The following is a 72,089-nucleotide window of genomic DNA, read 5'->3' as shown; positions in this document are numbered from 1 at the left end:
TTCATGATGATAGCCCTTTCCTAAGGGGGTCAAACCATGTCCCAAAGGTCACCGGATCTGGTGTCAATTTAAAAAAGTAGTCCAGTTACACATTTGTGGGCTTATAACTTGGCTTCTGAATGTCCTAGAGAGATCAGGTTTGTTTTAATGTACTCCAACCAACAGTCCCTACAACCACAAAAAGGAATGGAGTCATTAGCACTTATAGTTTGTAAATGGCACCCAAAATTATGTTGCACGAAGCACAATTTCACATCATTCTGGGTCCATTTGTGTGAAAACAAGGTCCAATCAGGCTGAAACGTTACAAGAAGGTAGAATCTATTGAGTTGTAAGTGATCGGAACGTTTCATGATGATCACACATTCCTATAGGGGGTCAAACCATGTCCCAAAGGTCACTGGGCCTGGTGTCACTTTAAAGAAGTAGTCCAATTACACCTTTGAGGGCTTATAACTTGGCTTCTGAATGTCCTAGAGAGATCAGGTTTGTTTTAGTGTACTCCAATCAACAGCCCCTACAACCTCAAAAAGGAATGGAGTCATTGGCACTTATGGTTTTTAAATGGCACCCAGATTTATGTTGCACGAAGCACAATTTCACATCATTCTGGGTCCATTTGTGTGAAAACAAGGTCCAATCAGGCTGAAACGTTACAAGAAGGTAGAATCTATTGAGTTGTAAGTGATCTGAACATTTCAAGATGATCGCACATTCCTATAGGGGGTAAAACCATGTCCCAAAGGTCACCGGGCCTGGTGTCACTTTAAAGAAGTAGTCCAGTTACACCTTTGTGGGCTTATAACTTGGCTTCTGAATATCCTAGAGAGGTCAGGTTTGTTTTAGACTACTCCAATTAAATGCCCCCATTACCACTAAAAGGAATGGAGTCATTAGCACTTATGGTTTTTAAAGGGCACCCTGAATTATGTTGCACGAAGCACAATTTCACATCATTCTGGGTTCATTTGTGTGAAAACAAGGTCCAATCAGGCTGAAACGTTACAGGAAGGTAGAATCTATTGAGTTGTAAGTGATCTGAACGTTTCATGATGATAGCCCTTTCCTAAGGGGGTTAAACAATGTCCCAAAGGTCACCGGATCTGGTGTCAATTTAAACAAGTAGTCCAGTTACACATTTGTGGGCTTATAACTTGGCTTCTGAATGTCCTAGAGAGATCAGGTATGTTTTAGTATACTCCAATCAACAGCCCCAAGAACCACAAAAAGGAATGGAGTCATTAGCACTTATGGTTTGTAAATGGCACCCAGAATTATTTTGCACGAAGCACAATTTCACATCATTCTGGGTTCATTTGTGTGAAAACAAGGTACAATCAGGCTGAAACGTTACAGGAAGGTAGAATCTATTGAGTTGTAAGTGATCTGAACGTTTCATGATGATCGCACTTTCCTAAGGGGGTCAAACCATGTCCCAAAGGTCACCGGATCTGGTGTCAATTTAAAGAAGTAGTCCAGTTACACATTTGTGGGCTTATAACTTGGCTTCTGAATGTCCTAGAGAGATCAGGTTTGTTTTAGTATACTCCAATCAACAGCCCCTACAACCACAAAAAGGAATGGAGTCATTAGCACTTATGGTTTGTAAATGGCACCCAGAATCATGTTGCACGAAGCACAATTTCACATCATTCTGGGTCCATTTGTGTAAAAACAAGGTCCAATCAGGCTGAAACGTTACAAGAAGGTAGAATCTATTGAGTTGTAAGTGATCTGAACATTTCAAGATGATTGCACATTCCTATAGGGGGTAAAACCATGTCCCAAAGGTCACCGGGCCTGGTGTCACTTTAAAGAAGTAGTCCAGTTACACCTTTGTGGGCTTATAACTTGGCTTCTGATTATCCTAGAGAGGTCAGGTTTGTTTTAGAGTACTCCAATTAACAGCCCCCATTACCACTAAAAGGAATGGAGTCATTAGCACTTATGGTTTTTAAATGGCACCCAGAATTATGTTGCACGAAGCACAATTTCACATCATTCTGGGTTCATTTGTGTGAAAACAAGGTCCAATCAGGCTGAAACGTTACAGGAAGGTAGAATCAATTGAGTTGTAAGTGATCTGAACGTTTCATGATGATAGCCCTTTCCTAAGGGGGTCAAACCATGTCCCAAAGGTCACCGGATCTGGTGTCAATTTAAAAAAGTAGTCCAGTTACACATTTGTGGGCTTATAACTTGGCTTCTGAATGTCCTAGAGAGATCAGGTTTGTTTTAATGTACTCCAACCAACAGTCCCTACAACCACAAAAAGGAATGGAGTCATTAGCACTTATAGTTTGTAAATGGCACCCAAAATTATGTTGCACGAAGCACAATTTCACATCATTCTGGGTCCATTTGTGTGAAAACAAGGTCCAATCAGGCTGAAACGTTACAAGAAGGTAGAATCTATTGAGTTGTAAGTGATCTGAACGTTTCATGATGATCACACATTCCTATAGGGGGTCAAACCATGTCCCAAAGGTCACCGGGCCTGGTGTCACTTTAAAGAAGTAGTCCAATTACACCTTTGAGGGCTTATAACTTGGCTTCTGAATGACCTAGAGAGATCAGGTTTGTTTTAGTGTACTCCAATCAACAGCCCCTACAACCTCAAAAAGGAATGGAGTCATTGGCACTTATGGTTTTTAAATGGCACCCAGAATTATGTTGCACGAAGCACAATTTCACATCATTCTGGGTCCATTTGTGTGAAAACAAGGTCCAATCAGGCTGAAACGTTACAAGAAGGTAGAATCTATTGAGTTGTAAGTGATCTGAACATTTCAAGATGATCGCACATTCCTATAGGGGGTAAAACCATGTCCCAAAGGTCACCGGGCCTGGTGTCACTTTAAAGAAGTAGTCCAGTTACACCTTTGTGGGCTTATAACTTGGCTTCTGAATATCCTAGAGAGGTCAGGTTTGTTTTAGAGTACTCCAATTAACAGCCCCCATTACCACTAAAAGGAATGGAGTCATTAGCACTTATGGTTTTTAAAGGGCACCCTGAATTATGTTGCACGAAGCACAATTTCACATCATTCTGGGTTCATTTGTGTGAAAACAAGGTCCAATCAGGCTGAAACGTTACAGGAAGGTAGAATCTATTGAGTTGTAAGTGATCTGAACGTTTCATGATGATAGCCCTTTCCTAAGGGGGTCAAACCATGTCCCAAAGGTCACCGGATCTGGTGTCAATTTAAACAAGTAGTCCAGTTACACATTTGTGGGCTTATAACTTGGCTTCTGAATGTCCTAGAGAGATCAGGTATGTTTTAGTATACTCCAATCAACAGCCCCAAGAACCACAAAAAGGAATGGAGTCATTAGCACTTATGGTTTGTAAATGGCACCCAGAATTATTTTGCACGAAGCACAATTTCACATCATTCTGGGTTCATTTGTGTGAAAACAAGGTACAATCAGGCTGAAACGTTACAGGAAGGTAGAATCTATTGAGTTGTAAGTGATCTGAACGTTTCATGATGATAGCACTTTCCTAAGGGGGTCAAACCATGTCCCAAAGGTCACCGGATCTGGTGTCAATTTAAATAAGTAGTCCAGTTACACATTTGTGGGCTTATAACTTGGCTTCTGAATGTCCAAGAGAGATCAGGTTTGTTTTAATGTACTCCAACCAACAGCCCCTACAACCACAAAAAGGAATGGAGTCATTAGCACTTATAGTTTGTAAATGGCACCCAGAATTATGTTGCACGAAGCACAATTTCACATCATTCTGGGTCCATTTGTGTGAAAACAAGGTTCAATCAGGCTGAAACGTTACAAGAAGGTAGAATCTATTGAGTTGTACGTGATCTGAACGTTTCATGATGATCGCACATTCCTATAGGGGGTCAAACCATGTCCCAAAGGTCACCGGGCCTGGTGTCACTTTAAAGAAGTAGTCCAATTACACCTTTGAGGGCTTATAACTTGGCTTCTGAATATCCTAGAGAGGTCAGGTTTGTTTTAGAGTACTCCAAGTAATAGCCCCCATTACCACTAAAAGGAATGGAGTCATTAGCACTTATGGTTTGTAAATGGCACCCAGAATTATGTTGCACGAAGCACAATTTCACATCATTCTGGGTCCATTTGTGTGAAAACAAGGTCCAATCAGGTTCATACGTTACAAGAAGGTAGAATCTATTGAGTTGTAAGTGATCTGAACGTTTCAAGATGATCGCACTTTCCTAAGGGGGTCAAACCATGTCCCAAAGGTCACCGGATCTGGTGTCACTTTAAAGAAGTAGTCCAGTTACACATTTGTGGGCTTATAACTTGGCTTCTGAATGTCCTAGAGAGGTCAGGGTTGTTTTAGGGTACTCCAATCAACAGCCCCTACAACCACAAAAAGGAATGGAGTCATTAGCACTTATGGTTTTTAAATGGCACCCAGAATTATGTTGCACGAAGCACAATTTCACATCATTCTGGGTTCATTTGTGTGAAAACAAGGTCCAATCAGGCTGAAACGTTACAGGAAGGTAGAATCTACTGAGTTGTAAGTGATCTGAACGTTTCATGATGATAGCACTTTCCTAAGGGGGTCAAACCATGTCCCAAAGATCACCGGATCTGGTGTCAATTTAAAGAAGTAGTCCAGTTACACATTTGTGGGCTTATAACTTGGCTTCTGAATGTCCTAGAGAGATCAGGTTTGTTTTAGTGTACTCCAATAAACAGCCCCTACAACCACAAAAATGAATGGAGTCATTAGCACTTATGGTTTGTAAATGGCACCCAGAATTATGTTGCACGAAGCAAAATTTCACATCATTCTGGGTCCATTTGTGTGAAAACAAGGTCCAATCAGGCTGAAACGCTACAAGAAGGTAGAATCTATTGAGTTGTAAGTGATCTGAACGTTTCAAGATGATCGCACATTCCTATAGGGGGTAAAACCATGTCCCAAAGGTCACCGGGCCTGGTGTCACTCTAAAGAAGTAGTCCAGTTACACCTTTGTGGGCTTATAACTTGGCTTCTGAATGTCCTAGAGAGGTTAGGTTTGTTTTAATGTACTCCAATCAACAGCCCCGACAACCACAGAAAGGAATGGAGTCATTAGCACTTATGGTTTGTAAATGGCACCCAGAATTATGTTGCACGAAGCACAATTTCACATCATTCTGGGTCCATTTGTGTGAAAACAAGGTCCAATCAGGCTGAAACGTTACAGGAAGGTAGAATCTATTGAGTTGTAAGTGATCTGAACGTTTCATGATGATAGCACTTTCCTAAGGGGGTCAAACCATGTCCCAAAGGTCACCGGATCTGGTGTCAATTTAAAGAAGTAGTCCAGTTACACATTTGTGGGCTTATAACTTGGCTTCTGAATGTCCTAGAGAGATCAGGTTTGTTTTAATGTACTCCAATCAACAGCCCCTACAACCACAAAAAGGAATGGAGTCATTAGCAATTATAGTTTGTAAGTGGCACCCAGAATTATGTTGCACGAAGCACGATTTCACATCATTCTGGGTCAATTTGTGTGAAAACAAGGTCCAATCCGGCTGAAACGCTACAAGAAGGTAGAATCTATTGAGTTGTAAGTGATCTGAACGTTTCAAGATGATCGCACATTCCTATAGGGGGTCAAACCATGTCCCAAAGGTCACCGGGCCAAGTGTCACTTTAAAGAAGTAGTCCAGTTATACCTTTGTGGGCTTATAACTTGGCTTCTGAATGTCCTAGAGAGGTTAGGTTTGTTTTAGTGTACTCCAATCAACAGCCCCTACAACCACAAAAAGGAATGGAGTCATTAGCACTTATAGTTTGTAAATGGCACCCAAAATTATGTTGCACGAAGCACAATTTCACATCATTCTGGGTCCATTTGTGTGAAAACAAGGTCCAATCAGGCTGAAACGTTACAAGAAGGTAGAATCTATTGCGTTGTAAGTGATCTGAACGTTTCATGATGATCACACATTCCTATAGGGGGTCAAACCATGTCCCAAAGGTCACCGGGCCTGGTGTCACTTTAAAGAAGTAGTCCAATTACACCTTTGAGGGCTTATAACTTGGCTTCTGAATGTCCTAGAGAGATCAGGTTTGTTTTAGTGTACTCCAATCAACAGCCCCCATTACCACTAAAAGGAATGGAGTCATTAGCACTTATGGTTTTTAAAGGGCACCCTGAATTATGTTGCACGAAGCACAATTTCACATCATTCTGGGTCCATTTGTGTGAAAACAAGGTCCAATCAGGCTGAAACGTTACAAGAAGGTAGAATCTAATGAGTTGTAAGTGATCTGAACATTTCAAGATGATCACACATTCCTATAGGGGGTAAAACCATGTCCCAAAGGTCACCGGGCCTGGTGTCACTTTAAAGAAGTAGTCCAGTTACACCTTTGTGGGCTTATAACTTGGCTTCTGAATATCCTAGAGAGGTCAGGTTTGTTTTAGAGTACTCCAATTAACAGCCCCCATTACCACTAAAAGGAATGGAGTCATTAGACTTATGGTTTTTAAATGGCACCCAGAATTATGTTGCACAAAGCACAATTTCACATCATTCTGGGTTCATTTGTGTGAAAACAAGGTCCAATCAGGCTGAAACGTTACAGGAAGGTAGAATCTATTGCGTTGTAAGTGATCTGAACGTTTCATGATGATAGCACATTCCTAAGGGGGTCAAACCATGTCCCAAAGGTCACCGGATCTGGTGTCAATTTAAAGAAGTAGTCCAGTTACACATTTGTGGGCTTAAACCTTGGCTTCTGAATGTCCTAGAGAGGTCAGGTTAGTTTTAGTGTACTCCAATCAACAGCCCCTACAACCACAAAAAGGAATGGAGTCATTAGCACTTATGGTTTGTAAATGGCACCCAGAATTATGTTGCACGAAGCACAATTTCACATCATTCTGGGTCCATTTGTGTGAAAACAAGGTCCAATCAGGCTGAAACATTACAGGAAGGTAGAATCTATTAAGTTGTAAGTGATCTGAACGTTTCATGATGATAGCACTTCCCTAAGGGGGTCAAACCATGTCCCAAAGGTCACCGGATCTGGTGTCTAAAGAAGTAGTCCAGTTACAAATTTGTGGGCTTATAACTTGGCTTCTGAATGTCCTAGAGAGATCAGGTTTGTTTTAGTATACTCCAATCAACAGCCCCTACAACCACAAAAAGGAATGGAGTCATTAGACTTATGGTTTTTAAATGGCACCCAGAATTATGTTGCACAAAGCACAATTTCACATCATTCTGGGTTCATTTGTGTGAAAACAAGGTCCAATCAGGCTGAAACGTTACAGGAAGGTAGAATCTATTGCGTTGTAAGTGATCTGAACGTTTCATGATGATAGCACATTCCTAAGGGGGTCAAACCATGTCCCAAAGGTCACCGGATCTGGTGTCAATTTAAAGAAGTAGTCCAGTTACACATTTGTGGGCTTAAACCTTGGCTTCTGAATGTCCTAGAGCGATCAGGTTTGTTTTAGTGTACTCCAATCAACAGCCCCTACAACCACAAAAAGGAATGGACATTAGCACTTATGGTTTTTAAATGGCACCCAGAATTATGTTGCACGAAGCACAATTTTACATCATTCTGGGTTCATTTGTATGAAAACAAGGTCCAATCAGCCTGAAATGTTACAGGAAGGTAGAATCTATTGAGTTGTAAGTGATCTGAACGTTTCATGATGATAGCACTTTCCTAAGGGGGTCAAACCATGTCCCAAAGGTCACCGGATCTGGTGTCAATTTAAAGAAGTAGTCCAGTTACACATTTGTGGGCTTATAACTTGGCTTCTGAATGTCCTAGAGCGATCAGGTTTGTTTTAGTGTACTCCAATCAACAGCCCCTACAACCACAAAAAGGAATGGAGTCATTAGCACTTATGGTTTTTAAATGGCACCCAGAATTATGTTGCACGAAGCACAATTTCACATCATTCTGGGTTCATTTGTGTGAAAACAAGGTCCAATCAGGCTGAAACGTTAAAGGAAGGTAGAATCTATTGAGTTGTAAGTGATCTGAACGTTTCATGATGATAGCACTTTCCTAAGGGGGTCAAACCATGTCCCAAAGGTCACCGGATCTGGTGTCAATTTAAAGAAGTAGTCCAGTTACACATTTGTGGGCTTATAACTTGGCTTCTGAATGTCCAAGAGAGATCAGGTTTGTTTTAGTGTACTCCAATCAACAGCCCCTACAACCACAAAAAGGAATGGAGTCATTAGCACTTATGGTTTGTAAATGGCACCCAGAATTATGTTGCACGAAGCACAATTTCACATCATTCTGGGTCCATTTGTGTGAAAACAAGGTCCAATCAGGCTGAAACATTACAGGAAGGCAGAATCTATTAAGTTGTAAGTGATCTGAACGTTTCATGATGATAGCACTTCCCTAAGGGGGTCAAACCATGTCCCAAAGGTCACCGGATCTGGTGTCTAAAGAAGTAGTCCAGTTACACATTTGTGGGCTTATAACTTGGCTTCTGAATGTCCTAGAGAGATCAGGTTTTTTTTAGTATACTCCAATCAACAGCCCCTACAACCACAAAAAGGAATGGAGTCATTAGCACTTATGGTTTTTAAATGGCACCCAGAATTATGTTGCACGAAGCACAATTTCACATCATTCTGGGTTCATTTGTGTGAAAACAAGGTCCAATCAGGCTGAAACGTTACAGGAAGGTAGAATCTATTGAGTTGTAAGTAATCTGAACGTTTCATGATGATAGCACTTTCCTAAGGGGGTCAAACCATGTCCCAAATGTCACCGGATCTGGTGTCAATTTAAAGTAGTAGTCCAGTTACACATTTGTGGGCTTATAACTTGGCTTCTGAATGTCCTAGAGAGGTCAGGTTTGTTTTAATGTACTCCAATCAACAGCCCCTACAACCACAAAAAGGAATGGAGTCATTAGCACTTATGGTTCGTAAATGGCACCCAGAATTATGTTGCACGAAGCAAAATTTCACATCATTCTGGGTTCATTTGTGTGAAAACAAGGTCCAATCAGGCAGAAACGTTACAGGAAGGTAGAATCTATTGAGTTGTAAGTGATCTGAACGTTTCATGATGATAGCACTTTCCTATAGGGGGTCAAACCATGTCCCAAAGGTCACCGGGCCTGGTGTCACTTTAAAGATCTGTGGTTCGGACCAGTGCTGGGATGCACCAAAAAATTTTTCGTGCGCCTCGGACCAACGTGGGCCGAACGGCGGCCAAAAAGGGGCTCAAGTGGCAGAAGGCCGCAAATGAAGCCTGAGCTAAATTTTCACACTTTTGGGCCGCCGTTTGAGTTCGGTTTGGCGTAGCCGCATGAAATTTGGGTTGGTGCATCCTGGCTACCATCTCATTGACGCACGTCGAAATCGATGCCGTCGGACCTTTTCGAGCGCCCTTACGGGGCGCTTGTCCAAGCAGATATAGTCAGGTGTCTGGTTACACCTTTGTGGGCTTATAACTTGGATTCTGAATATCCTAGAGAGGTCAGGCTGGTTTTAAAATACTCCAATGAATGGTTTGTATCTAGAACAGAATGAATTGAGTGGATAGGATGTACAGTTTTTAAATGGCACCCAGACCTATGTTGCACCAAGCACAAGTTCACATTATTATGGGTCCAGTTGTCTGAAAAAAGCTTCAATCAGGCTGAAACATCACAGGAAGGTACAATCTATTGAGTTGTAAATGAATCATGTGTTTCATATTGATAGCACATTCCTTAGGGGGTCAAATGTTGTCACAAAGGTCATTGGATCACTTCTTCTTTAAAGGTGTGGTTCGTAACACACCTTTGTGGGCTTATAACTTGGCTTCTGAATATCCTAGAGAGGTCATGTTGGTTTTAAAATGCTCCAATTAACAGCCCCTACTACCAGAAAAAGGAATGGAGTCATAAGCACTTATGGTCTTTAAATGGCACCCAGAATTATGTTGCACAAAGCACAATTTCACATATTTCTGGGTCCATTTGTGCGAAAACAAGTTCCAATAAGGCTGAAACATCACATGAACGTATAGTCTATGGAGTTGTAAGTGATCTGAAAGTTACCCTAACAGGGTCAAATGAAGTCACAAAGGTCACCAGACCTGAAATAGAGACTCAATTTTGGTGCTTCTTCAAAAGTAACCCAAAATGGAGGCCTCCAATTTGGGTCTTCTTCTAAAGTAACCCAAAATGGAGGAAATGGAGGCCTCCATTTTGGGGCTTCTTCTAAAGTAACCCAAGATGGAGGCCTCCATTTTGCGTCTTCTTCTAAAGTAACCCAAACAGAATTTTTCAATTAAGGAAGCCTTCAATTTGGGTTACTTTCAACTACATGCAAAAGAAGCCCGAAATGTAGGCCTCCATTTTGGTGCTTCTTCAAAAGTAACCCAAAATGGAGGCCTCCAATTTGGGTCTTCTTCTAAAGTAACCCAAAATGGAGGAAATGGAGGCCTCCATTTTGGGGCTTCTTCAAAAGTAACCCAAATTTGAGGCCTCCAATTTGGGTCTTCTTCTAAAGTAACCCAAAATGGAGGAAATGGAGGCCTCCATTTTGGGGCTTCTTCAAAAGTAACCCAAAATGGAGGCCTCCAATTTGGGTCTTCTTCTAAAGTAACCCAAAATGGAGGAATTGGAGGCCTCCATTTTGGGGCTTCTTCAAAAGTAACCCAAAATGGAGGCCTCCAATTTGGGTCTTCTTCTAAAGTAACCCAAAATGGAGGAAATGGAGGCCTCCATTTTGGGGCTTCTTCAAAAGTAACCCAAAATGGAGGCCGCCAATTTGGGTCTTCTTCTAAAGTAACCCAAAATGGAGGAAATGGAGGCCTCCATTTTGGGGCTTCTTCAAAAGTAACCCAAAATGGAGGCCTCCAATTTGGGTTTTCTTCTAAAGTAACACAAAATGGAGGAAATGGAGGCCTCCATTTTGGGGCTTCTTCAAAAGTAACCCAAAATGGAGGCCTCCAATTTGGGTCTTCTACTAAAGTAACCCAAACTGAATTCTTCAATTAATGAAGCATTCATTTTGAGCTACTTTTGAATGTTGTAAAAGTAGCCCAAAAGGAATTCATTTTGGTCTTTTTTACAACATACAAAAGTAGCCTAAAATGAGCCATTCATTTTGGGCTACTTTTACAACATTCAAAAGTAGCCCAAAATGAGCCATTCATTTTGGGCTTTTTTTCCATACATGCAAAAGTAGCCCAAACGTAATTCTTCAATTAATGAAGCCTTCAATTTGGGTTACTTTCAACTACATGCAAAAGAAGCCCGAAATGGAGTCTCCAATTTGGGCTTCTTGTCTTAATAGAAAATGAAGTAGCACAACATAGGAACAACATAGAAGAGCCACCTCCACGGGACAGGACTCAGCAGAGTTCATCTGCATCAAAAGGACAAAGGTCACCCCAGGATGACAATGTTCACAGTTTGGACAGAGAGGACAGATGGTTTGAAAGAGGAGTGAAAGAAGCCATTTACATCCACTGTGAGCAACCATCTTTGAAAAGAGGCGGTGGTTTACGACACCAACTGTCTGCCATCTATAATCCAGTTTTGAGATGCCTTCCCAGATGACTTAACGCCCACTCACATCTTGGCCCATCTGACCTCAGGAAATCACATGATAGGGTGGGGCCAGGTTTCACAATGAGCTCACCCGTAACTATGTCTGAATAGGTTCCACACCTGGGCTCATGTGATTATGCAGAAGATCATAGGGGGTCCTTTGTTCTGCGACCCAGGGGCCTCCTGTTGGCAGGGCACACCTGAAACTCCTCCTCCGGAAGGCATTCTTACCAAGTGCCTGAACCTCCTCAGTGGAGCAGCTCCACTGCCAGTTCCTCCTAGATGTCTGAACTCCTCAAAAAACCTCTTTAAATATTCTCCTGCTTTGGTTAACCACTCCTGTTTGGAGGATTGGATTTGTGTGTGTGTGTGTGTGTGTGTGTGTGTGTGTGTGTGTGTGTGTGTGTGTGTGTGTGTGTGTGTGTGTGTGTGTGTGTGTGTGTGTGTGTGTGTGTGTGTGTCCCTCTTGGGGGGGAAACCGGAGTCTCCATTTTGGGGCTTCTTCTAAAGTAACCAAAAATGGAGGCCTAAATTTTGGGGTTTCTTCTAAAGTAACCCAAAATGTAGGCTCATTTTTGTTGCTTCTTCTAAAGTAACCCAAAATGTAGGCTCATTTTTGGTGCTTCTTCTAAAGTAACCCAAAATGGAGGCCTCAATTTTGGGGTTTCTTCTAAAGTAACCCAAAATGGAGTCTCCATTTTGGGTCTTCTTCTAAAGTAACCAGAACTGAATTTTTCAATTAAGGAAGCCTTCAATTTGGGTTACTTTCAACTACATGCAAAAGAAGCCCGAAATGGAGGCCTCCATTTTGGGACTTTTTCCAAAGTAACCCAAAATGGAGACTCCATTTTGGGGCTTCTTGTAAAGTAACCCAAGATGGAGGCCTCCATTTTGGGTCTTCTTCTAAAGTAACCCGAACGTTTCATGATGATAGCACTTTCCTAAGGGGGTCAAACCATGTCCCAAAGGTCACCGGATCTGGTGTCAATTTAAAGAAGTAGTCCAGTTACACATTTGTGGGCTTATAACTTGGCTTCTGAATGTCCTAGAGAGGTCAAGTTTATTTTACCTTCTTGTAACGTTTCAGCCTGATTGGACCTTGTTTTCCTACAAATGGACCCAGAATGATGTGAAATTGTGCTTCGTGCAACATAATTCTGGGTGCCATTTAAAAACCATAAGTGCTAATGACTCCATTCCTTTTTGAGGTTGTAGGGGCTGTTGATTGGAGTACACTAAAACAAACTTGATCTCTCTAGGACATTCAGAAGCCAAGTTATAAACCCTCAAAGGTGTAATTGGACTACTTCTTTAAAGTGACACCAGGCCCGGTAACCTTTGGGACATGGTTTGACCCCCTATAGGAATGTGCGATCATCATGAAACGTTCAGATCACTTACAATTCAATAGATTCTACCTTCCTGTAACGTTTCAGCCTGATTGTCCCTTGTTTTCACACAAATGTACCCAGAATGATGTCAAATTGTGCTTCGTGCAACATAATTCTGGGTGCCATTTAAAAACCATAAGTGCTAATGACTCCATTCCTTTTGTGGTTGTAGGGGCTGTTGATTGGAGTATACTAAAACAAACCTGATCTCTCTAGGACATTCAGAAGCCAATTTATAAGCCCACAAATGTGTAACTGGATTACTTCTTTAAATTGACACCAGATCCGGTGACCTTTGGGACATGGTTTGACCCCCTTAGGAAAGTACGATCATCTTGAAACGTTCAGATCACTTACAACTCAATAGATTCTACCTTCTTGTAACGTTTCAGCCTGATTGGACCTTGTTTTCACACAAATGGACCCAGAATGATGTGAAATTGTGCTTCATGCAACATAATTCTGGGTGCCATTTACAAACCATAAGTGCTAATGACTCCATTCCTTTTTGTGGTTGTAGGGGCTGTTGATTGGAGTACATTAAAACAAACCTGATCTCTCTAGGACATTCAGAAGCCAAGTTATAAGCCCACAAATGTGTAACTGGACTACTTCTTTAAAGTGACACTAGGCGCGGTGACCTTTGGGACATGGTTTTACCCCCTATAGGAATGTGCGATCATCATGAAACGTTCAGATCACTTACAACTCAATAGATTCTACCTTCTTGTAACGTTTCAGCCTGATTGGACCTTGTTTTCACACAAATGGACCCAGAATGATGTGAAATTGTGCTTCGTGCAACATAATTCTGGGTGCCATTTACAAACCATAAGTGCTAATGACTCCATTCCTTTTTGTGGTTGTAGGGGCTGTTGATTGGAGTAAATTAAAACAAACCTGATCTCTCTAGGACATTCAGAAGCCAAGTTATAAGCCCACAAATGTGTAACTGGACTTCTTCTTTAAATTGACACCAGATCCGGTGACCTTTGGGACATGGTTTGACCCCCTTAGGAAAGTGCTATCATCATGAAACGTTCAGATCACTTACAACTCAATAGATTCTACCTTCCTGTAACGTTTCAGCCTGATTGGACCTTGTTTTCACACAAATGAACCCAGAAGTATGTGAAATTGTGCTTCATGCAACATAATTCTGGGTGCCATTTAAAAACCATAAGTGCTAATGACTCCATTCCTTTTAGTGGTAATGGGGGCTGCTAATTGGAGTACTCTAAAACAAACCTGACCTCTCTAGGATATTCAGAAGCCAAGTTATAAGCCCACAAAGGTGTAACTGGACTACTGTTTTAAAGTGACACCAGGCCCGGTGACCTTTGGGAATTGGTTTGACCCCCTATAGGAATGTGCGATCATCATGAAACGTTCAGATCACTTACAACTCAATAGATTCTACCTTCTTGTAACGTTTCAGCCTGATTGGACCTTGTTTTCACACAAATGAACCCAGAATGATGTGAAATTGTGCTTCGTGCAACATAATTCTGGGTGCCATTTAAAAACCATAAGTGCTAATGACTCCATTCCTTTTTGTGGTTGTAGGGGGTGTTGATTGGAGTATACTAAAACAAACCTGATCTCTCTAGGACATTCAGAAGCTAAGTTATGAGCCAACAAATGTGTAACTGGACTACTTCTTTAAATTGACACCAGATCCGGTGACCTTTGGGACATGGTTTGACCCCCTTAGGAAAGTGCTATCATCATGAAACATTCAGATCACTTACAACTCAATAGATTCTACCTTCTTGTAACGTTTCAGCCTGATTGGACCTTGTTTTCACTCAAATGGACCCAGAATGATGTGAAATTGTGCTTCGTGCAACATAATTCTGGGTGCCATTTAAAAACCATAAGTGCTAATGACTCCATTCCTTTTTGAGGATTGTAGGGGCTGTTGATTGGAGTACACTAAAACAAACCTGATCTCTCTAGGACATTCAGAAGCCATGTTATAAGCCCACAAATGTGTAACTGGACTACTTTAAATTGACACCAGATCCGGTGACCTTTGGGACATGGTTTGACCCCCTTAGGAAAGTGCTATCATCATGAAACGTTCAGACCACCTACAATTCAATAGATTCTACCTTCCTGTAACGTTTCAGCCTGATTCTACCTTGTTTTCACACAAATGAACCCAGAATGATGTGAAATTGTGCTTCGTGCAACATAATTCTGGGTGCCATTTAAAAACCATAAGTGCTAATGACTCCATTCCTTTTTGTGGTTGTAGGGGCTGTTGATTGGAGTACATTAAAACAAACCTGATCTCTCTAGGACATTCAGAAGCCAAGTTAAAAGCCCACAAATTTGTAACTGGACTACTTCTTTAAATTGACACCAGATCCGGTGACCTTTGGGACATGGTTTGACCCTCTTTGGAAAGTGTGATCATCTTGAAACGTTCAGATCACTTACAACTCAATAGATTCTACCTTCTTGTAACGTTTCAGCCTGATTGGACCTTGTTTTCACACAAATGGACCCAGAATGATGTGAAATTGTGCTTCATGCAACATAATTCTGGGTGTCATTTAAAAACCATAAGTGCTAATGACTCCATTCCTTTTAGTGGTAATGGGGGCTGCTAATTGGAGTACTCTAAAACAAACCTGACCTCTCTAGGATATTCAGAAGCCAAGTTATAAGCCCACAAAGGTGTAACTGGACTACTTCTTTAAAGTGACACCAGGCCCGGTGACCTTTGGGACATGGTTTGACCCCCAATAGGAATGTGCGATCATCATGAAACGTTCAGATCACTTACAACTCAATAGATTCTACCTTCTTGTAACGTTTCAGCCTGATTGGACCTTGTTTTCACACAAATGGACCCAGAATGATGGGAAATTGTGCTTCGTGCAACATAATTCTGGGTGCCATTTAAAAACCATAAGTGCTAATGACTCCATTCCTTTTTGAGGTTGTAGGGGCTGTTGATTGGAGTACACTAAAACAAACCTGATCTCTCTAGGACATTCAGAAGCCATGTTATAAGCCCACAAATGTGTAACTGGACTGCTTCTTTAAATTAACACCAGATCCGGTGACCTTTGGGACATGGTTTGTCCCCATTAGGAAAGTGCTATCATCATGAAACGTTCAGATCACTTACAACTCAGTAGATTCTACCTTCCTGTAACGTTTCAGCCTGATTGGACATTGTTTTCACACAAATGAACCCAGAATGATGTGAAATTGTGCTTCGTGCAACATAATTCTGGGTGCCATTTACAAACCATAAGTGCTAATATCTCAATTCCTTTTTGTGGTTGTAGGGGCTGTTGATTGGAATACATTAAAACAAACCTGATCTCTCTAGGACATTCAGAAGCCATGTTATAAGCCCACAAAGGTGTAACTGGACTACTTCTTTAAAGTGACACCAGGCCCGGTGACCTTTGGGAAATGGTTTTACCCCCTATAGGAATGTGCGATCATCTTGAAACGTTCAGATCACTTACAACTCAATAGATTCTACCTTCTTGTAGCGTTTCAGCCTGATTGGACCTTGTTTTCACACAAATGGACCAAGAATGATGTGAAATTGTGCATCGTGCAACATAATTCTGGGTGCCATTTACAAACCATAAGTGCTAATGACTCCATTCCTTTTTGTGTTTGTAGGGTCTCTTGATTGGAGTACATTAAAACAAACCTGATCTCTCTAGGACATTCAGAAGCCAAGTTATAAGCCCAAAAATGTGTAACTGGACTACTTCTTTAAATTGACACCAGATCCGGTGACCTTTGGGACATGGTTTGACCCCCTTAGGAAAGTGCTATCATCATGAAACGTTCAGATCACTTACAACTCAATAGATTCTACCTTCCTGTAACGTTTCAGCCTGATTGGACCTTGTTTTCACACAAATGAACCCAGAATGATGTGAAATTGTGCTTCGTGCAACATAATTCTGGGTGCCATTTACATACCATAAGTGCTAATGACTCCATTCCTTTTTGTGGTTGTAGGGGCTGTTGATTGGAGTACATTAAAACAAACCTGACATCTCTAGGACATTCAGAAGCCAAGTTATAAGCCCACAAATGTGTAACTGGACTACTTCTTTAAATTGACACCAGATCCGGTGACCTTTGCGACATGGATTGACCCCCTTAGGAAAGTGCTATCATCATGAAACGTTCAGATCACTTACAACTCAATAGATTCTACCTTCCTGTAACGTTTCAGCCTGATTGGACCTTGTTTTCACACAAATGAACCCAGAATGATGTGAAATTGTGCTTCGTGCAACATAATTCTGGGTGCCATTTAAAAACCATAAGTGCTAATGACTCCATTCCTTTTTGTGTTTGTAGGGTCTCTTGATTGGAGTATACTAAAACAACCCTGATCTCTCTAGGACATTCAGAAGCCAAGTTATAAGCCCACAAATGAGTAACTGGACTACTTCTTTAAATTGACACCAGATCCGGTGACCTTTGGGACATGGTTAGACCTCCTTAGGAAAGTGCTATCATCATGAAACGTTCAGATCACTTACAACTCTATATATTCTACCTTCCTGTAAGGTGTCAGCCTGATTGGACCTTGTTTTCACACAAATGAACCCAGAATGATGTGAAATTGTGCTTCGTGCAACATAATTCTGGGTGCCATTTACAAACCATAAGTGCTAATGACTCCATTCCTTTTTGTGGTTTTAGGGGCTGTTGATTGGAGTACACTAAAACAAACCTGACCTCTCTAGGACATTCAGAAGCCAAGTTATAAGCCCACAATAGTGTAACTGGACTACTTCTTTAAAGTGACACCAGGCCCGGTGACCTTCGGGACATGGTTTGACCCCCTATAGGAATGTGCGATCATCATGAAACGTTCAGATCACTTACAACTCAATAGATTCTACCTTCTTGTAACGTTTCAGCCTGATTGAACCTTGTTTTCACACAAATGGACCCAGAATGATGTGAAATTGTGCTTCGTGCAACATAATTCTGGGTGCCATTTACAAACCATAAGTGCTAATGACTCCATTCCTTTTGTGGTTGTAGGGGCTGTTGATTGGAGTACACTAAAACAAACCTGATCTCTCTAGGACATTCAGAAGCCAAGTTATAAGCCCACAAATGTGTAACTGGACTACTTCTTTAAATTGACACCAGATCCGGTGACCTTTGGGACATGGTTTGATCCCCTTAGGAAAGCGCTATCATCATGAAACGTTCAGATCACTTACAACTAAATAGATTCTACCTTCCTGTAATGTTTCAGCCTGATTGGACCTTGTTTTCACACAAATGGACCCAGAATGATGTGAAATTGTGCTTCGTGCAACATAATTCTGGGTGCCATTTAAAAACCATAAGTGCTAATGACTCCATTCCTTTTTGTGGTTGTAGGGGCTGTTGATTGGAGTACATTAAAACAAACCTGATCTCTCTAGGACATTCAGAAGCCAAGTTAAAAGCCCACAAATTTGTAACTGGACTACTTCTTTAAATTGACACCAGATCCGGTGACCTTTGGGACATGGTTTGACCCTCTTTGGAAAGTGTGATCATCTTGAAACGTTCAGATCACTTACAACTCAATAGATTCTACCTTCTTGTAACGTTTCAGCCTGATTGGACCTTGTTTTCACACAAATGTACCCAGAATGATGTGAAATTGTGCTTCATGCAACATAATTCTGGGTGTCATTTAAAAACCATAAGTGCTAATGACTCCATTCCTTTTAGTGGTAATGGGGGCTGCTAATTGGAGTACTCTAAAACAAACCTGACCTCTCTAGGATATTCAGAAGCCAAGTTATAAGCCCACAAAGGTGTAACTGGACTACTTCTTTAAAGTGACACCAGGCCCGGTGACCTTTGGGACATGGTTTGACCCCCAATAGGAATGTGCGATCATCATGAAACGTTCAGATCACTTACAACTCAATAGATTCTACCTTCTTGTAACGTTTCAGCCTGATTGGACCTTGTTTTCACACAAATGGACCCAGAATGATGGGAAATTGTGCTTCGTGCAACATAATTCTGGGTGCCATTTACAAACCATAAGTGCTAATATCTCAATTCCTTTTTGTGGTTGTAGGGGCTGTTGATTGGAATACATTAAAACAAACCTGATCTCTCTAGGACATTCAGAAGCCATGTTATAAGCCCACAAAGGTGTAACTGGACTACTTCTTTAAAGTGACACCAGGCCCGGTGACCTTTGGGAAATGGTTTTACCCCCTATAGGAATGTGCGATCATCTTGAAACGTTCAGATCACTTACAACTCAATAGATTCTACCTTCTTGTAGCGTTTCAGCCTGATTGGACCTTGTTTTCACACAAATGGACCAAGAATGATGTGAAATTGTGCATCGTGCAACATAATTCTGGGTGCCATTTACAAACCATAAGTGCTAATGACTCCATTCCTTTTTGTGTTTGTAGGGTCTCTTGATTGGAGTACATTAAAACAAACCTGATCTCTCTAGGACATTCAGAAGCCAAGTTATAAGCCCAAAAATGTGTAACTGGACTACTTCTTTAAATTGACACCAGATCCGGTGACCTTTGGGACATGGTTTGACCCCCTTAGGAAAGTGCTATCATCATGAAACGTTCAGATCACTTACAACTCAATAGATTCTACCTTCCTGTAACGTTTCAGCCTGATTGGACCTTGTTTTCACACAAATGAACCCAGAATGATGTGAAATTGTGCTTCGTGCAACATAATTCTGGGTGCCATTTACATACCATAAGTGCTAATGACTCCATTCCTTTTTGTGGTTGTAGGGGCTGTTGATTGGAGTACATTAAAACAAACCTGACATCTCTAGGACATTCAGAAGCCAAGTTATAAGCCCACAAATGTGTAACTGGACTACTTCTTTAAATTGACACCAGATCCGGTGACCTTTGCGACATGGATTGACCCCCTTAGGAAAGTGCTATCATCATGAAACGTTCAGATCACTTACAACTCAATAGATTCTACCTTCCTGTAACGTTTCAGCCTGATTGGACCTTGTTTTCACACAAATGAACCCAGAATGATGTGAAATTGTGCTTCGTGCAACATAATTCTGGGTGCCATTTAAAAACCATAAGTGCTAATGACTCCATTCCTTTTTGTGTTTGTAGGGTCTCTTGATTGGAGTATACTAAAACAACCCTGATCTCTCTAGGACATTCAGAAGCCAAGTTATAAGCCCACAAATGAGTAACTGGACTACTTCTTTAAATTGACACCAGATCCGGTGACCTTTGGGACATGGTTAGACCTCCTTAGGAAAGTGCTATCATCATGAAACGTTCAGATCACTTACAACTCTATATATTCTACCTTCCTGTAAGGTGTCAGCCTGATTGGACCTTGTTTTCACACAAATGAACCCAGAATGATGTGAAATTGTGCTTCGTGCAACATAATTCTGGGTGCCATTTACAAACCATAAGTGCTAATGACTCCATTCCTTTTTGTGGTTTTAGGGGCTGTTGATTGGAGTACACTAAAACAAACCTGACCTCTCTAGGACATTCAGAAGCCAAGTTATAAGCCCACAATAGTGTAACTGGACTACTTCTTTAAAGTGACACCAGGCCCGGTGACCTTCGGGACATGGTTTGACCCCCTATAGGAATGTGCGATCATCATGAAACGTTCAGATCACTTACAACTCAATAGATTCTACCTTCTTGTAACGTTTCAGCCTGATTGAACCTTGTTTTCACACAAATGGACCCAGAATGATGTGAAATTGTGCTTCGTGCAACATAATTCTGGGTGCCATTTACAAACCATAAGTGCTAATGACTCCATTCCTTTTGTGGTTGTAGGGGCTGTTGATTGGAGTACACTAAAACAAACCTGATCTCTCTAGGACATTCAGAAGCCAAGTTATAAGCCCACAAATGTGTAACTGGACTACTTCTTTAAATTGACACCAGATCCGGTGACCTTTGGGACATGGTTTGATCCCCTTAGGAAAGCGCTATCATCATGAAACGTTCAGATCACTTACAACTAAATAGATTCTACCTTCCTGTAATGTTTCAGCCTGATTGGACCTTGTTTTCACACAAATGGACCCAGAATGATGTGAAATTGTGCTTCGTGCAACATAATTCTGGGTGCCATTTAAAAACCATAAGTGCTAATGACTCCATTCCTTTTTGTGGTTGTAGGGGCTGTTGATTGGAGTACATTAAAACAAACCTGATCTCTCTAGGACATTCAGAAGCCAAGTTAAAAGCCCACAAATTTGTAACTGGACTACTTCTTTAAATTGACACCAGATCCGGTGACCTTTGGGACATGGTTTGACCCTCTTTGGAAAGTGTGATCATCTTGAAACGTTCAGATCACTTACAACTCAATAGATTCTACCTTCTTGTAACGTTTCAGCCTGATTGGACCTTGTTTTCACACAAATGTACCCAGAATGATGTGAAATTGTGCTTCATGCAACATAATTCTGGGTGTCATTTAAAAACCATAAGTGCTAATGACTCCATTCCTTTTAGTGGTAATGGGGGCTGCTAATTGGAGTACTCTAAAACAAACCTGACCTCTCTAGGATATTCAGAAGCCAAGTTATAAGCCCACAAAGGTGTAACTGGACTACTTCTTTAAAGTGACACCAGGCCCGGTGACCTTTGGGACATGGTTTGACCCCCAATAGGAATGTGCGATCATCATGAAACGTTCAGATCACTTACAACTCAATAGATTCTACCTTCTTGTAACGTTTCAGCCTGATTGGACCTTGTTTTCACACAAATGGACCCAGAATGATGGGAAATTGTGCTTCGTGCAACATAATTCTGGGTGCCATTTAAAAACCATAAGTGCTAATGACTCCATTCCTTTTTGAGGTTGTAGGGGCTGTTGATTGGAGTACACTAAAACAAACCTGATCTCTCTAGGACATTCAGAAGCCATGTTATAAGCCCACAAATGTGTAACTGGACTGCTTCTTTAAATTAACACCAGATCCGGTGACCTTTGGGACATGGTTTGACCCCATTAGGAAAGTGCTATCATCATGAAACGTTCAGATCACTTACAACTCAGTAGATTCTACCTTCCTGTAACGTTTCAGCCTGATTGGACCTTGTTTTCACACAAATGAACCCAGAATGATGTGAAATTGTGCTTCGTGCAACATAATTCTGGGTGCCATTTACAAACCATAAGTGCTAATATCTCCATTCCTTTTTGTGGTTGTAGGGGCTGTTGATTGGAGTACATTAAAACAAACCTGATCTCTCTAGGACATTCAGAAGCCATGTTATAAGCCCACAAAGGTGTAACTGGACTACTTCTTTAAAGTGACACCAGGCCCGGTGACCTTTGGGAAATGGTTTTACCCCCTATAGGAATGTGCGATCATCTTGAAACGTTCAGATCACTTACAACTCAGTAGATTCTACCTTCTTGTAGCGTTTCAGCCTGATTGGACCTTGTTTTCACACAAATGGACCAAGAATGATGTGAAATTGTGCATCGTGCAACATAATTCTGGGTGCCATTTACAAACCATAAGTGCTAATGACTCCATTCCTTTTTGTGTTTGTAGGGTCTCTTGATTGGAGTACATTAAAACAAACCTGATCTCTCTAGGACATTCAGAAGCCAAGTTATAAGCCCAAAAATGTGTAACTGGACTACTTCTTTAAATTGACACCAGATCCTGTGACCTTTGGGACATGGTTTGACCCCCTTAGGAAAGTGCTATCATCATGAAACGTTCAGATCACTTACAACTCAATAGATTCTACCTTCCTGTAACGTTTCAGCCTGATTGGACCTTGTTTTCACACAAATGAACCCAGAATGATGTGAAATTGTGCTTCGTGCAACATAATTCTGGGTGCCATTTACATACCATAAGTGCTAATGACTCCATTCCTTTTTGTGGTTGTAGGGGCTGTTGATTGGAGTACATTAAAACAAACCTGACATCTCTAGGACATTCAGAAGCCAAGTTATAAGCCCACAAATGTGTAACTGGACTACTTCTTTAAATTGACACCAGATCCGGTGACCTTTGCGACATGGATTGACCCCCTTAGGAAAGTGCTATCATCATGAAACGTTCAGATCACTTACAACTCAATAGATTCTACCTTCCTGTAACGTTTCAGCCTGATTGGACCTTGTTTTCACACAAATGAACCCAGAATGATGTGAAATTGTGCTTCGTGCAACATAATTCTGGGTGCCATTTAAGAACCATAAGTGCTAATGACTCCATTCCTTTTTGTGGTTGTAGGGTATGTTGATTGGAGTATACTAAAACAACCCTGATCTCTCTAGGACATTCAGAAGCCAAGTTATAAGCCCACAAATGAGTAACTGGACTACTTCTTTAAATTGACACCAGATCCGGTGACCTTTGGGACATGGTTAGACCTCCTTAGGAAAGTGCTATCATCATGAAACGTTCAGATCACTTACAACTCTATAGATTCTACCTTCCTGTAAGGTGTCAGCCTGATTGGACCTTGTTTTCACACAAATGAACCCAGAATGATGTGAAATTGTGCTTCGTGCAACATAATTCTGGGTGCCATTTACAAACCATAAGTGCTAATGACTCCATTCCTTTTTGTGGTTGTAGGGGCTGTTGATTGGAGTACACTAAAACAAACCTGACCTCTCTAGGACATTCAGAAGCCAAGTTATAAGCCCACAATAGTGTAACTGGACTACTTCTTTAAAGTGACACCAGGCCCGGTGACCTTCGGGACATGGTTTGACCCCCTATAGGAATGTGCGATCATCATGAAACGTTCAGATCACTTACAACTCAATAGATTCTACCTTCTTGTAACGTTTCAGCCTGATTGAACCTTGTTTTCACACAAATGGACCCAGAATGATGTGAAATTGTGCTTCGTGCAACATAATTCTGGGTGCCATTTACAAACCATAAGTGCTAATGACTCCATTCCTTTTGTGGTTGTAGGGGCTGTTGATTGGAGTACACTAAAACAAACCTGATCTCTCTAGGACATTCAGAAGCCAAGTTATAAGCCCACAAATGTGTAACTGGACTACTTCTTTAAATTGACACCAGATCCGGTGACCTTTGGGACATGGTTTGATCCCCTTAGGAAAGCGCTATCATCATGAAACGTTCAGATCACTTACAACTAAATAGATTCTACCTTCCTGTAACGTTTCAGCCTGATTGGACCTTGTTTTCACACAAATGGACCCAGAATGATGTGAAATTGTGCTTCGTGCAACATAATTCTGGGTGCCATTTAAAAACCATAAGTGCTAATGACTCCATTCCTTTTTGTGTTTGTAGGGTCTCTTGATTGGAGTATACTAAAACAACCCTGATCTCTCTAGGACATTCAGAAGCCAAGTTATAAGCCCACAAATGAGTAACTGGACTACTTCTTTAAATTGACACCAGATCCGGTGACCTTTGGGACATGGTTAGACCTCCTTAGGAAAGTGCTATCATCATGAAACGTTCAGATCACTTACAACTCTATAGATTCTACCTTCCTGTAAGGTGTCAGCCTGATTGGACCTTGTTTTCACACAAATGAACCCAGAATGATGTGAAATTGTGCTTCGTGCAACATAATTCTGGGTGCCATTTACAAACCATAAGTGCTAATGACTCCATTCCTTTTTGTGGTTTTAGGGGCTGTTGATTGGAGTACACTAAAACAAACCTGACCTCTCTAGGACATTCAGAAGCCAAGTTATAAGCCCACAATAGTGTAACTGGACTACTTCTTTAAAGTGACACCAGGCCCGGTGACCTTCGGGACATGGTTTGACCCCCTATAGGAATGTGCGATCATCATGAAACGTTCAGATCACTTACAACTCAATAGATTCTACCTTCTTGTAACGTTTCAGCCTGATTGAACCTTGTTTTCACACAAATGGACCCAGAATGATGTGAAATTGTGCTTCGTGCAACATAATTCTGGGTGCCATTTACAAACCATAAGTGCTAATGACTCCATTCCTTTTGTGGTTGTAGGGGCTGTTGATTGGAGTACACTAAAACAAACCTGATCTCTCTAGGACATTCAGAAGCCAAGTTATAAGCCCACAAATGTGTAACTGGACTACTTCTTTAAATTGACACCAGATCCGGTGACCTTTGGGACATGGTTTGATCCCCTTAGGAAAGCGCTATCATCATGAAACGTTCAGATCACTTACAACTAAATAGATTCTACCTTCCTGTAATGTTTCAGCCTGATTGGACCTTGTTTTCACACAAATGGACCCAGAATGATGTGAAATTGTGCTTCGTGCAACATAATTCTGGGTGCCATTTAAAAACCATAAGTGCTAATGACTCCATTCCTTTTTGTGGTTGTAGGGGCTGTTGATTGGAGTACATTAAAACAAACCTGATCTCTCTAGGACATTCAGAAGCCAAGTTAAAAGCCCACAAATTTGTAACTGGACTACTTCTTTAAATTGACACCAGATCCGGTGACCTTTGGGACATGGTTTGACCCTCTTTGGAAAGTGTGATCATCTTGAAACGTTCAGATCACTTACAACTCAATAGATTCTACCTTCTTGTAACGTTTCAGCCTGATTGGACCTTGTTTTCACACAAATGTACCCAGAATGATGTGAAATTGTGCTTCATGCAACATAATTCTGGGTGTCATTTAAAAACCATAAGTGCTAATGACTCCATTCCTTTTAGTGGTAATGGGGGCTGCTAATTGGAGTACTCTAAAACAAACCTGACCTCTCTAGGATATTCAGAAGCCAAGTTATAAGCCCACAAAGGTGTAACTGGACTACTTCTTTAAAGTGACACCAGGCCCGGTGACCTTTGGGACATGGTTTGACCCCCAATAGGAATGTGCGATCATCATGAAACGTTCAGATCACTTACAACTCAATAGATTCTACCTTCTTGTAACGTTTCAGCCTGATTGGACCTTGTTTTCACACAAATGGACCCAGAATGATGGGAAATTGTGCTTCGTGCAACATAATTCTGGGTGCCATTTAAAAACCATAAGTGCTAATGACTCCATTCCTTTTTGAGGTTGTAGGGGCTGTTGATTGGAGTACACTAAAACAAACCTGATCTCTCTAGGACATTCAGAAGCCATGTTATAAGCCCACAAATGTGTAACTGGACTGCTTCTTTAAATTAACACCAGATCCGGTGACCTTTGGGACATGGTTTGACCCCATTAGGAAAGTGCTATCATCATGAAACGTTCAGATCACTTACAACTCAGTAGATTCTACCTTCCTGTAACGTTTCAGCCTGATTGGACCTTGTTTTCACACAAATGAACCCAGAATGATGTGAAATTGTGCTTCGTGCAACATAATTCTGGGTGCCATTTACAAACCATAAGTGCTAATATCTCCATTCCTTTTTGTGGTTGTAGGGGCTGTTGATTGGAGTACATTAAAACAAACCTGATCTCTCTAGGACATTCAGAAGCCATGTTATAAGCCCACAAAGGTGTAACTGGACTACTTCTTTAAAGTGACACCAGATCCGGTGACCTTTGGGAAATGGTTTTACCCCCTATAGGAATGTGCGATCATCTTGAAACGTTCAGATCACTTACAACTCAATAGATTCTACCTTCTTGTAGCGTTTCAGCCTGATTGGACCTTGTTTTCACACAAATGGACCAAGAATGATGTGAAATTGTGCATAGTGCAACATAATTCTGGGTGCCATTTACAAACCATAAGTGCTAATGACTCCATTCCTTTTTGTGTTTGTAGGGTCTCTTGATTGGAGTACATTAAAACAAACCTGATCTCTCTAGGACATTCAGAAGCCAAGTTATAAGCCCAAAAATGTGTAACTGGACTACTTCTTTAAATTGACACCAGATCCTGTGACCTTTGGGACATGGTTTGACCCCCTTAGGAAAGTGCTATCATCATGAAACGTTCAGATCACTTACAACTCAATAGATTCTACCTTCCTGTAACGTTTCAGCCTGATTGGACCTTGTTTTCACACAAATGAACCCAGAATGATGTGAAATTGTGCTTCGTGCAACATAATTCTGGGTGCCATTTACATACCATAAGTGCTAATGACTCCATTCCTTTTTGTGGTTGTAGGGGCTGTTGATTGGAGTACATTAAAACAAACCTGACATCTCTAGGACATTCAGAAGCCAAGTTATAAGCCCACAAATGTGTAACTGGACTACTTCTTTAAATTGACACCAGATCCGGTGACCTTTGCGACATGGATTGACCCCCTTAGGAAAGTGCTATCATCATGAAACGTTCAGATCACTTACAACTCAATAGATTCTACCTTCCTGTAACGTTTCAGCCTGATTGGACCTTGTTTTCACACAAATGAACCCAGAATGATGTGAAATTGTGCTTCGTGCAACATAATTCTGGGTGCCATTTAAGAACCATAAGTGCTAATGACTCCATTCCTTTTTGTGGTTGTAGGGTATGTTGATTGGAGTATACTAAAACAACCCTGATCTCTCTAGGACATTCAGAAGCCAAGTTATAAGCCCACAAATGAGTAACTGGACTACTTCTTTAAATTGACACCAGATCCGGTGACCTTTGGGACATGGTTAGACCTCCTTAGGAAAGTGCTATCATCATGAAACGTTCAGATCACTTACAACTCTATAGATTCTACCTTCCTGTAAGGTGTCAGCCTGATTGGACCTTGTTTTCACACAAATGAACCCAGAATGATGTGAAATTGTGCTTCGTGCAACATAATTCTGGGTGCCATTTACAAACCATAAGTGCTAATGACTCCATTCCTTTTTGTGGTTGTAGGGGCTGTTGATTGGAGTACACTAAAACAAACCTGACCTCTCTAGGACATTCAGAAGCCAAGTTATAAGCCCACAATAGTGTAACTGGACTACTTCTTTAAAGTGACACCAGGCCCGGTGACCTTCGGGACATGGTTTGACCCCCTATAGGAATGTGCGATCATCATGAAACGTTCAGATCACTTACAACTCAATAGATTCTACCTTCTTGTAACGTTTCAGCCTGATTGAACCTTGTTTTCACACAAATGGACCCAGAATGATGTGAAATTGTGCTTCGTGCAACATAATTCTGGGTGCCATTTACAAACCATAAGTGCTAATGACTCCATTCCTTTTGTGGTTGTAGGGGCTGTTGATTGGAGTACACTAAAACAAACCTGATCTCTCTAGGACATTCAGAAGCCAAGTTATAAGCCCACAAATGTGTAACTGGACTACTTCTTTAAATTGACACCAGATCCGGTGACCTTTGGGACATGGTTTGATCCCCTTAGGAAAGCGCTATCATCATGAAACGTTCAGATCACTTACAACTAAATAGATTCTACCTTCCTGTAACGTTTCAGCCTGATTGGACCTTGTTTTCACACAAATGGACCCAGAATGATGTGAAATTGTGCTTCGTGCAACATAATTCTGGGTGCCATTTACAAACCATAAGTGCTAATGACTCCATTCCTTTTTGTGGTTGTAGGGGCTGTTGATTGGAGTACACTAAAACAAACCTGATCTCTCTAGGACATTCAGAAGCCAAGTTATAAGCCCACAAATGTGTAACTGGACTACTTCTTTAAATTGACACCAGATCCGGTGATCTTTGGGACATGGTTTCACCCCCTTAGGAAAGTGCTATCATCATGAAACGTTCAGATCACTTACAACTCAGTAGATTCTACCTTCCTGTAACGTTTCAGCCTGATTGGACCTTGTTTTCACACAAATGAACCCAGAATGATGTGAAATTGTGCTTCGTGCAACATAATTCTGGGTGCCATTTAAAAAACCATAGGTGCTAATGACTCCATTCCTTTTTGTGGTTGTAGGGGCTGTTGATTGGAGTACACTAAAATAAACCTGATTTCTCTAGGACATTCAGAAGCCAAGTTATAAGCCCACAAATGTGTAACTGGACTACTTCTTTAAATTGACACCAGATCCGGTGACCTTTGGGACATGGTTTGATCCCCTTAGGAAAGCGCTATCATCATGAAACGTTCAGATCACTTACAACTAAATAGATTCTACCTTCCTGTAACGTTTCAGCCTGATTGGACCTTGTTTTCACACGAATGAACCCAAATGATGTGAAATTGTGCTTCGTGCAACATAATTCTGGGTGCCATTTACAAACCATAAATGCTAATGACTCCTTTCCTTTTTGTGGTTGTAGGGGCTGTTGATTGGAGTACATTAAAACAAACCTGATCTCTCTAGGACATTCAGAAGCCAAGTTATAAGCCCACAAATGTGTAACTGGACTACTTCTTTAAATTGACACCAGATCCGGTGACCTTTGGGACATGGTTTGATCCCCTTAGGAAAGTGCTATCATCATGAAACGTTCAGATCACTTACAACTCAATAGATTCTAACTTCCTGTAACGTTTCAGCCTGATTGGACCTTGTTTTCACACAAATGGACCTAGAATCATGTGAAATTGTGCTTCGTGCAACATAATTCTGGGTGCCATTTAAAAACCATAAGTGCTAATGACTCCATTCCTTTTTGTGGTTGTAGGGGCTGTTGATTGGAGTATACTAAAACAAACCTGATCTCTCTAGGACATTCAGAAGCCACGTTATAAGCCCACAAATGTGTAACTGGAGTACTTCTTTAAATTGACACCAGATCCGGTGACCTTTGGGACATGGTTTGACCCCCTTAGGAAAGTGCTATCATCATGAAACGTTCAGATCACTTACAACTCAATAGATTCTAACTTCCTGTAACGTTTCAGCCTGATTGGACCTTGTTTTCACACAAATGAACCCAGAATGATGTGAAAGTGTGCTTCGTGCAACATAATTCTGGGTGCCATTTAAAAACCATAAGTGCTAATGACTCCATTCCTCTTTGGGGTAATGGGGGCTGTTAACTGGAGTACTCTAAAACAAACCTGACCTCTCTAGGATATTCAGAAGCCAAGTTATAAGCCCACAAATGTGTAACTGGACTACTTCTTTAAAGTGACACCAGGCCCGGTGACCTTTGGGACATGGTTTTACCCCCTTAGGAAAGTTATCATCATGAAACGTTCAGATCACTTACAACAACAGATTCTACCTTCCTGTAACGTTTCAGCCTGATTGGACCTTGTTTTCACACAAATGAACCCAGAATGATGTGAAATTGTGCTTTGTGCAACATAACTCTGGGTGCCATTTAAAAACCATAAGTGCTAATGTCTCCATTCCTTTTTGTGGTTCTAGGGGCTGTTGATTGGAGTACACTAAAACAAACCTGATCTCTCTAGGACATTCAGAAGCCAAGTTATAAGCCCACACACAAAGATGTAACTGGACTACTTCTTTAAAGTGACACTTGGCCCGGTGACCTTTGGGACATGGTTTGACCCCCAATAGGAATGTGCGATCATCATGAAACGTTCAGATCACTTACAACTCAATAGATTCTACCTTCTTGTAACGTTTCAGCCTGATTGGACCTTGTTTTCACACAAATGGACCCAGAATGATGGGAAATTGTGCTTCGTGAAACATAATTCTGGGTGCCATTTAAAAACCATAAGTGCTAATGACTCCATTCCTTTTTGAGGTTGTAGGGGCTGTTGATTGGAGTACACTAAAACAAACCTGATCTCTCTAGGACATTCAGAAGCCATGTTATAAGCCCACAAATGTGTAACTGGACTGCTTCTTTAAATTAACACCAGATCCGGTGACCTTTGGGACATGGTTTGACCCCATTAGGAAAGTGCTATCATCATGAAACGTTCAGATCACTTACAACTCAGTAGATTCTACCTTCCTGTAACGTTTCAGCCTGATTGGACCTTGTTTTCACACAAATGAACCCAGAATGATGTGAAATTGTGCTTCGTGCAACATAATTCTGGGTGCCATTTACAAACCATAAGTGCTAATATCTCCATTCCTTTTTGTGGTTGTAGGGGCTGTTGATTGGAGTACATTAAAACAAACCTGATCTCTCTAGGACATTCAGAAGCCATGTTATAAGCCCACAAAGGTGTAACTGGACTACTTCTTTAAAGTGACACCAGGCCCGGTGACCTTTGGGAAATGGTTTTACCCCCTATAGGAATGTGCGATCATCTTGAAACGTTCAGATCACTTACAACTCAATAGATTCTACCTTCTTGTAGCGTTTCAGCCTGATTGGACCTTGTTTTCACACAAATGGACCAAGAATGATGTGAAATTGTGCATCGTGCAACATAATTCTGGGTGCCATTTACAAACCATAAGTGCTAATGACTCCATTCCTTTTTGTGTTTGTAGGGTCTCTTGATTGGAGTACATTAAAACAAACCTGATCTCTCTAGGACATTCAGAAGCCAAGTTATAAGCCCAAAAATGTGTAACTGGACTACTTCTTTAAATTGACACCAGATCCGGTGACCTTTGGGACATGGTTTGACCCCCTTAGGAAAGTGCTATCATCATGAAACGTTCAGATCACTTACAACTCAATAGATTCTACCTTCCTGTAACGTTTCAGCCTGATTGGACCTTGTTTTCACACAAATGAACCCAGAATGATGTGAAATTGTGCTTCGTGCAACATAATTCTGGGTGCCATTTACATACCATAAGTGCTAATGACTCCATTCCTTTTTGTGGTTGTAGGGGCTGTTGATTGGAGTACATTAAAACAAACCTGACATCTCTAGGACATTCAGAAGCCAAGTTATAAGCCCACAAATGTGTAACTGGACTACTTCTTTAAATTGACACCAGATCCGGTGACCTTTGCGACATGGATTGACCCCCTTAGGAAAGTGCTATCATCATGAAACGTTCAGATCACTTACAACTCAATAGATTCTACCTTCCTGTAACGTTTCAGCCTGATTGGACCTTGTTTTCACACAAATGAACCCAGAATGATGTGAAATTGTGCTTCGTGCAACATAATTCTGGGTGCCATTTAAAAACCATAAGTGCTAATGACTCCATTCCTTTTTGTGGTTGTAGGGTATGTTGATTGGAGTATACTAAAACAACCCTGATCTCTCTAGGACATTCAGAAGCCAAGTTATAAGCCCACAAATGAGTAACTGGACTACTTCTTTAAATTGACACCAGATCCGGTGACCTTTGGGACATGGTTAGACCTCCTTAGGAAAGTGCTATCATCATGAAACGTTCAGATCACTTACAACTCTATAGATTCTACCTTCCTGTAAGGTGTCAGCCTGACTGGACCTTGTTTTCACACAAATGAACCCAGAATGATGTGAAATTGTGCTTCGTGCAACATAATTCTGGGTGCCATTTACAAACCATAAGTGCTAATGACTCCATTCCTTTTTGTGGTTGTAGGGGCTGTTGATTGGAGTACACTAAAACAAACCTGACCTCTCTAGGACATTCAGAAGCCAAGTTATAAGCCCACAATAGTGTAACTGGACTACTTCTTTAAAGTGACGCCAGGCACGGTGACCTTCGGGACATGGTTTGACCCCCTATAGGAATGTGCGATCATCATGAAACGTTCAGATCACTTACAACTCAATAGATTCTACCTTCTTGTAACGTTTCAGCCTGATTGAACCTTGTTTTCACACAAATGGACCCAGAATGATGTGAAATTGTGCTTCGTGCAACATAATTCTCGGTGCCATTTACAAACCATAAGTGCTAATGACTCCATTCCTTTTGTGGTTGTAGGGGCTGTTGATTGGAGTACACTAAAACAAACCTGATCTCTCTAGGACATTCAGAAGCCAAGTTATAAGCCCACAAATGTGTAACTGGACTACTTCTTTAAATTGACACCAGATCCGGTGATCTTTGGGACATGGTTTGATCCCCTTAGGAAAGCGCTATCATCATGAAACGTTCAGATCACTTACAACTAAATAGATTCTACCTTCCTGTAACGTTTCAGCCTGATTGGACCTTGTTTTCACACAAATGGACCCAGAATGATGTGAAATTGTGCTTCGTGCAACATAATTCTGGGTGCCATTTAAAAAACCATAGGTGCTAATGACTCCATTCCTTTTTGTGGTTGTAGGGGCTGTTGATTGGAGTACACTAAAATAAACCTGATTTCTCTAGGACATTCAGAAGCCAAGTTATAAGCCCACAAATGTGTAACTGGACTACTTCTTTAAATTGACACCAGATCCGGTGACCTTTGGGACATGGTTTGATCCCCTTAGGAAAGCGCTATCATCATGAAACGTTCAGATCACTTACAACTAAATAGATTCTACCTTCCTGTAACGTTTCAGCCTGATTGGACCTTGTTTTCACACAAATGAACCCAGAATGATGTGAAATTGTGCTTCGTGCAACATAATTCTGGGTGCCATTTACAAACCATAAATGCTAATGACTCCATTCCTTTTTGTGGTTGTAGGGGCTGTTGATTGGAGTACATTAAAACAAACCTGATCTCTCTAGGACATTCAGAAGCCAAGTTATAAGCCCACAAATGTGTAACTGGACTACTTCTTTAAATTGACACCAGATCCGGTGACCTTTGGGACATGGTTTGATCCCCTTAGGAAAGTGCTATCATCATGAAACGTTCAGATCACTTACAACTCAATAGATTCTAACTTCCTGTAACGTTTCAGCCTGATTGGACCTTGTTTTCACACAAATGGACCCAGAATCATGTGAAATTGTGCTTCGTGCAACATAATTCTGGGTGCCATTTAAAAACCATAAGTGCTAATGACTCCATTCCTTTTTGTGGTTGTAGGGGCTGTTGATTGGAGTATACTAAAACAAACCTGATCTCTCTAGGACATTCAGAAGCCACGTTATAAGCCCACAAATGTGTAACTGGAGTACTTCTTTAAAATGACACCAGATCCGGTGACCTTTGGGACATGGTTTGACCCCCTTAGGAAAGTGCTATCATCATGAAACGTTCAGATCACTTACAACTCAATAGATTCTAACTTCCTGTAACGTTTCAGCCTGATTGGACCTTGTTTTCACACAAATGAACCCAGAATGATGTGAAAGTGTGCTTCGTGCAACATAATTCTGGGTGCCATTTAAAAACCATAAGTGCTAATGACTCCATTCCTCTTTGGGGTAATGGGGGCTGTTAACTGGAGTACTCTAAAACAAACCTGACCTCTCTAGGATATTCAGAAGCCAAGTTATAAGCCCACAAATGTGTAACTGGACTACTTCTTTAAAGTGACACCAGGCCCGGTGACCTTTGGGACATGGTTTTACCCCCTTAGGAAAGTTATCATCATGAAACGTTCAGATCACTTACAACAACAGATTCTACCTTCCTGTAACGTTTCAGCCTGATTGGACCTTGTTTTCACACAAATGAACCCAGAATGATGTGAAATTGTGCTTTGTGCAACATAACTCTGGGTGCCATTTAAAAACCATAAGTGCTAATGTCTCCATTCCTTTTTGTGGTTCTAGGGGCTGTTGATTGGAGTACACTAAAACAAACCTGATCTCTCTAGGACATTCAGAAGCCAAGTTATAAGCCCACACACAAAGATGTAACTGGACTACTTCTTTAAAGTGACACTTGGCCCGGTGACCTTTGGGACATGGTTTGACCCCCTATAGGAATGTGCGATCATCTTGAAACGTTCAGATCACTTACAACTCAATAGATTCTACCTTCTTGTAGCGTTTCAGCCGGATTGGACCTTGTTTTCACACAAATTGACCCAGAATCATGTGAAATTGTGCTTAGTGCATCATAATTCTGGGTGCCATTTAAGAACCATAGGTGCTAATGACTCCATTCCTTTTTGTGGTTGTAGGGGCTGTTGATTGGAGTACACTAAAATAAACCTGATTTCTCTAGGACATTCAGAAGCCAAGTTATAAGCCCACAAATGTGTAACTGGACTACTTCTTTAAATTGACACCAGATCCGGTGACCTTTGGGACAAGGTTTGACCCCCTTAGGAAAGCGCTATCATCATGAAACGTTCAGATCACTTACAACTCAATAGATTCTAGCTTCCAGTAACGTTTCAGCCTGATTGGACCTTGTTTTCACACAAATGAACCCAGAATGATGTGAAATTGTGCTTCGTGCAAAATAATTCTGGGTGCCATTTACAAACCATAAGTGCTAATGACTCCATTCCTTTTTGTGGTTGTAGGGGCTGTTGATTGGAGTACACTAAAACAAACCTAACCTCTCTAGGACATTCAGAAGCCAAGTTATAAGCCCACAAATGTGTAACTGGACTACTTCTTTAAATTGACACCAGATCCGGTGACCTTTGGGACATGGTTTGACCCCCTTAGGAAAGTGCTATCATCATGAAACGTTCAGATCACTTACAACTCAATAGATTCTACCTTCTTGTAACGTTTCAGCCTGATTGGACCTTGTTTTCACACAAATGGACCCAGAATGATGTGAAATTGTGCTTCGTGCAACATAATTCTGTGTGCCATTTACAAACCATAAGTGCTAATGACTCCATTCCTTTTTGTGGTTGTAGGGGCTGTTGATTGGAGTACATTAAAACAAACCTGATCTCTCTAGGACATTCAGAAGCCAAGTTATAAGCCTACAAAGATGTAACTGGACTACTTCTTTAAAGTGACACCAGGCCCGGTGACCTTTGGGACATGGTTTGATCCCCTTAGGAAAGCGCTATCATCATGAAACGTTCAGATCACTTACAACTAAATAGATTCTACCTTCCTGTAACGTTTCAGCCTGATTGGACCTTGTTTTCACACAAATGGACCCAGAATGATGTGAAATTGTGCTTCGTGCAACATAATTCTGGGTGCCATTTACAAACCATAAGTGCTAATGACTCCATTCCTTTTTGTGGTTGTAGGGGCTGTTGATTGGAGTACACTAAAACACACCTAACCTCTCTAGGACATTCAGAAGCCAAGTTATAAGCCCACAAAGGTGTAACTGGACTACTTCTTTAAAGTGACACCAGGCCCGGTGACCTTTGGGACATGGTTTTACCCCCTATAGGAATGTGCGATCATCTTGAAATGTTCAGATCACTTACAACTCAATAGATTCTACCTTCTTGTAGCGTTTCAGCCTGATTGGACCTTGTTTTCACACAAATGGACCCAGAATGATGTGAAATTGTGCTTCGTGCAACATAATTCTGGGTGCCATTTACAAATCATAAGTGCTAATGACTCCATTCCTTTTTGTGGTTGTAGAGGCTGTTGATTGGAGTACACTAAAACAAACCTGATCTCTCTAGGACATTCAGAAGCCAAGTTATAAGCCCACAAATGTGTAACTGGACTACTTCTTTAAATTGACACCAGATCCGGTGATCTTTGGGACATGGTTTGACCCCCTTAGGAAAGTGCTATCATCATGAAACGTTCAGATCACTTACAACTCAGTAGATTCTACCTTCCTGTAACGTTTCAGCCTGATTGGACCTTGTTTTCACACAAATGAACCCAGAATGATGTGAAATTGTGCTTCGTGCAACATAATTCTGGGTGCCATTTAAAAAACCATAAGTGCTAATGTCTCCATTCCTTTTTGTGGTTGTAGGGGCTGTTGATTGGAGTACACTAAAGCAAACCTGATCGCTCTAGGACATTCAGAAGCCAAGTTTTAAGCCCACAAATGTGTAACTGGACTACTTCTTTAAATTGACACCAGATCCGGTGACCTTTGGGACATGGTTTGACCCCCTTAGGAAAGTGCTATCATCATGAAACGTTCAGATCACTTACAACTCAATAGATTCTACCTTCTTGTAATGTTTCAGCCTGATTGGACCTTGTTTTCACACAAATGGACCCAGAATGATGTGAAATTGTGCTTCGTGCAACATAATTCTGGGTGCCATTTACAAACCATAAGGCTAATGACTCCATTCCTTTTGTGGTTGTAGGGGCTGTTGATTGGAGTACACTAAAACAAACCTGATCTCTCTAGGACATTCAGAAGCCAAGTTATAAGCCCACAAATGTGTAACTGGACTACTTCTTTAAATTGACACCAGATCCGGTGACCTTTGGGACATGGTTGATCCCCTTAGGAAAGCGCTATCATCATGAAACGTTCAGATCACTTACAACTAAATAGATTCTACCTTCCTGTAACGTTTCAGCCTGATTGGACCTTGTTTTCACACAAATGAACCCAGAATGATGTGAAATTGTGCTTCGTGCAACATAATTCTGGGTGCCATTTACAAACCATAAATGCTAATGACTCCATTCCTTTTTGTGGTTGTAGGGGCTGTTGATTGGAGTACATTAAAACAAACCTGATCTCTCTAGGACATTCAGAAGCCAAGTTATAAGCCCACAAATGTGTAACTGGACTACTTCTTTAAATTGACACCAGATCCGGTGACCTTTGGGACATGGTTTGATCCCCTTAGGAAAGTGCTATCATCATGAAACGTTCAGATCACTTACAACTCAATAGATTCTAACTTCCTGTAACGTTTCAGCCTGATTGGACCTTGTTTTCACACAAATGGACCCAGAATCATGTGAAATTGTGCTTCGTGCAACATAATTCTGGGTGCCATTTAAAAACCATAAGTGCTAATGACTCCATTCCTTTTTGTGGTTGTAGGGGCTGTTGATTGGAGTATACTAAAACAAACCTGATCTCTCTAGGACATTCAGAAGCCACGTTATAAGTCCACAAATGTGTAACTGGACTACTTCTTTAAAGTGACACCAGGCCCGGTGACCTTTGGGACATGGTTTGACCCCCTTAGGAAAGTTATCATCATGAAACGTTCAGATCACTTACAACAATAGATTCTACCTTCCTGTAACGTTTCAGCCTGATTGGACCTTGTTTTCACACAAATGAACCCAGAATGATGTGAAATTGTGCTTTGTGCAACATAACTCTGGGTGCCATTTAAAAACCATAAGTGCTAATGTCTCCATTCCTTTTTATGGTTCTAGGGGCTGTTGATTGGAGTACATTAAAACAAACCTGATCTCTCTAGGACATTCAGAAGCCAAGTTATAAGCCCACACACAAAGATGTAACTGGACTACTTCTTTAAAGTGACACTTGGCCCGGTGACCTTTGGGACATGGTTTGACCCCCTATAGGAATGTGCGATCATCTTGAAACGTTCAGATCACTTACAACTCAATAGATTCTACCTTCTTGTAGCGTTTCAGCCGGATTGGACCTTGTTTTCACACAAATTGACCCAGAATCATGTGAAATTGTGCTTAGTGCATCATAATTCTGGGTGCCATTTAAGAACCATAAGTGCTAATGACTCCATTCCTTTTTGTGGTTGTAGGGGCTGTTGATTGGGGTACACTAAAATAAACCTGATTTCTCTAGGACATTCAGAAGCCAAGTTATAAGCCCACAAATGTGTAACTGGACTACTTCTTTAAATTGACACCAGATCCGGTGACCTTTGGGACATGGTTTGACCCCCTTAGGAAAGCGCTATCATCATGAAACGTTCAGATCACTTACAACTCAATAGATTCTAGCTTCCAGTAACGTTTCAGCCTGATTGGACCTTGTTTTCACACAAATGAACCCAGAATGATGTGAAATTGTGCTTCGTGCAAAATAATTCTGGGTGCCATTTACAAACCATAAGTGCTAATGACTCCATTCCTTTTTGTGGTTGTAGGGGCTGTTGATTGGAGTACACTAAAACAAACCTAACCTCTCTAGGACATTCAGAAGCCAAGTTATAAGCCCACAAATGTGTAACTGGACTACTTCTTTAAATTGACACCAGATCCGGTGACCTTTGGGACATGGTTTGACCCCCTTAGGAAAGCGCTATCATCATGAAACGTTCAGATCACTTACAACTCAATAGATTCTACCTTCTTGTAACGTTTCAGCCTGATTGGACCTTGTTTTCACACAAATGGACCCAGAATGATGTGAAATTGTGCTTCGTGCAACATAATTCTGTGTGCCATTTACAAACCATAAGTGCTAATGACTCCATTCCTTTTTGTGGTTGTAGGGGCTGTTGATTGGAGTACATTAAAACAAACCTGATCTCTCTAGGACATTCAGAAGCCAAGTTATAAGCCCACACACAAAGATGTAACTGGACTACTTCTTTAAAGTGACACTTGGCCCGGTGACCTTTGGGACATGGTTTGACCCCCTATAGGAATGTGCGATCATCTTGAAACGTTCAGATCACTTACAACTCAATAGATTCTACCTTCTTGTAGCGTTTCAGCCGGATTGGACCTTGTTTTCACACAAATTGACCCAGAATCATGTGAAATTGTGCTTAGTGCATCATAATTCTGGGTGCCATTTAAGAACCATAAGTGCTAATGACTCCATTCCTTTTTGTGGTTGTAGGGGCTGTTGATTGGAGTACACTAAAATAAACCTGATTTCTCTAGGACATTCAGAAGCCAAGTTATAAGCCCACAAATGTGTAACTGGACTACTTCTTTAAATTGACACCAGATCCGGTGACCTTTGGGACATGGTTTGACCCCCTTAGGAAAGCGCTATCATCATGAAACGTTCAGATCACTTACAACTCAATAGATTCTAGCTTCCAGTAACGTTTCAGCCTGATTGGACCTTGTTTTCTCACAAATGAACCCAGAATGATGTGAAATTGTGCTTCGTGCAAAATAATTCTGGGTGCCATTTACAAACCATAAGTGCTAATGACTCCATTCCTTTTTGTGGTTGTAGGGGCTGTTGATTGGAGTACACTAAAACAAACCTAACCTCTCTAGGACATTCAGAAGCCAAGTTATAAGCCCACAAATGTGTAACTGGACTACTTCTTTAAATTGACACCAGATCCGGTGACCTTTGGGACATGGTTTGACCCCCTTAGGAAAGTGCTATCATCATGAAACGTTCAGATCACTTACAACTCAATAGATTCTACCTTCTTGTAACGTTTCAGCCTGATTGGACCTTGTTTTCACACAAATGGACCCAGAATGATGTGAAATTGTGCTTCGTGCAACATAATTCTGTGTGCCATTTACAAACCATAAGTGCTAATGACTCCATTCCTTTTTGTGGTTGTAGGGGCTGTTGATTGGAGTACATTAAAACAAACCTGATCTCTCTAGGACATTCAGAAGCCAAGTTATAAGCCTACAAAGATGTAACTGGACTACTTCTTTAAAGTGACACCAGGCCCGGTGACCTTTGGGACATGGTTTTACCCCCTATAGGAATGTGCGATCATCTTGAAACGTTCAGATCACTTACAACTCAATAGATTCTACCTTCCTGTAACGTTTCAGCCTGATTGGACCTTGTTTTCACACAAATGGACCCAGAATGATGTGAAATTGTGCTTCGTGCAACATAATTCTGGGTGCCATTTAAGAACCATAAGTGCTAATGACTCCATTCCTTTTTGTGGTTGTGGGGGCTGTTGATTGGAGTACACTAAAACAACCCTGATCTCTCTAGGACATTCAGAAGCCAAGTTATAAGCCCACAAAGGTGTAACTGGACTACTTCTTTAAAGTGACACCAGGCCCGGTGACCTTTGGGACATGGTTTGACCCCCTATAGGAAAGTGCTATCATCATGAAACGTTCAGATCACGTACAACTCAATAGATTCTACCTTCCTGTAACGTTTCTGCCTGATTGGACCTTGTTTTCACACAAATGAACCCAGAATGATGTGAAATTTTGCTTCGTGCAACATAATTCTGGGTGCCATTTACAAACCATAAGTGCTAATGACTCCATTCCTTTTTGTGGTTGTAGGGGCTGTTGATTGGAGTACATTAAAACAAACCTGACCTCTCCAGGACATTCAGAAGCCAAGTTATAAGCCCACAAATGTGTAACTGGACTACTACTTTAAATTGACACCAGATCCGGTGACATTTGGGACATGGTTTGACCCCCTTAGGAAAGTACTATCATCATGAAACGTTCAGATCACTTACAACTCAATAGATTCTACCTTTCTGTAACGTTTCAGCCTGATTGGACCTTGTTTTCACACAAATGAACCCAGAATGATGTGAAATTGTGCTTCGTGCAACATAATTCTGGGTGCCATTTAAAAACCATAAGTGCTAATGACTCCATTCCTTTTTGTGGTTGTAGGGGCTGTTGATTGGAGTATACTAAAACAAACCTGATCTCTCTAGGACATTCAGAAGCCAAGTTATAAGCCCACAAATGTGTAACTGGACTACTTTTTTAGACACCAAATCCGGTGACCTTTGGGACATGGTTTGACCCCCTTAGGGAAGTGCTATCATCATGAAACCTTCAGATCACTTACGTTTTAATAGATTCTACCTTCCTGTAATGTTTCAGCCTGATTGGACCTTGTTTTCACACAAATGGACCCAGAATGATGTGAAATTGTGCTTCGTGCAACATAATTCTGGGTGCCATTTACAAACCATAAGTGCTAATGACTCCATTCCTTTTGTGGTTGTAGGGGCTGTTGATTGGAGTACACTAAAACAAACCTGATCTCTCTAGGACATTCAGAAGCCAAGTTATAAGCCCACAAATGTGTAACTGGACTACTTCTTTAAATTGACACCAGATCCGGTGACCTTTGGGACATGGTTTGACCCCCTTAGGAAAGTGCTATCATCATGAAACGTTCAGATCACTTACAACTCAATAGATTCTACCTTCCTGTAACGTTTCAGCCTGATTGGACCTTGTTTTCACACAAATGAACCCAGAATGATGTGAAATTGTGCTTCGTGCAACATAATTCTGGGTGCCATTTAAAAACCATAAGTGCTAATGACTCCATTCCTTTTTGTGGTTGTAGGGGCTGTTGATTGGAGTACACTAAAACAAACCTGATCGCTCTAGGACATTCAGAAGCCAAGTTATAAGCCCACAAATGTGTAACTGGACTACTTCTTTAAATTGACACCAGATCCGGTGACCTTTGGGACATTGTTTGACCCCCTTAGGAAAGTGCTATCATCATGAAACGTTCAGATCACTTACAACGCAATAGATTCTACCTTCCTGTAATGTTTCAGCCTGATTGGACCTTGTTTTCACACAAATGAACCCAGAAAGATGTGAAATTGTGCTTCGTGCAACATAATTCTGGGTGCCATTTAAAAACCATAAGTGCTAAAGTCTCCATTCCTTTTTGTGGTTCTAGAGCTGTTGATTGGAGTACACTAAAACAAACCTAATCTCTCTAGGACATTCAGAAGCCAAGTTATAAGCCCACACACAAAGATGTAACTGGACTACTTCTTTAAAGTGACACCAGGCCCGGTGACCTTTGGGACGTGGTTTGACCCCCTATAGGAATGTGCGATCATCTTGAAACGTTCAGATCACTTACAACTCAATAGATTCTACCTTCTTGTAGCGTTTCAGCCGGATTGGACCTTGTTTTCACACAAATTGACCCAGAATCATGTGAAATTGTGCTTAGTGCAGCATAATTCTGGGTGCCATTTAAGAACCATAAGTGCTAATGACTCCATTCCTTTTTGTGGTTGTAGGGGCTGTTGATTGGAGTACACTAAAATAAACCTGATCTCTCTAGGACATTCAGAAGCCAAGTTATAAGCCCACAAATGTGTAACTGGACTACTTCTTTAAATTGACACCAGATCCGGTGACCTTTGGGACATGGTTTGACCCCCTTAGGAAAGCGCTATCATCATGAAACGTTCAGATCACTTACAACTCAATAGATTCTAGCTTCCAGTAACGTTTCAGCCTGATTGGACCTTGTTTTCACACAAATGGACCCAGAATGATGTGAAATTGTGCTTCGTGCAAAATAATTCTTGGTGCCATTTACAAACCATAAGTGCTAATGACTCCATTCCTTTTTGTGGTTGTAGGGGCTGTTGATTGGAGTACACTAAAACAAACCTAACCTCTCTAGGACATTCAGAAGCCAAGTTATAAGCCCACAAATGTGTAACTGGACTACTTCTTTAAAGTGACACTTGGCCCGGTGACCTTTGGGACATGGTTTGACCCCCTATAGGAATGTGCGATCATCTTGAAACGTTCAAATCACTTACAACTCAATAGATTCTACCTTCTTGTAGCGTTTCAGCCGGATTGGACCTTGTTTTCACACAAATTGACCCAGAATGATGTGAAATTGTGCTTCGTGCAACATAATTCTGGGTGCCACTTACAAACCATAAGTGCTAATGACTCCATTCATTTTTGTGGTTGTAGGGGCTGTTGATTGGAGTACATTAAAACAAACCTGATCTCTCTAGGACATTCAGAAGCCAAGTTATAAGCCCACAAATGTGTAACTGGACTACTTCTTTAAATTGACACCAGATCCAGTGACCTTTGGGAGATGGTTTGACCCCCTTAGGAAAGTGCTATCATCATGAAACGTTCAGATCACTTACAACTCAATAGATTCTACCTTCCTGTAACGTTTCAGCCTGATTGGACCTTGTTTTCACACAAATGGACCCAGAATGATGTGAAATTGTGCTTTGTGCAACATAATTCTGGGTGCCATTTAAAAACCATAAGTGCTAATGACTCCATTCCTTTTTGTGGTTGTAGGGGCTGTTGATTGGAGTACATTAAAACAAACCTGATCTCTCTAGGACATTCAGAAGTCAAGTTATAAGCCCACAAATGTGTAACTGGACTACTACTTTAAATTGACACCAGATCCGGTGACCTTTGGGACATGGTTTGACCCCCTTAGGAAAGTGCTATCATCATGAAACATTCAGATCACTTACAACTCAATAGATTCTACCTTCCTGTAACGTTTCAGCCTGATTGGACCTTGTTTTCACACAAATGAACCCAGAATGATGTGAAATTGTGCTTCGTGCAACATAATTCTGGGTGCCATTTACAAACCATAAGTGCTAATGACTCCATTCCTTTTTGTGGTTGTAGGGGCTGTTGATTGGAGAACACTAAAACAAACCTAACCTCTCTAGGACATTCAGAAGCCAAGTTATAAGCCCACAAAGGTGTAACTGGACTACTTCTTTTAAGTGACACCAGGCCCGGTGACCTTTGGGACATGGTTTTACCCCCTATAGGAATGAGCGATCATCTTGAAACGTTCAGATCACTTACAACTCAATAGATTCTACCTTCTTGTAGCGTTTCAGCCTGATTGGACCTTGTTTTCACACAAATGAACCCAGAATGATGTGAAATTGTGCTTCGTGCAACATAATTCTGGGTGCCATTTAAAAACCATAAGTGCTAATGACTCCATTCCTTTTTGTGGTTGTAGGGGCTGTTGATTGGGGTACACTAAAACAAACCTGATCGCTCTAGGACATTCAGAAGCCAAGTTATAAGCCCACAAATGTGTAACTGGACTACTTCTTTAAATTGACACCAGATCCGGTGACCTTTGGGACATGGTTTGACCCCCTTAGGAAAGTGCTATCATCATGAAACGTTCAGATCACTTACAACGCAATAGATTCTACCTTCCTGTAACGTTTCAGCCTGATTGGACCTTGTTTTCACACAAATGAACCCAGAATGATGTGAAATTGTGCTTCGTGCAACATAATTCTGGGTGCCATTTAAAAACCATAAGTCTAATGACTCCATTCCTTTTTGTGGTTGTAGGGGCTGTTGATTGGAGTATACTAAAACAAACCTGATCTCTCTAGGACATTCAGAAGCCAAGTTATAAGCCCACAAATTTGTAACTGGACTACTTCTTTAGACACCAGATCCGGTGACCTTTGGGACATGGTGTGACCCCCTTAGGAAAGTGCTATCATCATGAAACGTTCAGATCACTTGCAACAATAGATTCTACCTTCCTGTAACGTTTCAGCCTGATTGGACCTTGTTTTCACACAAATGAACCCAGAATGATGTGAAATTGTGCTTCGTGCAACATAATTCTGGGTGCCATTTAAAAACCATAAGTGCTAAAGTCTCCATTCCTTTTTGTGGTTCTAGAGCTGTTGATTGGAGTACACTAAAACAAACCTAATCTCTCTAGGACATTCAGAAGCCAAGTTATAAGCCCACACACAAAGATGTAACTGGACTACTTCTTTAAAGTGACACCAGGCCCGGTGACCTTTGGGACGTGGTTTGACCCCCTATAGGAATGTGCGATCATCTTGAAACGTTCAGATCACTTACAACTCAATAGATTCTACCTTCTTGTAGCGTTTCAGCCGGATTGGACCTTGTTTTCACACAAATTGACCCAGAATCATGCGAAATTGTGCTTAGTGCAGCATAATTCTGGGTGCCATTTAAGAACCATAAGTGCTAATGACTCCATTCCTTTTTGTGGTTGTAGGGGCTGTTGATTGGAGTACACTAAAATAAACCTGATCTCTCTAGGACATTCAGAAGCCAAGTTATAAGCCCACAAATGTGTAACTGGACTACTTCTTTAAATTGACACCAGATCCGGTGACCTTTGGGACATGGTTTGACCCCCTTAGGAAAGCGCTATCATCATGAAACGTTCAGATCACTTACAACTCAATAGATTCTAGCTTCCAGTAACGTTTCAGCCTGATTGGACCTTGTTTTCACACAAATGGACCCAGAATGATGTGAAATTGTGCTTCGTGCAAAATAATTCTTGGTGCCATTTACAAACCATAAGTGCTAATGACTCCATTCCTTTTTGTGGTTGTAGGGGCTGTTGATTGGAGTACACTAAAACAAACCTAACCTCTCTAGGACATTCAGAAGCCAAGTTATAAGCCCACAAAGGTGTAACTGGACTACTTCTTTTAAGTGACACCAGGCCCGGTGACCTTTGGGACATGGTTTTACCCCCTATAGGAATGAGCGATCATCTTGAAACGTTCAGATCACTTACAACTCAATAGATTCTACCTTCTTGTAGCGTTTCAGCCTGATTGGACCTTGTTTTCACACAAATGAACCCAGAATGATGTGAAATTGTGCTTCGTGCAACATAATTCTGGGTGCCATTTAAAAACCATAAGTGCTAATGACTCCATTCCTTTTTGTGGTTGTAGGGTCTGTTGATTGGGGTACACTAAAACAAACCTGATCGCTCTAGGACATTCAGAAGCCAAGTTATAAGCCCACAAATGTGTAACTGGACTACTTCTTTAAATTGACACCAGATCCGGTGACCTTTGGGACATGGTTTGACCCCCTTAGGAAAGTGCTATCATCATGAAACGTTCAGATCACTTACAACGCAATAGATTCTACCTTCCTGTAACGTTTCAGCCTGATTGGACCTTGTTTTCACACAAATGAACCCAGAATGATGTGAAATTGTGCTTCGTGCAACATAATTCTGGGTGCCATTTAAAAACCATAAGTCTAATGACTCCATTCCTTTTTGTGGTTGTAGGGGCTGTTGATTGGAGTATACTAAAACAAACCTGATCTCTCTAGGACATTCAGAAGCCAAGTTATAAGCCCACAAATTTGTAACTGGACTACTTCTTTAGACACCAGATCCGGTGACCTTTGGGACATGGTTTGACCCCCTTAGGAAAGTGCTATCATCATGAAACGTTCAGATCACTTACAACAATAGATTCTACCTTCCTGTAACGTTTCAGCCTGATTGGACCTTGTTTTCACACAAATGAACCCAGAATGATGTGAAATTGTGCTTCGTGCAACATAATTCTGGGTGCCATTTAAAAACCATAAGTGCTAATGTCTCCATTCCTTTTTGTGGTTCTAGGGGCTGTTGATTGGAGTACACTAAAACAAACCTGATCTCTCTAGGACATTCAGAAGCCAAGTTATAAGCCCACACACAAAGATGTAACTGGACTACTTCTTTAAAGTGACACTTGGCCCGGTGACCTTTGGGACATGGTTTGACCCCCTATAGGAATGTGCGATCATCTTGAAACGTTCAGATCACTTACAACTCAATAGATTCTACCTTCTTGTAGCGTTTCAGCCGGATTGGACCTTGTTTTCACACAAATTGACCCAGAATCATGTGAAATTGTGCTTAGTGCAGCATAATTCTGGGTGCCATTTAAGAACCATAAGTGCTAATGACTCCATTCATTTTTGTGGTTGTAGGGGCTGTTGATTGGAGTACACTAAAATAAACCTGATCTCTCTAGGACATTCAGAAGCCAAGTTATAAGCCCACAAATGTGTAACTGGACTACTTCTTTAAATTGACACCAGATCCGGTGACCTTTGGGACATGGTTTGACCCCCTTAGGAAAGCGCTATCATCATGAAACGTTCAGATCACTTACAACTCAATAGATTCTAGCTTCCAGTAACGTTTCAGCCTGATTGGACCTTGTTTTCACACAAATGAACCCAGAATGATGTGAAATTGTGCTTCGTGCAAAATAATTCTTGGTGCCATTTACAAACCATAAGTGCTAATGACTCTATTCCTTTTTGTGGTTGTAGGGGCTGTTGATTGGAGTACACTAAAACAAACCTAACCTCTCTAGGACATTCAGAAGCCAAGTTATAAGCCCACAAAGGTGTAACTGGACTACTTCTTTAAAGTGACACTTGGCCCGGTGACCTTTGGGACATGGTTTGACCCCCTATAGGAATGTGCGATCATCTTGAAACGTTCAGATCACTTACAACTCAATAGATTCTACCTTCTTGTAGCGTTTCAGCCGGATTGGACCTTGTTTTCACACAAATTGACCCAGAATGATGTGAAATTGTGCTTCGTGCAACATAATTCTGGGTGCCACTTACAAACCATAAGTGCTAATGACTCCATTCATTTTTGTGGTTGTAGGGGCTTTTGATTGGAGTACATTAAAACAAACCTGATCTCTCTAGGACATTCAGAAGCCAAGTTATAAGCCCACAAATGTGTAACTGGACTACTTCTTTAAATTGACACCAGATCCAGTGACCTTTGGGAGATGGTTTGACCCCCTTAGGAAAGTGCTATCATCATGAAACGTTCAGATCACTTACAACTCAATAGATTCTACCTTCCTGTAACGTTTCAGCCTGATTGGACCTTGTTTTCACACAAATGGACCCAGAATGATGTGAAATTGTGCTTTGTGCAACATAATTCTGGGTGCCATTTAAAAACCATAAGTGCTAATGACTCCATTCCTTTTTGTGGTTGTAGGGGCTGTTGATTGGAGTACACTAAAATAAACCTGATCTCTCTAGGACATTCAGAAGCCAAGTTATAAGCCCACAAAGGTGTAACTGGACAACTTCTTTAAAGTGACACCAGGCCCGGTGACCTTTGGGACATGGTTTTACCCCCTATAAGAATGTGCGATCATCTTGAAACCTTCAGATCAATTACAACTCAATAGATTCTACCTTCTTGTAGCGTTTCAGCCTGATTGGACCTTGTTTTCACACAAATGGACCCAGAATGATGTGAAATTGTGCTTCGTGCAAATAATTCTGGGTGCCATTTACAAACCATAAGTGCTAATGACTCCATTCCTTTTTGTGGTTGTAGGGGCTGTTGATTGGAGTACAGTAAAACAAACCTGATCTCTCTAGGACATTCAGAAGTCAAGTTATAAGCCCACAAATGTGTAACTGGACTACTACTTTAAATTGACACCAGATCCGGTGACCTTTGGGACATGGTTTGACCCCCCTAGGAAAGTGCTATCATCATGAAACATTCAGATCACTTACAACTCAATAGATTCTACCTTCCTGTAACGTTTCAGCCTGATTGGACCTTGTTTTCACACAAATGAACCCAGAATGATGTGAAATTGTGCTTCGTGCAACATAATTCTGGGTGCCATTTACAAACCATAAGTGCTAATGACTCCATTCCTTTTTGTGGTTGTAGGGGCTGTTGATTGGAGAACACTAAAACAAACCTAACCTCTCTAGGACATTCAGAAGCCAAGTTATAAGCCCACAAAGGTGTAACTGGACTACTTCTTTAAAGTGACACCAGGCCCGGTGACCTTTGGGACATGGTTTTACCCCCTATAGGAATAAGCGATCATCTTGAAACGTTCAGATCACTTACAACTCAATAGATTCTACCTTCTTGTAGCGTTTCAGCCTGATTGGACCTTGTTTTCACACAAATGGACCCAGAATGATGTGAAATTGTTCTTCCTGCAACATAATTCTGGGTGTCATTTACAAACCTTAAGTGCTAATGACTCCATTCCTTTTTGTGGTTGTAGGGGCTGTTGATTGGAGTACACTAAAATAAACCTGATCTCTCTAGGACATTCAGAAGCCAAGTTATAAGCCCACAAATGTGTAACTGGACTACTTCTTTAAATTGACACCAGATCCGGTGACCTTTGGGACATGGTTTGACCCCCTTAGGAAAGCGCTATCATCATGAAACGTTCAGATCACTTACAACTCAATAGATTCTAGCTTCCAGTAACGTTTCAGCCTGATTGGACCTTGTTTTCACACAAATGAACCCAGAATGATGTGAAATTGTGCTTCGTGCAAAATAATTCTTGGTGCCATTTACAAACCATAAGTGCTAATGACTCCATTCCTTTTTGTGGTTGTAGGGGCTGTTGATTGGAGTACACTAAAACAAACCTAACCTCTCTAGGACATTCAGAAGCCAAGTTATAAGCCCACAAAGGTGTAACTGGACTACTTCTTTAAAGTGACACTTGGCCCAGTGACCTTTGGGACATGGTTTGACCCCCTATAGGAATGTGCGATCATCTTGAAACGTTCAGATCACTTACAACTCAATAGATTCTACCTTCTTGTAGCGTTTCAGCTGGATTGGACCTTGTTTTCACACAAATTGACCCAGAATGATGTGAAATTGTGCTTCGTGCAACATAATTCTGGGTGCCACTTACAAACCATAAGTGCTAATGACTCCATTCATTTTTGTGGTTGTAGGGGCTGTTGATTGGAGTACATTAAAACAAACCTGATCTCTCTAGGACATTCAGAAGCCAAGTTATAAGCCCACAAATGTGTAACTGGACTACTTCTTTAAATTGACACCAGATCCAGTGACCTTTGGGAGATGGTTTGACCCCCTTAGGAAAGTGCTATCATCATGAAACGTTCAGATCACTTACAACTCAATAGATTCTACCTTCCTGTAACGTTTCAGCCTGATTGGACCTTGTTTTCACACAAATGGACCCAGAATGATGTGAAATTGTGCTTTGTGCAACATAATTCTGGGTGCCATTTAAAAACCATAAGTGCTAATGACTCCATTCCTTTTTGTGGTTGTAGGGGCTGTTGATTGGAGAACACTAAAACAAACCTAACCTCTCTAGGACATTCAGAAGCCAAGTTATAAGCCCACAAAGGTGTAACTGGACTACTTCTTTAAAGTGACACCAGGCCCGGTGACCTTTGGGACATGGTTTTACCCCCTATAGGAATGAGCGATCATCTTGAAACGTTCAGATCACTTACAACTCAATAGATTCTACCTTCTTGTAGCGTTTCAGCCTGATTGGACCTTGTTTTCACACAAATGGACCCAGAATGATGTGAAATTGTTCTTCCTGCAACATAATTCTGGGTGTCATTTACAAACCTTAAGTGCTAATGACTCCATTCCTTTTTGTGGTTGTAGGGGCTGTTGATTGGAGTACACTAAAATAAACCTGATCTCTCTAGGACATTCAGAAGCCAAGTTATAAGCCCACAAATGTGTAACTGGACTACTTCTTTAAATTGACACCAGATCCGGTGACCTTTGGGACATGGTTTGACCCCCTTAGGAAAGCGCTATCATCATGAAACGTTCAGATCACTTACAACTCAATAGATTCTAGCTTCCAGTAACGTTTCAGCCTGATTGGACCTTGTTTTCACACAAATGAACCCAGAATGATGTGAAATTGTGCTTCGTGCAAAATAATTCTTGGTGCCATTTACAAACCATAAGTGCTAATGACTCCATTCCTTTTTGTGGTTGTAGGGGCTGTTGATTGGAGTACACTAAAACAAACCTAACCTCTCTAGGACATTCAGAAGCCAAGTTATAAGCCCACAAAGGTGTAACTGGACTACTTCTTTAAAGTGACACTTGGCCCGGTGACCTTTGGGACATGGTTTGACCCCCTATAGGAATGTGCGATCATCTTGAAACGTTCAGATCACTTACAACTCAATAGATTCTACCTTCTTGTAGCGTTTCAGCCGGATTGGACCTTGTTTTCACACAAATTGACCCAGAATGATGTGAAATTGTGCTTCGTGCAACATAATTCTGGGTGCCACTTACAAACCATAAGTGCTAATGACTCCATTCATTTTTGTGGTTGTAGGGGCTGTTGATTGGAGTACATTAAAACAAACCTGATCTCTCTAGGACATTCAGAAGCCAAGTTATAAGCCCACAAATGTGTAACTGGTGTAAGGTTATGAAGTTCATGGTTTTCAACTCCATACAGCTGGCCCCTGGGCACAATAACACCGTGTAGAAAAACCAAGGTCGGGTTGTTCCTCAGACTGTTTACATTCCAGGAGAAGAGTCCGAAGGAGAAGAAGAAGCTTTACCTAATCAAAGTACTTTATTTGTGATTAAAATTATTAAGCAAAACAGATGTTGATCAACAATAATCAAGTGAATGATCTGTGAAATAAATATGTCATGAATTATGTTTAATGAAACCAGGACTACGGTGCAGACATACTGATCCTCATCTCCATAGAAACGCATGACACATTGTTCCAACCAATCAGAGCTTTCGGCTGCCGCAGGAGAATCTGGTGTTGACTTCAAGTGTCCAATCTACTTTACTGAAACTTATCAACAATTCAGAGATATAAAACAAGGCAACGCCATTTTAAGTCAGTTCCATTTTGACTTCAGCTCTATTCACCATCATCCTAAAGACAAGCGCAGCCTGGCCGGATGCGTTTTCTTTAAACTAAGAACTGTGAAACGGGAGATTTTCGTCGTTTAACAACCAGACGACGTCCTTTCAAAATAAGAGCAACTGCTGACGCTGCTGAATCGTACCGGGCCGACCCTCCAGACGGGTTTTGAAACGTTGTGACCGCTGCACCGACAGCTCCATCGTACATCCGAGGTTTCCAGACCTGGCAATTCCTGATCTACTTGGGAGACCCCACTGGGTACGTACACGGCAAAATAGCGGCTCATGTCATCACTTTATAAGCCTCGTGATACCTAGTCATAACAAAGACGACCAGATTCGATTACGTCATCCTAGAGAATCTGAACCAGACACACGCACTCACACACACGCACCAACACAACATCCGAATTCATTCTCATCCATCACAGAGTAGTCCTGGTAGATTGTTTAGAATTTATAATTCAGAAATTAAAGATTCTCAAACGATCCCATCTCTCTCTCTTTTATTGTCTCAAAGTCATTACAGAGTGTTTAATTAAACTCCCTGATGATAAAAACAGCCCATCTTCTGATTATAAAAAGTGAACTACTAACACTGTATTAAAATACAACTTTGGTTAGTTACATCACTTTGATTCCGTTACACTGGACTACTTCTTTAAATTGACACCAGATCCAGTGACCTTTGGGAGATGGTTTGACCCCCTTAGGAAAGTGCTATCATCATGAAACGTTCAGATCACTTACAACTCAATAGATTCTACCTTCCTGTAACGTTTCAGCCTGATTGGACCTTGTTTTCACACAAATGGACCCAGAATGATGTGAAATTGTGCTTTGTGCAACATAATTCTGGGTGCCATTTAAAAACCATAAGTGCTAATGACTCCATTCCTTTTTGTGGTTGTAGGGGGTGTTGATTGGAGTACACTAAAATAAACCTGATCTCTCTAGGACATTCAGAAGCCAAGTTATAAGCCCACAAATGTGTAACTGGACTACTTCTTTAAATTGACACCAGATCCGGTGACCTTTGGGACATGGTTTGACCCCCTTAGGAAAGTGCTATCATCATGAAACATTCATATCACTTACAACTCAATAGATTCTACTTTCCTGTAACGTTTCAGCCTGATTGGACCTTGTTTTCACACAAATGAACCCAGAATGATGTGAAATTGTGCTTCGTGCAACATAATTCTGGGTGCCATTTACAAACCATAAGTGCTAATGACTCCATTCCTTTTTGTGGTTGTAGGGGCTGTTGATGGGAGTACACTAAAACAAACCTGATCTCTCTAGGACATTCAGAAGCCAAGTTATAAGCCCACAAAGGTGTAACTGGACAACTTCTTTAAAGTGACACCAGGCCCGGTGACCTTTGGGACATGGTTTTACCCCCTATAAGAATGTGCAATCATCTTGAAACCTTCAGATCACTTACAACTCAATAGATTCTACCTTCTTGTAGCGTTTCAGCCTGATTGGACCTTGTTTTCACACAAATGGACCCAGAATGATGTGAAATTGTGCTTCGTGCAACATAATTCTGGGTGCCATTTACAAACCATAAGTGCTAATGACTCCATTCCTTTTTGTGGTTGTAGGGGCTGTTGATTGGAGTACATTAAAACAAACCTGATCGCTCTAGGACATTCAGAAGTCAAGTTATAAGCCCACAAATGTGTAACTGGACTACTACTTTAAATTGACACCAGATCCGGTGACCTTTGGGACATGGTTTGACCCCCCTAGGAAAGTGCTATCATCATGAAACATTCAGATCACTTACAACTCAATAGATTCTACCTTCCTGTAACGTTTCAGCCTGATTGGACCTTGTTTTCACACAAATGAACCCAGAATGATGTGAAATTGTGCTTCGTGCAACATAATTCTGGGTGCCATTTACAAACCATAAGTGCTAATGACTCCATTCCTTTTTGTGGTTGTAGGGGCTGTTGATTGGAGAACACTAAAACAAACCTAACCTTTCTAGGACATTCAGAAGCCAAGTTATAAGCCCACAAAGGTGTAACTGGACTACTTCTTTAAAGTGACACCAGGCCCGGTGACCTTTGGGACATGGTTTTACCCCCTATAGGAATGAGCGATCATCTTGAAACGTTCAGATCACTTACAACTCAATACATTCTACCTTCTTGTAGCGTTTCAGCCTGATTGGACCTTGTTTTCACACAAATGGACCCAGAATGATGTGAAATTGTTCTTCCTGCAACATAATTCTGGGTGTCATTTACAAACCTTAAGTGCTAATGACTCCATTCCTTTTTGTGGTTGTAGGGGCTGTTGATTGGAGTACACTAAAACAAACCTGATCTCTCTAGGACATTCAGAAGCCAAGTTATAAGCCCACAAATGTGTAACTGGACTACTTCTTTAAATTGACACCAGATCCGGTGACCTTTGGGACATGGTTTGACCCCCTTAGGAAAGCGCTATCATCATGAAACGTTCAGATCACTTACAACTCAATAGATTCTAGCTTCCAGTAACGTTTCAGCCTGATTGGACCTTGTTTTCACACAAATGAACCCAGAATGATGTGAAATTGTGCTTCGTGCAAAATAATTCTTGGTGCCATTTACAAACCATAAGTGCTAATGACTCCATTCCTTTTTGTGGTTGTAGGGGCTGTTGATTGGAGTACACTAAAACAAACCTAACCTCTCTAGGACATTCAGAAGCCAAGTTATAAGCCCACAAAGGTGTAACTGGACTACTTCTTTAAAGTGACACTTGGCCCGGTGACCTTTGGGACATGGTTTGACCCCCTATAGGAATGTGCGATCATCTTGAAACGTTCAGATCACTTACAACTCAATAGATTCTACCTTCTTGTAGCGTTTCAGCCGGATTTGACCTTGTTTTCACACAAATTGACCCAGAATGATGTGAAATTGTGCTTCGTGCAACATAATTCTGGGTGCCACTTACAAACCATAAGTGCTAATGACTCCATTCATTTTTGTGGTTGTAGGGGCTGTTGATTGGAGTACATTAAAACAAACCTGATCTCTCTAGGACATTCAGAAGCCAAGTTATAAGCCCACAAATGTGTAACTGGACTACTTCTTTAAATTGACACCAGATCCAGTGACCTTTGGGAGATGGTTTGACCCCCTTAGGAAAGTGCTATCATCATGAAACATTCAGATCACTTACAACTCAATAGATTCTACCTTCCTGTAACGTTTCAGCCTGATTGGACCTTGTTTTCACACAAATGGACCCAGAATGATGTGAAATTGTGCTTTGTGCAACATAATTCTGGGTGCCATTTAAAAACCATAAGTGCTAATGACTCCATTCCTTTTTGTGGTTGTAGGGGCTGTTGATTGGAGTACACTAAAATAAACCTGATCTCTCTAGGACATTCAGAAGCCAAGTTATAAGCCCACAAATGTGTAACTGGACTACTTCTTTAAATTGACACCAGATCCGGTGACCTTTGGGACATGGTTTGACCCCCTTAGGAAAGTGCTATCATCATGAAACATTCATATCACTTACAACTCAATAGATTCTACTTTCCTGTAACGTTTCAGCCTGATTGGACCTTGTTTTCACACAAATGAACCCAGAATGATGTGAAATTGTGCTTCGTGCAACATAATTCTGGGTGCCATTTACAAACCATAAGTGCTAATGACTCCATTCCTTTTTGTGGTTGTAGGGGCTGTTGATGGGAGTACACTAAAACAAACCTGATCTCTCTAGGACATTCAGAAGCCAAGTTATAAGCCCACAAAGGTGTAACTGGACAACTTCTTTAAAGTGACACCAGGCCCGGTGACCTTTGGGACATGGTTTTACCCCCTATAAGAATGTGCAATCATCTTGAAACCTTCAGATCACTTACAACTCAATAGATTCTACCTTCTTGTAGCGTTTCAGCCTGATTGGACCTTGTTTTCACACAAATGGACCCAGAATGATGTGAAATTGTGCTTCGTGCAACATAATTCTGGGTGCCATTTACAAACCATAAGTGCTAATGACTCCATTCCTTTTTGTGGTTGTAGGGGCTGTTGATTGGAGTACATTAAAACAAACCTGATCTCTCTAGGACATTCAGAAGTCAAGTTATAAGCCCACAAATGTGTAACTGGACTACTACTTTAAATTGACACCAGATCCGGTGACCTTTGGGACATGGTTTGACCCCCCTAGGAAAGTGCTATCATCATGAAACATTCAGATCACTTACAACTCAATAGATTCTACCTTCCTGTAACGTTTCAGCCTGATTGGACCTTGTTTTCACACAAATGAACCCAGAATGATGTGAAATTGTGCTTCGTGCAACATAATTCTGGGTGCCATTTACAAACCATAAGTGCTAATGACTCCATTCCTTTTTGTGGTTGTAGGGGCTGTTGATTGGAGAACACTAAAACAAACCTAACCTTTCTAGGACATTCAGAAGCCAAGTTATAAGCCCACAAAGGTGTAACTGGACTACTTCTTTAAAGTGACACCAGGCCCGGTGACCTTTGGGACATGGTTTTACCCCCTATAGGAATGAGCGATCATCTTGAAACGTTCAGATCACTTACAACTCAATAGATTCTACCTTCTTGTAGCGTTTCAGCCTGATTGGACCTTGTTTTCACACAAATGGACCCAGAATGATGTGAAATTGTTCTTCCTGCAACATAATTCTGGGTGTCATTTACAAACCTTAAGTGCTAATGACTCCATTCCTTTTTGTGGTTGTAGGGGCTGTTGATTGGAGTACACTAAAACAAACCTGATCTCTCTAGGACATTCAGAAGCCAAGTTATAAGCCCACAAATGTGTAACTGGACTACTTCTTTAAATTGACACCAGATCCGGTGACCTTTGGGACATGGTTTGACCCCCTTAGGAAAGTGCTCTCATCATGAAACGTTCAGATCACTTACAACTCAATAGATTCTACCTTCCTGTAACGTTTCAGCCTGATTGGACCTTGTTTCCACACAAATGAACCCAGAATGATGTGAAATTGTGCTTCGTGCAACATAATTCTGGGTGCCATTTACAAACCATAAGTGCTAATGACTCCATTCCTTTTTGTGGTTTTAGGGGCTGTTGATTGGAGTACACTAAAACAAACTAACCTATCTAGGACATTCAGAAGCCAAGTTATAAGCCCAAAAGGTGTAACTGGACTACTACTTTAAAGTGACACCAGGCCCGGTGACCTTTGGGACATGGTTTTACCCCCTATAGGAATGTGCGATCATCTTGAAATGTTCAGATCACTTACAACTCAATAGATTCTACCTTCTTGTAGCGTTTCAGCCTGATTGGACCTTGTTTTCACACAAATGGACCCAGAATGATGTGAAATTGTGCTTCGTGCAACATAATTCTGGGTGCCATTTACAAACCATAAGTGCTAATGACTCCATTCCCTTTTGTGTTTGTAGGGGCTCTTGATTGGAGTACATTAAAACAAACCTGATCTCTCTAGGACATTCAGAAGCCAAGTTATAAGCCCACAAATGTGTAACTGGACTACTTCTTTAAATTGACACCAGATCCGGTGACCTTTGGGACATGGTGTGACCCCCTTAGGAAAGTGCTATCATCATGAAACGTTCAGATCACTTACAACTCAATACATTCTACCTTCCTGTAACATTTCAGCCTGATTGGACCTTGTTTTCACACAAATGAACCCAGAATGATGTGAAATTGTGCTTCGTGCAACATAATTCTGGGTGCCATTTACATACCATAAGTGCTAATGACTCCATTCCTTTTTGTGGTTGTAGGGGCTGTTGATTGGAGTACATTAAAACAAACCTGATATCTCTAGGACATTCAGAAGCCAAGTTATAAGCCCACAAATGTGTAACTGGACTACTTCTTTAAATTGACACCAGATCCGGTGACCTTTGCGACATGGTTTGACCCCCTTAGGAAAGTGCTATCATCATGAAACGTTCAGATCACTTACAACTAAATAGATTCTACCTTCCTGTAACGTTTCAGCCTGATTGGACCTTGTTTTCACACAAATGAACCCAGAATGATGTGAAATTGTGCTCCGTGCAACAAACATCCGGATAACGTGCTCTGGAATTTCTCCGGACGAAGCCCCTAGTAACAGGTCCGGACTTGTTACGGACAGGGTGGCTGCTTTCAGACTGGTGAGATAAATTTCCGGACAAGGGGGAGGGGGGAGGAGGGGACCGGGCGACGCTGTGCGCACCTAGATAACGTATATGTCACGTGACCGGGAAGGTATACCACATGATGTCCCGAGTCCTGAGCACAAACACACAGAGGAAAGAAGGCGAACATCTGAACAGCATCTCCAACATGTCGACCAATTGGACAGATTCAGAGATTCGAGACCTACTCACGGTGAGGGGAGACATGGTCATTATGAAAAGTATTCAAGGTACAGCGCGAGACTCTGTCACCTACGACCGCCTAATAACGAAGTTGCGTGATCTGGGAACGCACCGGAGCAAACAACAGGCCATATCGAAGCTCAAGGCCTTAAAGCGTCGATACCACGAGGTATGTGACCACAATAGGAGAAGTGGTAACGACCGGATGGAGTGGGGCTACTTCGACTTATGTGAAGCTATATGGGGTGCTCAAAAAACCACAAACCCTGTTGTGGTGTGTGGAAGCATGGCGGCGGCTTCCAACCGACCAGAGGACTGCTCTGAGGCCAGCTGCAGCTCCCTTGAGAGGGCCCAAGAAGACGCAACCGACGGCAGCGAGAACCACAGGCCCCAAGTCGCGTCGGACAGTGACTGCTCTTCCATAGCAGGTAAATATTCACGTTAGCAAGCAGATGCTGTTGTAAGACTGGGTGTGCAGATGTACAGCTTATAGCTATAAAAACGTTAATTGCAGACAACTGCGACCTAAACAGCAGGCTTTTAACTTCTGGTATCTAAACTGCTCCAACTGAGCACGTGATGAGAAAAGCGCTGGGTGACGTGTTTGAATTACGTGCACATTGGGGGTTACAGTTATTGGAAAACTCACCAAAAAATGGAGGACATACATTACGTGTCCCATTTTGAACATGTATTTTGTTACTATATCTGAGTTGAGTTTAAATGTTTGTCTTTGTGGTAAACCTGTAGTGCACCATATTCAGATAATCACCCCACTGCACAAAATACATTGAAACACTACAGCATATATGTGACACTAATGTCTGCCTTTTTCAATAGGGCCATCATGCAGCACCCCATCGCAGGCGGCATCCAGCACTCCAAGGCAAAGAAAGAGGAAGAGAGACAAGTCTTCCTACACAGAATGGAGCGAGGCTTTGGAACGCATGGATGAGAGAAGCCATCAGCGTGACAGAGAATTAATGCAGGAGCAGAGGGAGTTTGAACAGCAATATATGCGTGAATACTTAGCGGTCAGGCGACAAGAAGTGGCTACATTCCAGGATATAACATCTTTGATGCGTCAACTTGTTAACAGGTTGACTCAGCCACAGCAGGAATGGATGCCGGGTCCAAACTACCACAATTTGTAGTTCATTGTCCCTCCACCTTCACTGGCTGATGTAACATTCTGACCTGCAGAGCTCCATCAGTGCAGACTGCTGCACCCCACATTCTCCATCTGTAGACAGTTTCATTTCAGTATTAATTTTCAGTTTTTATTTGTTACACTTTATTTAAACTTTTGCCATTTATACAATCTACTAAAATAAGTTGTTTTTTGTGTTTTTTTTTTATACAAGCCTTTCATGGCAAATCTTTAGTCTCGATTAAATTGGGGGGGGGGGGGGGAGTATTGAGTTTAATTTTTTTGGACAAGTTTTGCACATTTTAATTAAATGTCTTTTACTTGAAATGACAGATTTTGCACAACACAACTTATACCTCTGTTTGCAGTGTCTATTTTACTTTTTTTGCTTGGCAAATAAAAACCTTTTTGGGTGAAACTATGAATACATTCTCATCTATGTGAAGAATGGTTAACACTGTTAAAAGTTTTCTTTTTAATTAGGGGAAGCAGACATAGTTACAGTCCCAAAATGTACAACGCAGTTTTGGACAAGAAGCACAATCAATTTGAAATGCAGTTAAAGTACTGACATGATTGCCCCTCGAATTTGCTGTGCCCCTCCAACTGGAGGGGCATACACAGCTTCTGCATTAGGTTCAGGTAGTTCAGTGGCATCAGTATTCCATTCAGCAAGGTAATTGTCTTTGTTGATCTCGCAGACATTGTGAAGAATGCAACAAGCAATCACAATGTCCGGCATAATGTGAATGTCCACATCACAACGCTTGGCCAGACACTTCCAGCGGCCCTTAAGCCGCCCAAATGCATTTTCAACAACCATCCGAGCAGAGCTTAAACGATAGTTGAAGGTGCTTTGTTCAGGCGTCAGACGATGGTGTTGTGTGAACCCCTTCATCAGCCACTTCTTCAGTGGATATGCCGCACCCCCAATCAGATGAACGGGAACCTCTACACCATTGATGTCTCTGGACATCTAGAAGGACAGAAAACCAAGATTAGAGGTGTAGGGGTGTGTGTGTGTGTGTGCGCGCGCAGATTTAGATGTTAAGGCATACCTCACGGGGGAACAGGTAGCCATCTTGTTGTTCGGCTTTGATGAAGATGGTAGAGTTGCTGAGTACTCTGGCGTCATGCGTTCGACCAGGCCAACCAACATAAACATCTGTGAAACTGAACAAAGCATTTCGTTAGTGCTGCAACATAACAGCCCCAAACAACAAAGGGATGCATAAAATGTAAATTTGCTCTTGACAACAACATAGAAATTCATGCTCTCACAAAACCAGTCTTACTAGAAACGGTGGTCAACAATAGCCTGCAGAACAATGGAATGCCAGCCTTTTCTGTTGTGATATGAAGCTGGATCGTCCTTCGGAGCAATGATTGGAATGTGGCTTCCATCTATAGCTCCACCACACATTGGGTAGCCGCGTGCAGCAAATCCATCCATTGTGACCTGTAGCTGGTCCAGCTTTGGTAATGAAATGAAACATTCTAGCAAACGGTCCTTCAGAGCACTTGTCACCTCTCGCAAAAAAACACAGACAGTGGATATACCAACACCAAACAGGCAGCTTATGGTTCTGTATTCGCTCGGTGTGGCATACCACCAGATAACAACGGCTAGCCTGAGGGAAGGTTCGTAAGGCCTGCGCCTGTTTGTAGTTTTCCGTGCCAAAACAGGCCTAACCAAGCTTAACAGGTAGTTGAAGGTCCTGCGAGACATTCGAAAATGTTGATACCACTCCTCATCTCCAAAGTTTTTCAACGCGTTTGACCAGAAAACTTCGCCACTTGGTCGTGAATGTTTCCATATACGCCGGGTCGCGGTCTCCTGAAGCATGCGGCGAACCATGGCAGCTCGCCTCCTACGGTACCGTCTCCTACACGCGCGGCGGAGCGTTTCACACTACTCCCGTGATTCCTTTATTACCAATTGAGCTTCATCATCCAGGTCTCTAATGCGTTTTCGTGTGCGCAGGATTACGCTTAACATAAGTCCGATCAGTGAGAGGAATTCTAGCTCTTCGCCGGCCATGTTGGACTGAATAGCTTTGTTTGGGGAAATGGAGTCATTAGCACTTATGGTTTGTAAATGGCACCCAGAATTATGTTGCATGAAGCACAATTTCACATCATTCTGGGTTCATTTGTGTGAAAACAAGGTCCAATCAGGCTGAAACGTTACAGGAAGGTAGAATCTATTGAGTTGTAAGTTATCTGAACGTTTCATGATGATAGCACTTCCCTAAGGGGGTCAAACCATGTCCCAAAGGTCACCGGATCTGGTGTCAATTTAAAGAAGCAGTCCAGTTACACATTTGTGGGCTTATAACTTGGCTTCTGAATGACCTAGAGAGATCAGGTTTGTTTTAATGTACTCCAATCAACAGCCCCTACAATCACAAAAAGGAATGGAGATATTAGCACTTATGGTTTGTAAATGGCACCCAGAATTATGTTGCACGAAGCACAATTTCACATCATTCTGGGTTCATTTGTGTGAAAACAAGGTCCAATCAGGCTGAAACGTTACAGGAAGGTAGAATCTATTGAGTTGCAAGTGATCTGAACGTTTCATGATGATAGCACTTTCCTAAGGGGGTCAAACCATGTCCCAAAAGTCACCGGATCTGGTGTCAATTTAAAGAAGTAGTCCAGTTACACATTTGTGGGCTTATAACTTGGCTTCTGAATGTCCTAGAGAGATCAGGTTTGTTTTAGTGTACTCCAATCAACAGCCCCTACAACCACAAAAAGGAATGGAGTCATTAGCACTTATGGTTTGTAAATGGCACCCAGAATTATGTTGCACGAAGCACAATTTCACATCATTCTGGGTCCATTTGTGTGAAAACAAGGTCCAATCAGGCTGAAACGCTACAAGAAGGTAGAATCTATTGAGTTGTAAGTGATCTGAACATTTCAAGATGATCGCACATTCCTATAGGGGGTAAAACCATGTCCCAAAGGTCACCGGGCCTGGTGTCACTTTTAAGTAGTAGTCCAGTTACACCTTTTGGGCTTATAACTTGGCTTCTGAATGTCCTAGAGAGGTTAGTTTGTTTTAGTGTACTCCAATCAACAGCCCCTAAAACCACAAAAAGGAATGGAGTCATTAGCACTTATGGTTTGTAAATGGCACCCAGAATTATGTTGCACGAAGCACAATTTCACATCATTCTGGGTTCATTTGTGTGAAAACAAGGTCCAATCAGGCTGAAACGTTACAGGAAGGTAGAATCTATTGAGTTGTAAGTGATCTGAACGTTTCATGATGATAGCACTTTCCTAAGGGGGTCAAACCATGTCCCAAAGGTCACCGGGCCTGGTGTCATTAAAGAAGTAGTCCAGTTACACCTTTGTGGGCTTATAACTTGGCTTCTGAATGTCCTAGAAAGGTTAGGTTTGTTTTAGTGTTCTCCAATCAACAGCCCCTACAACCACAAAAAGGAATGGAGTCATTAGCACTTATGGTTTGTAAATGGCACCCAGAATTATGTTGCACGAAGCACAATTTCACATCATTCTGGGTTCATTTGTGTGAAAACAAGGTCCAATCAGGCTGAAACGTTACAGGAAGGTAGAATCTATTGAGTTGTAAGTGATCTGAATGTTTCATGATGATAGCACTTTCCTAAGGGGGTCAAACCATGTCCCAAAGGTCACCGGATCTGGTGTCAATTTAAAGTAGTAGTCCGGTTACACATTTGTGGGCTTATAACTTGACTTCTGAATGTCCTAGAGAGATCAGGTTTGTTTTAATGTACTCCAATCAACAGCCCCTACAACCACAAAAAGGAATGGAGTCATTAGCACTTATGGTTTGTAAATGGCACCCAGAATTATGTTGCACGAAGCACAATTTCACATCATTCTGGGTCCATTTGTGTGAAAACAAGGTCCAATCAGGCTGAAACGCTACAGGAAGGTAGAATCTATTGAGTTGTAAGTGATCTGAAGGTTTCAAGATGATCGCACATTCTTATAGGGGGTAAAACCATGTCCCAAAGGTCACCGGGCCTGGTTTCACTTTAAAGAAGTAGTCCAGTTACACCTTTGTGGGCTTATAACTTGGCTTCTGAATGTCCTAGAGAGGTTAGGTTTGTTTTAGTGTACTCCAATCAACAGCCCCTACAACCACAAAAAGGAATGGAGTCATTAGCACTTATGGTTTGTAAATGGCACCCAGAATTATTTTGCACGAAGCACAATTTCACATCATTCCTGGTTCATTTGTGTGAAAACAAGGTCCAATCAGGCTGAAACGTTACTGGAAGCTAGAATCTATTGAGTTGTAAGTGATCTGAACGTTTCATGATGATAGCGCTTTCCTAAGGGGGTCAAACCATGTCCCAAAGGTCACCGGATCTGGTGTCAATTTAAAGAAGTAGTCCAGTTACACATTTGTGGGCTTATAACTTGGCTTCTGAATGTCCTAGAGAGATCAGGTTTATTTTAGTGTACTCCAATCAACAGCCCCTACAACCACAAAAAGGAATGGAGTCATTAGCACTTATGGTTCTTAAATGGCACCCAGAATTATGCTGCACTAAGCACAATTTCACATGATTCTGGGTCAATTTGTGTGAAAACAAGGTCCAATCCGGCTGAAACGCTACAAGAAGGTAGAATCTATTAAGTTGTAAGTGATCTGAACGTTTCAAGATGATCGCAAATTCCTATAGGGGGTCAAACCATGTCCCAAAGGTCACCGGGCCAAGTGTCACTTTAAAGAAGTAGTCCAGTTACATCTTTGTGTGTGGGCTTATAACTTGGCTTCTGAATGTCCTAGAGAGATCAGGTTTGTTTTAGTGTACTCCAATCAACAGCCCCTACAACCACAAAAAGGAATGGAGTCATTAGCACTTATGGTTTGTAAATGGCACCCAGAATTATGTTGCACGAAGCACAATTTCACATCATTCTGGGTTCATTTGTGTGAAAACAAGGTCCAATCAGGCTGAAACGTTACTGGAAGCTAGAATCTATTGAGTTGTAAGTGATCTGAACGTTTCATGATGATAGCACTTTCCTAAGGGGGTCAAACCATGTCCCAAAGGTTACCGGATCTGGTGTCTAAAGAAGTAGTCCAGTTACAAATTTGTGGGCTTATAACTTGGCCTCTGAATGTCCTAGAGAGATCAGGTTTGTTTTAGTATACTCCAATCAACAGCCCCTACAACCACAAAAAGGAATGGAGTCATTAGACTTATGGTTTTTAAATGGCACCCAGAATTATGTTGCACGAAGCACAATTTCACATCATTCTGGGTTCATTTGTGTGAAAACAAGGTCCAATCAGGCTGAAACGTCACAGGAAGGTAGAATCTATTGTTGTAAGTGATCTGAACGTTTCATGATGATAGCACTTTCCTAAGGGGGTCAAACCATGTCCCAAAGGTCACCGGATCTGGTGTCTAAAGAAGTAGTCCAGTTACAAATTTGTGGGCTTATAACTTGGCCTCTGAATGTCCTAGAGAGATCAGGTTTGTTTAAGTATACTCCAATCAACAGCCCCTACAACCACAAAAAGGAATGGAGTCATTAGACTTATGGTTTTTAAATGGCACCCAGAATTATGTTGCACGAAGCACAATTTCACATCATTCTGGGTTCATTTGTGTGAAAACAAGGTCCAATCAGGCTGAAACGTTACAGGAAGGTAGAATCTATTGCGTTGTAAGTGATCTGAACGTTTCATGATGATAGCACTTTCCTAAGGGGGTCAAACCATGTCCCAAAGGTCACCAGATCTGGTGTCAATTTAAAGAAGTAGTGAAGTTACACATTTGTGGGCTTATAACTTGGCTTCTGAATGTCCTAGAGCGATCAGGTTTGTTTTAGTGTACTCCAATCAACAGCCCCTACAACCACAAAAAGGAATGGAGTCATTAGCACTTATGGTTTTTAAATGGCACCCAGAATTATGTTGCACGAAGCACAATTTCACATCATTCTGGGTTCATTTGTGTGAAAACAAGGTCCAATCAGGCTGAAACGCTACAAGAAGGTAGAATCTATTGAGTTGTAAGTGATCTGAAGGTTTCAAGATGATCGCACATTCTTATAGGGGGTAAAACCATGTCCCAAAGGTCACCGGGCCTGGTGTCACTTTAAAGAAGTAGTCCAGTTACACCTTTGTGGGCTTATAACTTGGCTTCTGAATGTCCTAGAGAGGTTAGGTTTGTTTTAGTGTACTCCAATCAACAGCCCCTACAACCACAAAAAGGAATGGAGTCATTAGCACTTATGGTTTGTAAATGGCACCCAGAATTATTTTGCACGAAGCACAATTTCACATCATTCTGGGTTCCTTTGTGTGAAAACAAGGTCCAATCAGGCTGAAACGTTACTGGAAGCTAGAATCTATTGAGTTGTAAGTGATCTGAACGTTTCATGATGATAGCGCTTTCCTAAGGGGGTCAAACCATGTCCCAAAGGTCACCGGATCTGGTGTCAATTTAAAGAAGTAGTCCAGTTACACATTTGTGGGCTTATAACTTGGCTTCTGAATGTCCTAGAGAGATCAGGTTTATTTTAGTGTACTCCAATCAACAGCCCCTACATCCACAAAAAGGAATGGAGTCATTAGCACTTATGGTTCTTAAATGGCACCCAGAATTATGCTGCACTAAGCACAATTTCACATGATTCTGGGTCAATTTGTGTGAAAACAAGGTCCAATCCGGCTGAAATGCTACAAGAAGGTAGAATCTATTAAGTTGTAAGTGATCTGAACGTTTCAAGATGATCGCACATTCCTATAGGGGGTCAAACCATGTCCCAAAGGTCACCGGGCCAAGTGTCACTTTAAAGAAGTAGTCCAGTTACATCTTTGTGTGTGGGCTTATAACTTGGCTTCTGAATGTCCTAGAGAGATCAGGTTTGTTTTAGTGTACTCCAATCAACAGCCCCTAGAACCACAAAAAGGAATGGAGACATTAGCACTTATGGTTTTTAAATGGCACCCAGAATTATGTTGCACGAAGCACAATTTCACATCATTCTGGGTTCATTTGTGTGAAAACAAGGTCCAATCAGCCTGAAACGTTACAGGAAGGTAGAATCTATTGTTGTAAGTGATCTGAACGTTTCATGATGATAGCACTTTCCTAAGGGGGTCAAACCATGTCCCAAAGGTCACCGGATCTGGTGTCTAAAGAAGTAGTCCAGTTACAAATTTGTGGGCTTATAACTTGGCCTCTGAATGTCCTAGAGAGATCAGGTTTGTTTTAGTATACTCCAATCAACAGCCCCTACAACCACAAAAAGGAATGGAGTCATTAGACTTATGGTTTTTAAATGGCACCCAGAATTATGTTGCACGAAGCACAATTTCACATCATTCTGGGTTCATTTGTGTGAAAACAAGGTCCAATCAGGCTGAAACGTTACAGGAAGGTAGAATCTATTGCGTTGTTAGTGATCTGAACGTTTCATGATGATAGCACTTTCCTAAGGGGGTCAAACCATGTCCCAAAGGTCACCAGATCTGGTGTCAATTTAAAGAAGTAGTCCAGTTACACATTTGTGGGCTTATAACTTGGCTTCTGAATGTCCTAGAGCGATCAGGTTTGTTTTAGTGTACTCCAATCAACAGCCCCTACAACCACAAAAAGGAATGGAGTCATTAGCACTTATGGTTTTTAAATGGCACCCAGAATTATGTTTCACGAAGCACAATTTCACATCATTCTGGGTTCATTTGTGTGAAAACAAGGTCCAATCAGGCTGAAACCTTACAGGAAGGTAGAATCTATTGAGTTGTAAGTGATCTGAATGTTTCATGATGATAGCACTTTCCTAAGGGGGTCAAACCATGTCCCAAATGTCACCGGATCTGGTGTCAATTTAAAGAAGTAGTCCAGTTACACATTTGTGGGCTTATAACTTGGCTTCTGAATGTCCTAGAGAGATCAGGTTTGTTTTAGTGTACTCCAATCAACAGCCCCTACAACCACAAAAAGGAATGGAGTCATTAGCACTTATGGTTTGTAAATGGCACCCAGAATTATGTTGCACGAAGCACAATTTCACATCATTCTGGGTCCATTTGTGTGAAAACAAGGTCCAATCAGGCTGAAACATTACAGGAAGGTAGAATCTATTAAAATGTAAGTGATCTGAAGGTTTCATGATGATAGCACTTCCCTAAGGGGGTCAAACCATGTCCCAAAGGTCACCGGATCTGGTGTCTAAAGAAGTAGTCCAGTTACACATTTGTGGGCTTATAACTTGGCTTCTGAATTTCCTAGAGAGATCAGGTTTGTTTTAGTATACTCCAATCAACAGCCCCTACAACCACAAAAAGAAATGGAGTCATTAGCACTTATGGTTTTTAAATGGCACCCAGAATTATGTTGCACGAAGCACAATTTCACATCATTCTGGGTTCATTTGTGTGAAAACAAGGTCCAATCAGGCTGAAACGTTACAGAAAGGTAGAATCTATTGAGTTGTAAGTGATCTGAACGTTTCATGATGATAGCACTTTCCTAAGGGGGTCAAACCATGTCCCAAATGTCACCGGATCGGGTGTCAATTTAAAGTAGTAGTCCAGTTACACATTTGTGGGCTTATAACTTGGCTTCTGAATGTCCTGGAGAGGTCAGGTTTGTTTTAATGTACTCCAATCAACAGCCCCTACAACCACAAAAAGGAATGGATTCATTAGCACTTATGGTTTGTAAATGGCACCCAGAATTATGTTGCACGAAGCAAAATTTCACATCATTCTGGGTTCATTTGTGTGAAAACAAGGTCCAATCAGGCAGAAACGTTACAGGAAGGTAGAATCTATTGAGTTGTAAGTGATCTGAACGTTTCATGATGATAGCACTTTCCTATAGGGGGTCAAACCATGTCCCAAAGGTCACCGGGCCTGGTGTCACTTTAAAGAAGTAGTCCAGTTACACCTTTGTGGGCTTATAACTTGGCTTCTGAATGTCCTAGAGAGATCAGGGTTGTTTTAGTGTACTCCAATCAACAGCCCCCACAACCACAAAAAGGAATGGAGTCATTAGCACTTATGGTTCTTAAATGGCACCCAGAATTATGTTGCACGAAGCACAATTTCACATCATTCTGGGTCCATTTGTGTGAAAACAAGGTCCAATCAGGCTGAAACGTTACAGGAAGGTAGAATCTATTGAGTTGTAAGGGACCTGAACGTTTCAAGATGATCGCACATTCCTATAGGGGGTAAAACCATGTCCCAAAGGTCACCGGGCCTGGTGTCACTTTAAAGAAGTAGTCCAGTTACATCTTTGTAGGCTTATAACTTGGCTTCTGAATGTCCTAGAGAGATCAGGTTTGTTTTAATGTACTCCAATCAACAGCCCCTACAACCACAAAAAGGAATGGAGTCATTAGCACTTATGGTTTGTAAATGGCACACAGAATTATGTTGCACGAAGCACAATTTCACATCATTCTGGGTTCATTTGTGTGAAAACAAGGTCCAATCAGGCAGAAACGTTACAGGAAGCTAGAATCTATTGAGTTGTAAGTGATCTGAACGTTTCATGATGATAGCACTTTCCTAAGGGGGTCAAACCATGTCGCAAAGGTCACCGGATCTGGTGTCAATTTAAAGAAGTAGTCCAGTTACACATTTGTGGGCTTATAACTTGGCTTCTGAATGTCCTAGAGAGATCAGGTTTGTTTTAGTGTACTCCAATCAACAGCCCCTACAACCACAAAAAGGAATGGAGTCATTAGCACTTATGGTTTGTAAATGGCACCCAGAATTATGTTGCACGAAGCACAATTTCACATCATTCTGGGTCCATTTGTGTGAAAACAAGGTCCAATCAGGCTGAAACATTACAGGAAGGTAGAATCTATTAAAATTTAAGTGATCTGAACGTTTCATGATGATAGCACTTCCCTAAGGGGGTCAAACCATGTCCCAAAGGTCACCGGATCTGGTGTCTAAAGAAGTAGTCCAGTTACACATTTGTGGGCTTATAACTTGGCTTCTGAATGTCCTAGAGAGATCAGGTTTCTTTTAGTATACTCCAATCAACAGCCCCTACAACCACAAAAAGGAATGGAGTCATTAGCACTTATGGTTTTTAAATGGCACCCAGAATTATGTTGCACGAAGCACAATTTCACATCATTCTGGGTTCATTTGTGTGAAAACAAGGTCCAATCAGGCTGAAACGTTACAGAAAGGTAGAATCTATTGAGTTGTAAGTAATCTGAACGTTTCATGATGATAGCACTTTCCTAAGGGGGTCAAACCATGTCCCAAATGTCACCGGATCTGGTGTCAATTTAAAGTAGTAGTCCAGTTACACATTTGTGGGCTTATAACTTGGCTTCTGAATGTCCTGGAGAGGTCAGGTTTGTTTTAATGTACTCCAATCAACAGCCCCTACAACCACAAAAAGGAATGGATTCATTAGCACTCATGGTTTGTAAATGGCACCCAGAATTATGTTGCACGAAGCAAAATTTCACATCATTCTGGTTTCATTTGTGTGAAAACAAGGTCCAATCAGGCAGAAACGTTACAGGAAGGTAGAATCTATTGAGTTGTACGTGATCTGAACGTTTCATGATGATAGCACTTTCCTATAGGGGGTCAAACCATGTCCCAAAGGTCACCTGGCCTGGTGTCACTTTAAAGAAGTAGTCCAGTTACACCTTTGTGGGCTTATAACTTGGCTTCTGAATGTCCTAGAGAGATCAGGGTTGTTTTAGTGTACTCCAATCAACAGCCCCCACAACCACAAAAAGGAATGGAGTCATTAGCACTTATGGTTCTTAAATGGCACCCAGAATTATGTTGCACGAAGCACAATTTCACATCATTCTGGGTCCATTTGTGTGAAAACAAGGTCCAATCAGGCTGAAACGTTACAGGAAGGTAGAATCTATTGAGTTGTAAGTGATCTGAACGTTTCAAGATGATCGCACATTCCTATAGGGGGTAAAACCATGTCCCAAAGGTCACCGGGCCTGGTGTCACTTTAAAGAAGTAGTCCAGTTACATCTTTGTAGGCTTATAACTTGGCTTCTGAATGTCCTAGAGAGATCAGGTTTGTTTTAATGTACTCCAATCAACAGCCCCTAAAACCACAAAAAGGAATGGAGTCATTAGCACTTATGGTTTGTAAATGGCACACAGAATTATGTTGCACGAAGCATAATTTCACATCATTCTGGGTTCATTTGTGTGAAAACAAGTCCAATCAGGCAGAAACGTTACAGGAAGGTAGAATCTATTGAGTTGTAAGTGATCTGAACGTTTCATGATGATAGCACTTTCCTAAGGGGGTCAAACCATGTCGCAAAGGTCACCGGATCTGGTGTCACTTTAAAGAATTAGTCCAGTTACACATTTGTGGGCTTATAACTTGGCTTCTGAATGTCCTAGAGCGGTCAGGTTTGTTTTAGTGTACTCCAATCAACAGACCCTACAACCACAAAAAGGAATGGAGTCATTAGCACTTATGGTTTTTAAATGGCACCCAGAATTATGTTGCACGAAGCACAATTTCACATCATTCTGGGTTCATTTGTGTGAAAACAAGGTCCAATCAGGCTGAAACCTTACAGGAAGGTAGAATCTACTGAGTTGTAAGTGATCTGAACGTTTCATGATGATAGCACTTTCCTAAGGGGGTCAAACGATGTCCCAAAGATCACCGGATCTGGTGTCAATTTAAAGAAGTAGTCCAGTTACACATTTGTGGGCTTATAACTTGGCTTCTGAATGTCCTAGAGAGATCAGGTTTGTTTTAGTGTACTCCAATCAACAGCCCCTACAACCACATATGTAAACACTGGGTCTGACAGAGGGCCTCCAGGAGAGAGGCCCAAGCAATACGCGCCCCGAGGTGCGTGTTGCCACATGTCACCACTGGGTCTGACTGAGCGCCTCCAGGAGAGAGGCCCAAGCAAGACGCGCCCCGAGGAGCTTCTTGCCACATGTCAACACTTGGTCTGACTGAACGCCTCCAGGAGAGAGGCCCAAGGAAGACGCGCCCCGAGGAGCGTCTTGCCACGTGTCAACACTGGGTCTGACTGAGCGTCTCCAGGAGAGAGGCCCAAGCAAGACGCGCCCTGAGGAGCGTCTTGCCACGTGTCACCACTGGGTCTGACTGAGGGCCTCCAGGAGAGAAGCCCAAGCAAGACGCGCCCCGAGGAGCCTCTTGCCACATGTCAGCACTCAGTCTGACTGAACGCCTCCAGGAGAGAAGCCCCAGCAAGACGCGCCCCGAGGAGCGTCTTGCCACATGTCAGCACTCGTTCTGACAGAACGCCTCCAGGAGAGAAGCCCCAGCAAGACACGCCCCGAGGAGCGTCTTGCCACATGTCAGCACTCAGTCTGACTGAGCGCCTCCAGGAGAGAGGCCCAAGCAAGACGCACCCCGAGGAGCGTCTTGACACATGTCAACAATGGGTCTGACTGAGGGCCTTCATGAGAGAAGCCCAAGCAAGACGCGCCCCGAGGAGCGTCTTGCCACAGATCAACAATGGGTCTGACTGAGGGCCTCCAGGAGAGAAGCCCAAGCAAGACGCGCCCCGAGGAGCGTCTTGCCACATGTCAGCACTCGGTCTGACTGAGCGCCTCCAGGAGAGAGGCCCAAGCAAGACACACCCCGAGGAGCGTCTTGACACATGTCAACACTGGGGCTGACATAGGGCCTCCAGGAGAGAGGCCCAAGCAAGACGCTCCCCAAGGAGTGTCTTGCCACATGTCAACAATGGGTCTGACTGAGCGCCTCCAGGAGAGAGGCCCCAGCAAGACGCGCCCCGAGGAGCATCTTGCCTTATGTCAGCACTCGGTCTGACTAAGCGCCTCCAGGAGAGAGGCCCAAGCAAGACGCACCCCGAGGAGCGTCTTGCCACATGTCAACAATGGGTCTGACAGAGGGCCTCCAGGAGAGAGGCCCAAGCAAGACGCGCCCCGAGGAGCATCTTGCCACATGTCACCTCTGGGTC

Source organism: Nothobranchius furzeri, chromosome 15 (assembly GCF_043380555.1).
Source record: "Nothobranchius furzeri strain GRZ-AD chromosome 15, NfurGRZ-RIMD1, whole genome shotgun sequence".
NCBI classification, from domain to species: domain Eukaryota; kingdom Metazoa; phylum Chordata; class Actinopteri; order Cyprinodontiformes; family Nothobranchiidae; genus Nothobranchius; species Nothobranchius furzeri.
Note: the sequence above shows the minus strand (reverse complement) of the source record.